Raw genomic sequence first — 65,578 nt, forward strand, 5'->3', positions numbered from 1 at the left:
CTTTTACTTAGACGTGAGTGCTCATTCTATTGGAAGATATTGAAATGACCGCAAGATAATATGCTTAAATTTTCAATCAAAATATCTATAGACAGGACTGTCTTTTTATTTTTTTGTGATATATATATATATATATATATATATATATATATATATATATATATATATATATATATATATATATATATTGTTTATTTTACGGTAATTGTAATTGTAACTGAATAATTAACTTCGGTATAATGAAAATATGAAATTTTGTTTTATCACATAATTTTGCTCTTTTAAAACTTTTGTTTCCGTCTTTGTTCATCTCAAAGAAAGATCAATTCATTCTTAAAAAGCCTATACAGTTTTTATCAGAAACATCATATCTATTCGAGTGTCACTTATGCCATAAAACTTGATGTTTGAATTTTTATCTCAACATGAATGTATAATGAATTTGTATTAGTCATTGACAGTTTTGTTCAATGATGGTTTATATCATCTAAGTTGTTGCAGGAAAATTCATACATGAGCTATGTAGACATACTAACACCGTAATTTTAAAGAAAAATCATTCATTTAGTCTGGCTTTTCAAATGTCATCCTAGCCAGGTATAGAGATTTATGACATTTAAAAAAATATTTTTAACATAATTTTATTATAATTTTATATACATAATTTCACGACGACATTTTTTCTCCGATTTTACATCTGTTTACCAAATACATTTCTATTAAACAATCGTGAGCAGCTATTTGTCTTCATCTCCTATTAAATTTGATAAATGATATCCTTAAACTTGCACTGCGAGTTAAATTGGGTGCACTGTGCTAATTTGCTGGGTTAAGATTATTTTGTTATTATGAATACATTTCGAAACTATAAAAAAAAAATGTTCTCTCTGTCTGTCTGTCTCTCTCTTTTTTTCTATTCTAACAGGAATAGTGTATCTGTCAAAATTGTATTTTGATGGCCTGTCGGCATGATCGAATAGACGCTCGATGATAAATATCAGTGGTCATTTTGTAATATGATCATATAATCTTGTTCTACGGTAAACCAATTCTATACTCAACATTGAGTTGCGTGTAGCAGAGCTTTCAAAAGCTAAATCCTCGAATTTTTATACTTTAAATATGATTAAATGTCACTAAAATATTTGATAGAAAATATTGACTGCTACCACTTTAAAATGTAGGGTCATTTAAATTCCTTTTACACGTATTTCTAAGTCTGTTTTATTATAGTATATGTAACTCTTTGCTCAAAACTCCCATTCCAGCTACTAGATGTTTCGAAAGACCTGGAGCTCTTTAAGAAATTTAAACTATGCACAGAAAATCCTCTCCAGATTTAAGGCACATTGTGGTTTCCCATATGCTGTAATCAGAAGGTATATCAACTCACACCTTTCCCACCAATATAATATCACACTTCTTTTGACTCTGACCAAACAACTAAATCCACTGTCATACTTGAACACATAATCCTACTTTTTATATGCTATTCTTGCCACCGTTAATTTTCGACGGTATGTGGCTCATTTAATTAGATTTGTTCAAGTTTCCGTTTTTAAAATTATTCTTTAAAACAAAAGAGATAGATATAAAAACTTTATTTAGTTTCTTTTCGTTTAAAAAAATATTTCTCATACTTCTTATATTAATTTTTTTTAAAGTCTGGAATTAGAGAAGATTCGGTCAGACGCGACAGAATCATTACATATGTTCCCACACAAGGATAACATATTTAAAATTGCCAAAATAACTCGCTAGTTTAATCTGTTTTAAGCATTCACACTACCCTACTTAACAATTCTACTTAAAAATTTTACTCACTTGAGAAGCAGTTTGGCAGCGTGTTCGTATGAAGTGGAGGATACACGAGCAAAATGGATCCTTCTTTTTTCGTCTCTGCCACTTTTATTCGCAGAGCTGATTCTGTCTGATTTATACCTATAAATCAATCATAAAAGAGCTTATAAATTTATATATTTAACTGTTAAAATAAACTGAGATATTTCGTTTTGTGAGATGAGATTTTCAATGGACTGTTGAAAAGTTGGATGGAAAATACATCAACGGACATATCGGCAAAAACTGAATTGCTGTTGTCAAGCGAGAAGGATAATGATTGAGTGTGATTTGATTGATTATTTGGACGCATGTTTGGTTAAAAAAATATTTTGTTAATCAACAACTTACATAAATGTGTTCAGTAGAGAAAGTTGACTCTGGAGAAAGTTATGGCATATATCTCGTAAAAACCATGCAAAGTTGCTTTGACCACGTACCAGAAAATAATATATAATGTATACTAAATCTTTTGCTTTTTTAAAATCAGTCAATCCTTTGAGGCGGTTCTCTCTATGTCTCTCTCTCTCTCTCTCTCTGTGTTTGTGATAATAATAATAATAATAATAATAATAATAATAATAATAATAATAATAATAATAATTTAATCGGTGTGCGTGTGTGTGATTTGGATTTTTAATGTTGCTTTAACAATGTTTCAGTCGTATCGCTCCGATGTCTGCAGTGTGGCAGTTTATAGTGATGTCTAGCACTGGGGGCATTATGCCGCAGACATGTAGAATCATGTCCCACCCAGTCACATTATAATGACACCAGACCGAACAGTCCTAACACTAACCTCTTAATGCTAAGTGCCTAGCGAGGTAAGTGTTAGTACCATTTTTGTAAGTCTATGGTATGACTCGGCCGGGGTTGGAACCCGCGACCTTCCACATCCGAGGCGGAAGCTCAAACCACTTCGGCCACTGGGGCGGTCTATTAATTTGATACATGCATGGGAGCTGATGGATAGATGGATAGATACGCATATTTCCTTTCTTTAAAGCTGAACTATTTGGTGTTCAGTTCATAAACGTATGGAAGATTTACATCAAGATCAATGTATATGTTTAGGCAAGCGTTTCAATCTTCACTAGTTGTAGAGAAGCAACAAAAGGGACGTAATGAAGATATGAACTAAATTCTACATAATCAGTAAGCAGCGTTCGATCAAAGCGCGGAATCCCTTGCACTTTTTCGCGAGTGAATGCCATCAAAGAATTAACCTCAGCTAAAGAAGAAATTCGATGTGGGATACCACATCCCAATCCAACTCTCTTTTGTGAATGAACATCGTCAAGGAAATAACTCTTATTGAAAAAGAAAACGGCAAACATGCCAACACTTAGGAATATTACCTTCAACGCTGTGTTGTCTCAGGATACAAAGTTTATCAGACACGTATGAATACACCATTTCTCCGCCTTCTCTGCAAACTCTTTTCAGCTGGGTACGAAATTGCATCACAGGAAACCAGAACGGAAAGTCTCTGTAGAAAAGATATGCACGACTTATTTGCTCTGTTGTAATCGTAATATCTGAAGCTAACACATTATAAATACCTTTATTCATGTAGCGGTATGCCGAAAATGATGGACTGTTGTATTTATAATAATACTATCAACGTACCAAACAGTCGACTTAAATAACTGATTGAATTACTAACTAGATGCATGGACTGATTGAACAGCTGATCAACAAAGTGGATGCATTGACTGGCCGACCGAATTACTGAGTGGTTGCATCTACTGACTGTGTGTTTGCCTGGATGACATACTAAACGCCTGGAATGACCGATCGGATGAATGAATAAATAAATAATATCACTGGATATTTGGACTGATGGATTGAATTGACTAACTGGTCGATCCGCACAAACAATTTAACCAATACAATAACTTACAACTTAAGTGTGTGAACATTTCAACCCGTATTCATTATTAGTTACTCATCTAACCACTAGAAAAATACATACATAATTAAATGAATAGTTTAACACCTAGTCATCTAAACATCTATAGAATTGACTGAATAACTTTACAACAAATGACAGCGTACAACCTAACAACCTATTTGATTCACTATGTATCAATTTATTTACCATTTACTACATTGATGTTACAGCATATCAAGATGTTCACTTCGTACGAATAAAGTTAATAACCAAGTAGTCTTAGATATGGACTTCAGTGGAAGTAAGCCCGACTGTTTCATGACATCCTTTAGCATGGAAACGCGTTTGGTAAATTATATCTCCAAGGTCAAATTGTATTCGAGAATCTGTAACCGAAAGCGACGTCGCAACAAACATATGTTTTTTTTTGTCATTTAACAATATATTTGAAACTAAACAAAATATGGCATTAAAAACGTAACAAAAGGTATCAAATACTACTTACGATGATATACTACAGCTATTAAATAGCTTTAGATCGGCCATTTTGTCGAAATGTATCACTACCAGAAGCAACACTTCTTAAACACGCGAATGGCGCAAAACTACTACTGACGTCTCATGACAACCACCTAATGACGTCGATAAAGAAGTGACGTCAAATGACGCTTAGAATGTTGAATCTCGTTAGAGCACACACACATTGGGACAACAATGTAAATCCACATACATTTGTAGGTTCACCTTAAGGTGGATTTTGTTCCCTTAACAAAAAAGGTACATGCATGGAAGCTGATGGATAGATGTCAACATTTTGTGAAATTTATATTTGATTGCAAAACTTTTGTAAAAAATTATGAAAGAATAGAACTTAAATTTTAACGTTTCCATTTTTCACAGGGGTATACAAAAAGTTCTTCCTTGTTAAACCGTGGTACATTTTTATTCACAACTTTATTATTAAATGCCATGTACGTGTTAATCGCATGATCTAATCTGAACAATTTCTTCAAATTCATTGTCTGTTTTGACACGGGTATATAATTAACCTGCGTAAGTCACGAGTAATTATATCTTCTCTTTTCATTGTTGCTTTGGTTTTTAATGCCATTTTTCAGTGCACTACAAGCTACACATGGTGGTCAAAATAAATGGTAGAGGAAGAAAACAAGAAAACCGCTGCACGATCCACTGACCCACGGGAAGCAACTGGCAGCATTCTCTCATACCCACATTGACCGAGCCAAAGACTCGAACCCACGTGGACTGAGGTCAGAGAGCAACAACCAGTAACGGCGAGCGCTTTAGTCCACTCATCCACCCAATTTTATTTTTTGGTAATCTTCATATAGTCATTATAAGCTCTCCGTAAATAGGATGAGTTAGTTTCAACCTTATATATTTCGACTCGCAAGTGCAAGGTCTTGCTCGACAGTTGGTTAAGGATTAATCAGCAGAGTACGTTTTAGCATTTGTTTTAAAACAATGATAGCATTATTGATATTCTCGATTTCCTTCCAAATTCTGTATTTTTTCAGTACTCAGCAAAAGTATTTTTCAAGGGAATGTCATATTTTGTATGAAACTGTAGTCAGTGTATTCTGTTTTACGCCAATTTTGTTGTTTATAAAGCATGACTTGATGAATTCTTTTCAGCTTTGAACTGTAAATATCACGCATCGTAGAAAAAATACGTGTAATCCAATTCGTTATCATTCCACTGTTGAATGCAGTTTTATGGGACCAACCAAAATCTTGTTTTTAGGTTAAAATGGGACCTCAGATATTTCGAAAATGATATTCATGCTCTGATTTAATGGAAAAAACCTATTGTATCAGTTTTAAATTTGTTCTAACAAAATCTTTTGACTTATTTCCTAGCCTTCATTGAGGGTGAAGTAAACTTTTTCTTGGAGTAAAATGATTGGTTCTAATCAAGAACATACAGGTTTTACGTGATTTTATTTTTTAATGTAAACATGATCACGTGATCATCTATTTCGCAATTAGGCATTTCCAAAATAGCAAAATACTTCGTATTAATAGTGATGTTTAGAGAGCGATCGATCTCAGAGTCCGGGCTTTTGAAGACTTATGTCAAGTTGTTTCTCTTCTGTTGTGACCAGTATTGAATTTTTGAGTTTTTGAGTTATTTGTTGAATTTTCTTCAGATTATTTGTACTCTAAAAGATTAATTCGCTTCTCTGGAAATATTATTGTATACATACAGAATTCTTGAACAAGGACACTTCTTGAAAATTTTATCTGGATTTCCAAGCCCTGAGGATTAATTATTGTGCTTCTACAAGGAACCGTAGACGTCAACACAGTACAAGTTACAGCATACGTGATCGCCTTCCATCTTGGATTTTTCATCTCGACTCGAACTTGGAATCATTAGAACATTTCAATATTAGGACTTAAAAAAATGTATTCGTGGATTATTCTTGGATTATTTTTGGATTTGATTCTGGAAATGATAAGTTCATATATTTTAATTTTTACATAATTTGTCCAGGGAAATAAATTATTTGTTATATTTTTCAAAGCTTGTTGTTTTCACTCTTTCTTATGTTACTGTTTTTTTGAGCCTAAACACGTAACAGAAGACCTGATCCAAACAAACATCGGAAGAGCACATACCCTCGCCCACTCCCAAAAATTTAATCTTTGGTTCCTAATGGAATCAATCACACAGTTTCCAACAATGTATATAATCTTGAATTACAGTAATGAATTATATACCTTTTCCTTATTTTAGGGAGTGAAGAATGGGTTTGGACTGATGACTTTGTATCTGTTTTCTGCTGTCGATTTATTTTGTAACTTGACTAAATCATCTTCATGAGGAACTAATTTTTCCAGTGCAAAGGATACACATTACACGAGTCGTGCATATGTGTGAGTAGTACATAATCTATTTATAAAATAATAGCCCAGAGAGTAAATTGTTTATGTTTCTATCTTCTTCAATTGTTTTTTTATGGGTATATATTAGCACACAACCCACAATCTAATAATTAAAATCCAAATGCATATTAAAAGATTAAGGCATGGTATACCTCAGTACTGTGACTGAAATATCTTTGGATAATGTACTTGTGGAAATTGTACATGCTCTAAACATACAGCTAATTACAGTGTCTGCTTCTTTGTGTTTAAAAAATCAGCTTAAATCAGTCTAAAATACACTATCTTTAGCAGTTACTAAAATACAGAAACGAATTCTGCCAGACTAGACATTTCCATGTTCTTAAAGTGCAATGAATGAATGTTCAAATATAAAAAATGCAATAAAAGCTATGTTTTCTTATTTTTATTTTATTTAGTACAATTTGCCTCTGAAGTTGAGGAAGTGAAAAATGACCAAGCGGAGCTAGCAGATTTTTGAAAGCTGTATATCTGATGTAAGGCCAAGCTGTATAATCTGATGTAAGGCCAAACTATATTTCTGATGTAAGGCCAAGATATATACTCGGATGTAAGGCCAAGATATATACTCGGATGTAAGGCCAAGATGTACAATCCGATGTAAGGCCAAGCTGTATTTCTGATGTAAGGCCAAGCTGTATTTCTGATGTAAGGCCAAGCTGTACAATCCGATGTAAGGCCAAGCTGTATACTCTGATGTAAGGCCAAGCTGTACACTTTGATGTAAGGCCAAGCTGTACACTCTGATGTAAGGCCAAGCTGTATACTTTGATATAAGGCCAAGCTGTACACCCTGATGTAAGACCAAGCTGTAGTCTCTGATGTAAGACCAAGCTGTACACTCTGATGTTAGACCAAGCTGTAAACTCTGATGTAAGGCCAAGCTGTATATTCTGATGTAAGGCCAAGCTGTAGGCTCTGATGTAAGGCCAAGCTGTATGCTCTGATTTAAGCGAAGCTGTACACTCTGATGTATGGACAAGCTGTATAATCTGATGTTAGGATAGCTGTATACTCTGATGTAAGGCCAAGCTGTATAATCTTATGCAAGGCCAAGCTGGACACTGGTGTAAGGCCAAGCTCTATACTCCGATATAAGGCCAATCTGTACACTCTGATGTAATGTCAATCTGTATACTCTGATGTAAGGCCAAGCTGTATACTCTGATGTAAGTCAAAGCTGTATACTCTGATGTAAGGCCAAGCTGTACACTGATGTGAGGCCAAGCTGTATAATCTGATGTAAGGCCAAGTGGTACACATTGATGTAAGCCCAAGCTGTATACTCTGATGTAAGGCCAAGCTGTACACTCTGATGTAAGGCCTAGCTTTATACTATTATGCAAGGCCAATATGTATACTCTAATGTAAGGCCAAACTTTATACTTTGATGTAATGCCAAGCTGTACACTCTGATGTAAGGCCAAGCTGAATACTATACTCTGATGTAAGGCCAAGCTGTAAACTATGATGTAAGACCACACTGTAAACTCTGATGTAAGGCCAAGCTGTATATTCTGATGTAAGGCCAAGCTGTATACTCTGATGTAAGGCCAAGCTGTATACTCTGATGTAAGGCCAAGTGGTACACACTGATGTAAGCCCAAGCTGTATACTCTGATGTAAGGCAAGCTGTACACTCTGATGTAAGGCCTAGCTTTATACTCTTATGTAAGGCCAATCTGTATACACTAATGTAAGGCCAAACTTTATACTCTGATGTAATGCCAAGCTGTACACTCTGATGTAAGGCCAAGCTGTATACTCTGTTAGGCCAAGCTATATGCCAAGCTATATACTCTGATGTAAGGCCAATCTGTATATCTGATGTAAGGCCAAGCTGTAAACTCTGATGTAAGACCACACTGTAAACTCTGATGCAAGACCAAACTGTATAGTCTGATGTAAGGCCAAGCTGTATACTCTGATGTAAGGCCAAGCTGTATACTCTGATGTATGGCCAAGCTTTATACTCTGATGTAAGGCCAAGCTGTATAATCTGATGTAAGGCCAATCTGTATACTCTGAGGTAATGCCAAGATTTATACTCTGATGTAACGCCACGCTGTACACTCTGGTGTAAGGCCAAGCTGTACACTCTGATGTTAGTCCAAGCTGTATATTCTGATGTAAGGTCAAGCTGGACACTGACGTAAGGCCTAGCTCTATACTCTAAACTTTGTCCCATAAATCTAAAATTTCCCACAGTTCAAATATTTGTTTTTATTACCATTTTTTTCCTCAAAGTATTCAATACATGTTTCACCATTTGTAAGCTCCATGATATGTGTTGATTTTCATTTAATGTGTCTAGGTTGGGCTATACATTTCAAATTACAATGTCTGATGACATTCCTTAAACTTTTGACATTCTGTGGGTTTTTCAGTACTTAATAGACTCTGAAGTGCATATTAAATTCATCTTCAATTTTATTTTGTCAAATATCCTCTATGCTAATGGTATATCTATGAAAAGGGTCTTTATATAAAATGATACTATATTTAGTCAGTCTTTCTACATGCTTCCCTTGTGTACATAACATATTCTATTTAACAGAAAAATCACCTGTATATCTTCTATACATTAAGACATTAGCCTTTTTGGTTGTTTTTGACCTACAGGGGTAAATCAATAAACATTTTTGTAGTTATGTGCATTGATCAAAATGTAATGTTAGTAAGTCTATTCTGTGAAACTTCCATATTTGCTTAGACTATTGCTGCCCACACAGGTTATTTACAATTTAGAGAGCCCTTTCTGCAGTACCACATTTATGTTTCAGGTTGTTCTCTAGTTTGAGATGGATTCTTCTCATGTCTACAAGCTAATGTAACTGTGCACTGACTGAACATAAATGTATAATTTGTACTCATATGATCCCTAGCATGGTTAGAACACAGAGTTATCAGTAAAACTTGGTCAAAGAAATATCCAAGGCTTTTGGTTATTATTCTATTCACATTTTGATGTGTATTCAAATTAATTTCATTCTCCTTTGAAGTTTCATCAAGAGGTATCCATAACACTGCTTCTTCATCTGACAAACTTCTCATCTCTTTAGAGAACATGTGAAAAGTGGTGGAAATAGCTGGAAGAGAATAAGCTTCTGCAATCCATTTCAAGAGTATTCACTAATGATGTTCCCATTTTGATTTTACATTTTTATTTAAAACTTTTTCATTACAAAATCTGTTTAATAAATTAGCATGAAAAGTATTATGACAATACATTTGCTATGTATATTTAATATGTATTGTGTTTAAACTTTTTCCTCCATATTGTGAGGGTAGGAGTGACTAATGTCACTTTTCTGTAAGAACATATTACATGAGTAGGAATAGATACTGACTGTAGCAAACTAAATCAAGAGTCATGATTTAGTTTGCTACAGAAAGGTATATACTCCTGTTCATTATCTATAAATGTCTACAGCAGGTAACAATATTCATTCTGGGACACATTACATAGCTAATATTTGTCTCTGTAGATTATATATCAAGATGATTATTACTTGGAGGCAGACTTGTTTACTTGGATCTGAGTTTAGGACATTGGTATTCCCCTTGAGAAAAACCGTGTACATGATGGTTATCATGTTCTTACTAAAGTTTTCAAAACAAATCTGACCTTGTTTATAATTTAGAATGTTGCAGAAATTAACTGGATGGGAAAATGACCCTCATCCTAGTTCTGTGATAGTGTCTTATTTTTCTATGTAAAGGTAGTGATAAAAAAGTTACTCATTTCATATCTTAACATAAGTCTTAGTGGAATAAATGTTAAGTCGTGTTTAAATAAGAGGATTAAATATAGTGGAGCACATTCTATAAATATATTATGTCAAATATTTATTGAATCGGGAATGAGGAACAAATAACTGACTTCATGGTATCAGAGTTTAGGCAAATGTTAAAATATTACCTATCAAGCATCACAAACATGTTCAAAAGCACAAGATGTAATTATCTTAGCCATCAGAGGCATAAGTGTGGAAGTCACAACTAAAATAAGATCATATTCTGCACATTTAAAGTAGTTACCACAATAACTTGCGTATAATGAATGTATGCATATCTGGAAACAGCACAGACTAGGGTCTTCCAGCACATCAACCTCTATCAGATTAGAGTCTATTGCTGTTCCTTCCAGTCATGATTTCTATAGAACATCAACCTCTACCACATTAGAATCTACTGCTGTTCCTTCTAATCATGACTTCTAGAGAACATCAAGCTTAATTAGATTAGGGTCAATTACTGTTCCTTTTCAACATAAGTCTGAGAGAACATCAAGCCCTATCAGATTAGGGTCTATTGCTGTTCCTTCTAATCATGACTTCTAGAGAACATCAAGCTGTATCAGATTAAGGTCTATTGCTGTTCCTTCTAATCATGGGTCCTAGAGAACATCAAGCCATATCAGATTAGGGTCTATTACTGTTCCTTCTAATCAAGAATTCTAGAAAACATCAAGCTTTATCAGATTAGGTTCTATTGCTGTTCCTTCTAATAATGAGTTCTAGAGAACATCAAGTGCTATCAGATTAGGGTATATTGCTGTTCTTTATAACCATGAGTTCTAGAGAACATCAAGCTTTATCAGGTATGGGTCTATTGCTGTTCCTTCTAATCAAGACTTCTAGAAAACATCAAGCTTTATCAGATATGGGTCTATTGCTGTTCCTTGTAATAATGAGTTCTAGAGAACGTCAAGCACTATCAGATATGGGTCTATTGCTATTCCTTATAATCATGAGTTCTAGAGAACATCAAGCTTTATCAGATAAGGGTCTATTGCTGTTCCTTCTAATCATGATTTCTTTAGGAAACATCAAGCCCTATTAGATTAGGGTCTATTGCTGTTCCTTCTAGTCATGATTTCTATAGAACATTAAGCCCCATCATATTAGAGTCTATTGCTGTACCTTATAATCATGAGTTCTAGAAAACATCAAGCTTTATCAGATTAGGGTCTATTGCTATTCCTTATAATCATGAGTTCTAGAGAACATCAAGCCCTATCAGATCAGGGTCTATTGCTGTTCCTTCTAGTCATGATTTCTATAGATCAAGCCCCATCAGATTAGGGTCTATTGCTGTTCCTTCTAGTCATGATTTCTATGGAACATTAAGCCCCATCAGATTAGGGTCTACTGCTATTCCTTCTAGTTGTGATTTCTACAGAACATCAAACCCTATCAGATTAGGGTTAATTGTGATTCCTTATAAAGATGAGTTCTAGAGAACATCAAGCTTTATCAGATTAGGGTCTATTGCCGTTCCTTAGAATCATGATTTCTACAGAATATCAAGCTTTATCAGATTAGGGTCTATTGCTGTTCCTTCTAATCATGACTTCTAGAGAACATCAAGCTTTATCAGATTAGAGTCTATTACTGTTCCTTCTAATCAACACTTCTAGAAAACATCAAGCTTTATCAGATTATCGTCTACTGCTGTTCCTTCTAATAATGAGTTCTAGAGAACATCAAGCACTATCAGATATGGGTCTATTACTGTTCCTTCTAGTCATGATTTCTATAGAACATCATACCCTATCTGATTAGGGTCTACTGCTGTTCATTCTAGTCTTGATTTCTATAGAACATTAAGCCCTATCAAATTAGGGTTTATTGCTGTTCCTTATAATCATGATTTCTAGAGAACATCAATCACTATCAGATATGGGTCTATTGCTGTTCCTTCTAGTCATGATTTCTATAGAACATCAAGCCATATCAGATTAAGGTCTATTACTCTTCCTTCTACGCATGAGTTCTAGAGAACATCAAGCCCCATCAGATTAGGGTCTATTGCTCTTCTTTATAATCATGAGTTCTAGAAAACATCAAGCTTTATCAGATTAGGGTCTATTGCTGTTCCTTCTACTCAGAAGTTGCACAGAAGAGTGTAGATTCATGTCTAATATTCTCAAAACATTTTTAATACAAAAATGAAGCTTAAAATCGTATAGACTTTGTCTATACCTTTAGAACATTGTAGATGTGATTATAGAACATTGTAGATGTGACTATAGAACATTGTAGATGTGACTATAGAACACTGAAGATGTGAATATAGAACACTGTAGATGTGACTATAGACCATTGTAGATGTGATTATAGAACATTGTTCAGACTCTGGAGATTCTGAAGCAAAATGTTGATTTAAGTTTCTTTGTCAACAGTTGATATATAGAAACATAGTACAAAAGACAAATATTAACAACACAATGTAATGTGTTCGGTATACAAGAACTCTGAAATTGCCATTTATCTTCATCTTAATATAACTTAACACAAGATTCATACAGTTTTCACTTTTTGTATTTTGAAATGGGAAGGTATAAAATTCCTAAATCACAATGATTTTCTACTTTTTGTCCCACACTAAAAGAATCTAAAGGGCAATTTCTTACCAGTAGTACAGTAGTATTAGTACAATTTCCAGAGTCATTGTGGGTAAGTTTTTGCAAGGTAATATGGGCATGACTGGTAAGAGGCTCTTGTTGGTGTGATTTTTCATTAATATATGAGGTGAGCTAGTTAGAATATAATATAGTACCAGTTTTACACATTATGCCTTGCAGAAACTTACCTCTAATGGTTTGCATAAATGGCTTATTTGTACACAAATTTCTGCATTTGCTGCAGTCTGCTACAAATCATGTCTCAAACTGAAATTAAATTCAATTACCTGCAAAAATTAAGTGAATTCTCATGTCAAATTTGTAATTATTATTTTCAATTTGGAGAAGCATTTGCAATGCTTTGAGTACCATTTTAAGATAGACCTGAAGTGTAGATTATACAGGCATCTAAAACAGTAAGTTCACACCTTAACTGCAGATGCTGTCCTACTGGATGGCAGATAAAACATCATCTGGGAAAATTTAAAACACCTTTATGCCAGAATTATTAGATTTGTTCAAATTATGCTGAGCCCCTTTTATGAAGAAATTATTTCAAGGTTTTTATATTTTTAGTAATAGTGGCCAATTGGTAGTAGATTGTCATAATTGTTACAAATTTAAAAGGCATCTATGCCAGGACATTTTCCATCAAATCTGGTTAGAATCATTTTGCTTGTTTTGGAGTATATTTAGTTATTAGATGTTTTTCTGTTCTTTTAATACCTGCCATAATGAATAGTGGATTGACATCATTTTGTACCAACTTGAAAACAGTGGTCCCTGGTTAAAAGGAACCTCAAGAAACTAGTGAAATTTCTTAGTTGTGAAAAAAGAACAAGAAAAAAATATATTTTGTCATTATCTGGATAAAAATGAAGACTTTATTCTGTGCCAAATTTTGTTGAGCATGAGGTGATTACAAATGGGTCCTCTGCATTTCAGAATAAGTCCATCTAACTCACAGATGACACAACTTGACTGTCAACATACGGTGAATTTATTTTTGTAGCTATCATTTTACACGCTTTTTCAAACAAAAGACCCAATATTGTCATTGATATTTCAATTCATGATTGGGGAAGGGTACCCTATTTTCTTTACTGATGATGCATTCTTTGCTAGACCGTATCATGAATTGTGGAAGGGTACTCTGTTGTATCTATTTATGAATGATTGTTTGCTAGATTTTATCATGGATTGTGGGAGGGTACTCTATTATATTTATGAACGATTGTTTGCGAGACCTTATCATGGATTGGGGAAGGGTACCCTACTGTATCTATTTATGGATGATTGTATATCAGACCTTAAATTTGGTAACCCATAAACAAAAGTACTTACTATCAGGTTTAAAATACATTCAGCAGTAATCATGCATTCTGGTTCTAAATGATAGAAATAAAGCATATAAGACAGATCAATTTGTATCCAACTATTTTGTGGCACACCATATTATAATACATAATTGACACATCCTTTAATCTCAATTACTTCAGGATAACACGAATAATCAACTATATATAATTATAGATTATAATATTTGCACTGTTGGATATTAGGAAAAGACTGAAGTATAACAAGGCAAGAAACACAGTTTCTGAAATTATAAGTACAAATGATTTATTATATACCCATATTTCTTCAATAAGAAATTGTATTAAAAAGATTTTCCAAAAGTTAAAATCAACCGAACTATTCCTGAAAAGAAAAACTGTTTAAATTTCATTCCTGATTAAATCAAGCATAAATACATTGTATGATACGCTATGTTTATGTACTGTTGCATTATGGAAGACATTTTGTGTCATTATTTTACATGGCAACAAACTTACTGCATCCTTCATGAGCTTATCAGTCCCCAATAAGTGCATAACAAAGTGCTAAATGTGATGGATCCTCACCCACAATGCATCTTCCCATAATCTACCACTTCATAATGCAACTGTAGATATGTATCTATAATGTTTGCAGCTAACTGCATTTGATACATGGATAAAATCTGGAAACAGTCACTTTTTTCCCGTCAAATTATCATCCAAATCAACACAGTCCATCTGGTATCCACTCACTCCTTCTTTTGTTTCTTTTTCAAGTTTTCTAGGTACATTCCTAATGATTTCTGTACAGAGTCTTTCAAAGCAAAATTGCAGAAATTCTGAACATCGGCTTCCTGACGCGCTTGCAGCTTTTCCAATATGGGGGCACGCATGGTCTGTTTGGTGATCAGCTTCGCTGCAACTGCAATAAAGGTAAAATTCATTTAAATCATGACAGCTTATTTATTATGCATTCAAGCCAGTTGTACTGGAAACTTTCTCATTGTTATTTCTACTATATTCATTGGGTGAATAACTAAAATTAATTTACAAGTTAATTATTGGTAACATGATGGCTGTATAGTTATGCATACTTTGTTGGGAACTAACTGAAACATGCATATTCAAATGCACCATCTGAATGTGGTAAAACTTTGTAGTGACTCAATTTGTTATATATAACTATAATCCATCATGTCAATCTGATTAAAATCAGATCTCCGCTGTCCTACGTGAATATCTGATGATGTCTGCCCAATGGTCATGTTCTGGTGATATCTAAATTAGCCAATGGAAATGCAGCTTTCAAAAATCTGAAACAATTGTTCGGTATACATTCATGCTCTTCATCCACAATGTTCTGTCTCCAAGCGTGAAGATATAAGACTTCATCTGATTGGTTGATAAAATTAGCAATTATGGTAATAACATAGGTTACCAGAACATGACCCTGAAGTGGTTGCTGTCAGACCTTCATGTATAACAGCAGTGATCTGATTTTAATCATTGTCCATCATGTAAACGTGGATAATTTATATCTTCACTTTTTTTTACTAGTTTGTGCAATGTATTCATTGGCCAATGAAAAAAAACTAAAAGACTATTTCCTCAATTAAGAAATAGACAAGTAGGGCAATAAATGTTTCTCAGGGCAAATACAGTAAATAGAATAATACATGCAAAGCAATAATGTGTACTGGTACACAACAAAATAAATTCACGTCAGGCTTCCTATGGGGATTAAAGACAGTATGCAGTTACCCTACACTCCAATGTAGTTCACTCTAAGTAGGCTACAGCCATTACAACTGATGCAGACCGCATTGTTGCCATGCACTGATGTCATATGACATCACATTACATGATGTGGAAAAATCTATGTATTATCACTCTCTCCCTTGGAAACTGTTTTCTTACAGTGTTATCTTTTGGGTGTTGGGGTGTCAGGGAGAGGTAGTACTGTAGCTTTCTTGTAGCTACACCCCTGGGTGGAAGGAAGCACTCGTCCACATCCAAAACTTGACTCTCACTGCTAGCTCTGAGTAGCTGCATGTACATGGCATTTCCACACCCTGGTCAACCATAGTAAATGGTGGGCTAAATGTAGACAGGTGGTTGGATTGTTCAAATACTGACCTTAGAAACTTCAAAAACACAAAGTCACATAGTCTCTACAGCAGAATAGGCAAAGGAGGAAGTGCTTTTCCAATGACTATGAATGCAGAAGAAGACTACTTGGGTCTTCCCAATCCAGCTTTGGGTTAACAGTCCCAATGCCATGTGGGTTACCTTGGGACAGAGGAAGGCTAATGTAGCAAACCCTGACAACATAATCTGGAGTGAAGCCCATAAGATGTCAAATCATACATGTTGCCAGCAACTCCGGCAGCTGAACTGGTTTCAAACTCAGGGTTTCCATATTAACCTGTCCAGCTTGCACTCTTCAGAGGTCACTCCAGCCTTGCTTCACAAAACAGGCAGCACCAGTTACCAGTTATAAACCCAAGTTTGACTGGCACAGAGATTGGGTACAAGGGGTTGCCTCCAATGGTGAGTGAGTTTCTCACATCTCAATGGACAGCTACTGCCCACCATAAAGCTGCGCAGCCCCCAGACAATAAGGTTTTTTGTTGCACTACAGTCTACCTGCTTCAATAGGTCCTTAAAGCTTAGAGCTTATGCTGGATTGAAATCGTTACACCAGGAAAGACAAAGAGAATGAAGAAACCAACTCTAAATAAGAGGATGCTGGAATGTCAGAACCATTACAACTGGCTTGTCTGAAGACCTTCAACAGATCAACGATGCATGCAATGCTGCTGTGATCAAGGTTGAACTTAAAAGACTAAATACTGACATTGTAAAACACTGAAATTGCAAACCTCCCAGAAATATGCCTTGCATTGACTGGATTGCATTGAGAGACAAACTACACTTTCTTCTGGCAAGAAAAAAGCCCTGAAGAAAAGAGAGAACATGGAGGAGGCTTCACAGTCAAAAACACACTCCTATGGATGACTGACAGAAGAAGTTTAGAGTGATGTGCCAACTAACTTTTGAGTGTCCTTTAAACCTTATGAGTGTGCAAACCCCTAAATTCCACTCTGCCTCCAAAATAAAGGACCAGTTTTATACAAACTGGAGGCCACCATCAATGGAATCCCAAAACATGGAAACTTGTAACTGTCAGGGGCTTTTAATGCAACAGTATTTGCCGATCATGACTCATGGCCTACTTGTCTAGGACTCATATTACTGGAAGACAAACAGCAATGGGCACAGACTACTTAAACTTTGCTCCTACCATGACCTCTGCATCACAAACATGTACTTCCAGACAAAGCCTCAACTGGATCTAATCATCACCAGCTGCATCAGCCTCAAAAGTGTCCTCATCACTCACAGGTACCATGGCAATGACCGAGACAAAGATCATTCCTTGGTATACAGTAAGGTCAGACTTCAAGCAATGAAACTGCAAAGTTGAAACACAAAGGAATCCCTTACATCAATGTCAGCACCATGGCAGACCAAGAAAAGTCGCAGATGTACAATGGTGCCCTGAAATAGCTCTCTGCTCCAACAGCCCTGGTATAAGTGCCCTGTAGAAAAGTGAGTTATTGAAGAATGTGATCTACTGCACAGCCCTGTTTGTCTTTGGCAACAGAACAAAACCAATAACTGGTCTGAGCTAGAGTGAAATGATACCAGTCATTGAGGCTGAATGCATCACCTTTGCTAACTACAAGAGTGCCCCAAACATGGAAGCTTTACAAGCAATGAGAGCTGCCATAAGCAATACCCAACAGACTGCAAGATGTTGCGCCAATGATTATTGGCTGCAGCTATGTAAAAACAAGCAGACATCCACAGATGCATGCAACATCAGAGTTATGTACAATGAGATCAAGAATAGGTCCTATTTAAAAAAAAATAGAACACTTCTGAAATCAGTGACAGGGGTGACCATAAATGATTGTGACAAGCAAATACAGCTGTGAACACTGTGCTCCCTGGTAAACTTTATCAATGATAAAGCCCCCACTTATTTCAAAAACTTGTAAATCAAGTCTACCCTAAATCATAGTGCAGCTTCTGAGCAGAAAGGTCCACCATCATCATGATTTTCTCACTTAGACAACTGCAATATAAGTTCAGGGAAAAGAGAAGACCACTCTATATGGCCTTCACAAACCACAAAAAGGGTTTTATCTTGTCATCAGAAGTAGTTGTTGTTGTTATAGGGTTTAACGCCATTATTCAACACAAGATAGGCTATACATGGTGGCCATTATTAGTGGTGGAGGAAGAACCCGTGAAAACCCCAGAAAGAACCACCGACCCATGAGAAGCTACCAGCAAGCTTTCTCACATATCCTCATTGGCCAAGCCCAAGACTCGAACCCACACAGACAGAGGTGAGATGGCAGTGATCCATGACGGAGAGCGCTTTAGATCACTCGGCCACTCGGGGCCCCTCATCAGAAGTAGATTATTCTAGCTGCCAGAAAATATATATGTCCCTCAAAGTTCTTTAGCATGATCAGTCATGAAAACATGACCCAGTTCATTTGGCTCATCAACTAAGGTTATCTACCTTCACACATGGTCACATGAAAAACTCAATAACTTTGTCTCAGGGCTAAAACCAGATCCACATGGTTCTCATCCATTACCTGCTCTGTGATCTTTGTTATGAAGAGTCAGACAGCAAATCATCTCCGAAATCTCAATTTTCACAAGCTTGCCAGGACTTCGGACTTACCATCAACCTGAAGAAAACTGTTTGTATTGATAGGTCACGCTGCTGTGGATGAAAGTCTGCATCTGATTAGGGTTCACTTGTTTGTTCTTCTGGTGATGGATGTCTCACCTTTTGGGACTGAGACTGAGCCCACTGGATTGATGTTAGCTAATGTCCTGTCAGACATGGGCGAAATATATTTAGCCACTCCATCTGACCAGTTGGGAGTTTTAGGTCTATCTAATCAATTTAATATACAAATTGTAAATATTTCATGATATGAAAAGAAATAATAGAAATCAAGTGACAAATAAATAATGAAATTGTTTGCGATGACCACTCACAAATCTAGGTGAGATGTGAAGCTTCATAACTCGTGTTAAGTCTGTGTTCAACAGAATTTGCAACAAGAGTTAAAAACCCTTTTGTGTCTATGCGTTGTCTGATAACACATACTGCTTCCAATTCCTATAAAGAACATTGCTGAAGTATTTGGAGGCTAAAAAGCCAAGGAGAACAGAATTATTCAACAGGAATATAATACTATCAAACAAAAGTGATGTTAAATGTAGTTTGTTTACAGAATTCATTAAGTATAAAGAAACAGGATCCATGAATTCACCAGGAATATAGACATGGTTCCCCCACTTTTCTAAAGATAAATTTTCCAGGTCATTTCCTGGGTTTTTCAAGCATGAAATTATTTTTTCAAGGTTTATACATAACCATTACTTAATGGAATTAAGGAATATTTAAGATTTTTAAAACATGCATTTTCTAAATAGAAAGATGTTTCTATTTCAAGACTCTCCAAAACGTCTAAGTCAGAAAAGATGACCATGTACAAAACCACAAAATGTATCAAATGAAACAAGGTTGACTATATTCCTAGAAACTGGCATGTAAAGTAATTTCCATGTGCAGGATAAAATTTTTAACTTTGTTGACCTGCATTATGTTGCTACATGGAAACAACACAATGAACATAAATTAGTTTTGTTTCCTTTCAAACCTTTAATCCTAAATAATACTATAGCAAAATATATACATGTTATACAAAGTAAACATTTCCTATCATAGTATGAAAAAACAATAAACACAAAGTATTACAATCTTATCTTGTAACAAAAAAAGTTTAACCCTGAATTTATCTGTGCTAATAACATCCAAAACAAGATTTTCAAACAACCTAAAGTCCTTAAGATGATTTGGTTAAAAGTCCATCATTTAAAAAACGTTGACACAAGGGTTGATTCAGATTTTGACAAAAGACCTTAATAAACAATATAGTTGTATAAACAAGGAAAATCAACAGGCCATATTGTAATTTTATAAACCAGTCCCCAAACCTGTATTGATACAGGGGCTTCTATAGGTTTTTATTATAAAATACAAAGGACAACAATTTCCCATTTCTCGTGCATCCAATTTAAGATCTGAAACCAATGATTCAAGCTATATGTCACTGTGTAATAGTTTCGCATCAACATTCAGCTCAGAGATTTGACATTTTGGACAACAAATTTGGCTTAAAACAAATAGCAGTCCATTTTTTAATCTGGGTTTCCTCCGAATATTCTCACCCCATTTTTCACATTTGGACAGTTAGGTTGGGTGTGGGGTCAAAGCAACTGCATATCTAAAATTTGGAATTTGCCACCACCGTGTGGTAGCAGCAAATGGTAGTCAATACCAGTGGGTCTAGCAAATTTAAATGATGTTATATTGATACATGCCTGCATGAAATAGATAGGAAAATGATTTATTTAATCCACTGACAGACAGTCTGAATCGAGACGAAACTACAACATAGATTAAACCTGACCTGGTACTTGCCATCTGCATCACTAGTCAAATGACCAAGCATATTTCAAATAATGACATTGGAAGTCCAACATTCATGTGATATCAACAACTCTTTTTTAATGTTGTACAAAAATTAAATTATATTAAACAAAAGTCAGATATGTTTTGTAAAAACCAGAAAGAACATATAATTCTCAACATATTTATTTCAAGAACAATGACAAGAAACCTGTTGCTGTTACAGCAATCTGGCCAGTCAAATTCATCAAGCAGAGCACATATCAATATGGTGGTCATGTGATACAACAAAACCCAGGTAGCTGTTCTCAGAATAAATATTGAGAATTTTGTGCTCTTTCAGTTTTGTATTTTTATTACAAGCAGTATACGACTTTCATTTAATAATTTGTTTTCTACAACATTTGAAATGATTTATACTTGATATCACATGACTTCTGGATCTATGATGTCATGAACATGTGGACTGTGAGATCTGTGTACTCGTGCAACTAGCAATGCAAATCGGGAGTACCAGTCAAATTTCATCAATGCCATATCTTTATCTTGTTTTCAGCAGATTAAAGACATAATGTTTACAATACTCGCAAATTCTGAGAAGAACACAATTTCTGTATCAATTTCATGCAGGTGTGACATGATTCAAGAGTGTTTAAGTTTGCTAGGCCATCTGGTAAGCGGCTACACTTTGCCGCCACCATGTTGACCTCTTTTAAAGCTAGAATGGTTTTCACACCTTCCATGTAAGAAAATATACAGACATCAAGCTGCCTGTGAAAAAAATGGTCTACTAGATGAATCTAAGGCACTGAGCATTTGGATTGACTCAACAAATATGTTTATGGCAAGCACCCAAATGATCCATACTGCAACCTCCAAATGTTCTGGTCAGAGTTCGATAAATTTAACTCGCGATCAGTTCAGTTATGACTCAATTGCTTAACTGTTTTGGGCATAAAGTGGCAACAGAAAATTCACGGGTTTTTCCAGATTTTGATCAATATTATAAAAATTCAAAGACTTTTAATGGTTGTGAAAAAAACATAATTTCTCTTGACTTTTTCCCCGATTTCCCCGTAACATGGGAACCCTGTATAGAAACAGGATCAACATAGGCCATTAAAATGCAGTTAACTGTGAAATCGGCTTCAATCTGCTGATGTGGATGCATTTGATCTAGTTTCAGCAATCCATTGCTGGAACTATGGATAGCTGAATTAATCTTCGCATAGATACTAATATCTTAAATGGGCAAAACTTGAAATGGTACTTCAAAAACATGATTACAATCTCTGTCTGCAATAAATGAAATCACATATACTCCTGTGAAGACTTCTGTATCTTTGGTTAATAAGTATAACTTACTTTTTGGTCTTGACATCAAACAATTGAGATTAAGTTACAAACTTTTATTGGCCTATGGAGAAAGACAAGAAATCCCAAATTGAATTAAAGAAATAACATAATTTTTTAAAAGATTTCAATACACCTTCCAACAAAAACTAGACTTAGTACTGTCATGTATCATCAACACACAGACACACACACTTTCAGAGTAAATAAAAAATACACCAAGTTTCTGCCTTCAAAATCCACTGGACTGTGGAATAAGTCTTAATAAAGATGCAGACTTTGTAGTTCTCAATAATTCATTGGAGGTGATGCAAGTGATATTAGTATTAATCTTTGCACTCATCAGAAACTGGATGGAACTTCTGTTGAAACTTCCATTAAGCCCTTATTTAACTTTTCTCACCACATAAAATGATATTGTCTACATCTGGGAGCATCAAAACACACAATGGCCACATTTACAGTAAATATATCAAATCTTTGTTTTTCTACAGGTACTGAGGATAATAGTTGCCAGTGCCAATATTGTGTTTGCAGTATGCCAAAAAATAAAACATTCACTCTTGCTATTGGGTTTTACCAAGTCAAACTCTGTCAACCAAGAATTTTCTAATTTTGTTTTTCTGGGATTTGCTCGCAGATGGTGCATCATTCCCAGAACTGCAGCTGTATTTTGATATTATGCCTTCAAACATGAATCACATTTTCATGCTATTCTAACTACCTAAAATAAAAAAGTTTTATGTATGAAATACAATCTGATTTAATGTACCTCACTTCAGCAAATTAGTCTAATGGACTTTTCTGCAGCAGTGGTCAAAGGACTCATCACATAAAATCACCCTAGCTCTTTTTGGTCAATGCAATGATGGTTTTCTTAATTCTGACTGGATTTACCTTATAATCATATTTCTGACAGTTTAACTGTGAAAGCTGCCCCACTGGGATAAATTTCCATGAGCATTAAATATTACTGTGGTCCCCTGTTTTATGATACAATGGTCAGTGGTCTTTTGATTTTGTGATACAGTGGTCCCATGTGTTATCAAATGGTCAGTGGACCTTTGTTCTATGATAGAGTAATCCCTTGTTTTTATGATACACTGGTTAGTAGTCATTTGTTTTAATGATACAGGCATTCCTTTTTTTTTGGCAAAGTGGTACAGGGGTCCCTTGCTTTTATTATAATTTGGTTAGTGGTTGATATGATACTGGGATCCATTGTTTTATGATAGTGTGGTCCATTATTATAATTCACTTTGCACATGCTCATTGATACAACACCTTGTTCTCACAAATACATTCTATTAACTGATTCAGATGAACCTCATATTGTTTGTCATCATGAGTGACATCAGCTACAAGCTATTCAATCACCTGGATATGACTCAAGGTGTGTTTTCAGTCTGTTTCTTACCGGGTATCTTGAGCCAACTCTGCATCTCAGCTTTGGCTTCTGAGGCTATTTGGTCTAATGGCACGACCTTGTCGACCAAACCAATACGTGCAGCTTCCTCTGTGCTCAACATCAGCCCCTTCTGGCAGCATAATTCTGTCTGTCTAGAGCCAACTGTGTGCACCATGGTATCTATAAACCTGTTCGTTAGACATGATAAGGTCTCCAGTAAATACATGAGAAATTAAAAAATATCTAACAAATATCCTGCTAAATATCCAGGGAGGTCTCATTAATCCAAATTCTATCCCATAACAGCCTTAAAAAGAAATCATGAAGATCATTCCAAATTTAAATCATTTACCCAACAGATAGGCTAAGCTGGCTCAAGTGCTGCTTAATTTCTCAAAATGTTGCCACAAATTATGGTTTTACAAAGTCTCACTTATGGTACTTTGTTGTATGATTTCTCTCTGGTGGAGAAAGTAGAAACAGTGCTCCAGTATTAATGCAATTTTAGTATCTACAGGACTCCTATAATCTGGCCAAATAGGACACAGAGAACAGAAATCCTTTTAGTGAAAATTTAATGGAGGAAGGTGACAAAAAGGTGAAGGTTACAGTTAAAGTAAAGTAGAGAGTAGAGATTTTTAAAAAGCATAATGTTATTTCCAATAGTAGAGGTATGGGATTTGAATTATGTTATGTCTAATAGTATAGGTTGAGATTTGAATTATGTTATTTCTAATAGTACATGTATAGGATTTGAATTATGTTATTTCTAATAGTACAGGTAAGGGATTTGAATTATATTATTTTTAATAGTACAGGTATGGGATTTGAATTATATTATTTTTAATAGTACAGGTATGGGATTTTAATTATATTATTTTTAATAGTATAGGTATGGGATTTGAATTATGTGATTTTGACTTAGGCAAATTTTGCGTTAATGTGATTTCAATTTTCACTCAATTTTTTTAGTGGAAGACTATTAATAATGAAATTATTGGTTTAAAACAAGGACAAATAGGATTCATAACCACCTATAATGAACGATATTGAAGTTAACTGAATTAAATATTTTTCAATGCAAATTTAAGGCAATGAAACTGAAAATGTAAAGTTACATGATCACTCTTTGGAACACAACTATCATGCAAGTCAGGGGTTAATGTATACCTAGATGTTTCAGACTAAAACCATCATCTAGAATGTTTAAAACTGTCACTTAAAACATCCAATTGACTAAACCTCAGAGTCAAATTGTATAAAAGTTAAAGAAATAAATTTCATTAAAACAGCAAACATTTTCTTGGACTGATTAAGCTAAATTGTAATGCAGCTTGGCTTTTGAAAAATGGTAACCTCAAAAAACAAAAGGTTACTGTTGAAAATGTCGTTGGTAATGAGGTACTAGACCTCTTTTAATTTTGGTAAGGGGTGAAATATGATGTAGACTAATCTACCTATAAACCTCCACAGATTTGTAATAAACTAATCTACTGATAAACCTCCACAGAGTAGTAATAAACTAATCTACCACTAAACCTCCACAGAGTACTAATAAACTAATCTACTGATAAACCTCCACAGAGTAGTAATAAACTAATCTACCACTAAACCTCCACAGAGTACTAATAAACTAATCTACCACTAAACCTCCACAGAGTACTAATAAACTAATCTACTGATAAACCTCCACAGAGTAGTAATAAACTAATCTACCACTAAACCTCCACAGAGTAGTAATAAACTAATCCACCTATAAACTTCCAGAGTAGTAATAAACTAATCTACCACTAAACCTCCACAGAGTACTAATAAACTAATCTACTGATAAACCTCCACAGAGTACTAATAAACTAATCTACTGATAAACCTCCACAGAGCAGTAATAAACTAATCTACCACTAAACCTCCACAGAGTACTAATAAACTAATCTACTGATAAACCTCCACAGAGTAGTAATAAACTAATCTACCACTAAACTTTCACAGAGTAGTAATAAACTAATCTACTGATAAACCTCCACAGAGTAGTAATAAACTAATCTACCACTAAACCTCCACAGAGTACTAATAAACTAATCTACTGATAAACCTCCACAGAATACTAATAAACTAATCTACTGATAAACCTCCACAGAGTAGTAATAAACTAATCTACCACTAAACCTCCACAGAGTACTAATAAACTAATCTACTGATAAACCTCCACAGACTACTAATAAACTAATCTACTGATAAACTTCCACAGAGTAGTAATAAACTAATCTACCAATAAACCTCCAGAGTACTAATAAACTAATCTACTGATAAACCTCCACAGAGTACTAATAAACTAATCTACTGATAAACCTCCACAGAGTAGTAATAAACTAATCTACCACTAAACTTCCACAGAGTACTAATAAACTAATCTACTGATAAACCTCCACAGAGTAGTAATAAACTAATCTACCACTAAACTTCCACAGAGTAGTAATAAACTAATCTACCACTAAACCTCCACAGAGTAGTAATAAACTAATCTACCACTAAACCTCCAGAGTACTAATAAACTAATCTACTGATAAACCTCCACAGAGTAGTAATAAACTAATCTACCACTAAACCTCCACAGAGTACTAATAAACTAATCTACTGATAAACCTCCACAGAGTACTAATAAACTAATCTACTGATAAACCTCCAGAGCAGTAATAAACTAATCTACCACTAAACCTCCACAGAGTACTAATAAACTAATCTACTGATAAACTTCCACAGAGTAGTAATAAACTAATCTACCACTAAACCTCCACAGAGTACTAATAAACTAATCTACTGATAAACCTCCACAGAGTAGTAATAAACTAATCTACCACTAAACTTCCAGAGTAGTAATAAACTAATCTACTGATAAACCTCCACAGAGTAGTAATAAACTAATCTACCACTAAACCTATAAACCTCCAAAGAGTAGTAATAAACTAGTCTACCTATAAACCTCCACGGAGTAGTAATAAACTAATCTACTGATAAACCTTCACAGCATAGTAATTTTCTCATCATTAGGCTACAATTGCATAGAATTTCACTTGCTGCTTAAAGTTTTCATGTGTTAATAATCTTGTAAAATAAACAATGGCATACACAAATAACCATGAAATCAGCACAAAAGTTGAGAATGTGTGTGTATGTGTGTGATTTTGATTTTTAATGTAGCTTTAACAATTTTTCAGTCATATCGCTATGATGGCTGCAGTGTGACAGTTTATAGTGATGTCTTGCACTGGGGCATCATGCCGCAGACATGTCCCACCCAGTCACATTATCCTGACACCAAAAGTTGAAGTAAAAGCATGAAAATACTATGTTGAACCTGTTTACATTGATTTCTGAACAGAAAAATGAACAAAAGTTGATTCTGTATTTGAATATGAAAGCATACAATGGCCAAAATAAACAATGGCAAAAAGGTTGGTTGGGGTGAAGATCTCTACTTGAGAAAAGACAAAGTCAACTTCTCTACTCTCTCCTGTTTGGGCAAAATGACAGGCACTGGTACAACTATTTCACCTCACCAGTAATCACCCAATGGCATCGACCTTGAAGTTTGTATTAATAAAGTCCAAACCATAACTTCATTGATGGCAGTTGACCAGACAGTATGCTGCTCACTATATGGAAGTTGGCCTGACAGTATTCTGATATCTACATGTAAGTTGGCCTGACAGTATTCTGATCTCTACGTGTAAGTTGGCCTGACAGTATTCTGCTGACTACATGGAAGTTTGCCTGACTATTCTGCTGACAACATGGAAGTTGGCCTGACAGTATTCTGATCTCTATGTGTAAGTTGGCCCGACAGTATTCTGCTGACTACATGGAAGTTGGCCTGATTATTCTGCTGACTACGGAGAAGTTGGCTTGACAATATTTTGCTCACTACACAGAAGCTGGCTTGACAATATTCTGCTCACTACATAGAAGTTGGCTTGACAGTATTCTGCTGACTACATGGAAGTTGGCCTGATTATTCTGCTGACTACATGGAAGTTGCCCTTTCAGTATTTTGATATCTACATGTAAGCTGGCCTGACAGTATTCTGATCTCTATGTGTAAGTTGGACCAACAGTATTCTGCTGACTACATGGAAGTTGGCCTGACTATTCTGCTGACTACATGGCAGTTGGCCTGACAGTATTCTGATATCTACATGTAAACTGGCCTGACAGAATTCTGATCTCTATGTGTAAGCTGGCCCAACAGTATTCTGCTGACTACATGGACATTGGCCTGACTATTCTGCTGACTACATGGAAGTTGGACAGTATTCTGCTCACTATATGGTAGCTGGCTTGACAGTATTCTGCTTACTATATGGAAATTGCCCTGACAGTACATGGAAGTTACCCTGATAGTATTCTGCTGACTACAAAGAAGTTGGCTTGACAGTATTCTGCTGACTACACAGAAGTTGGCTTGACAGTATTCTGCTGACTACACAGAAGTTGGCTTGACAGTATTCTGATGACTACACTGTCCATATTTGTCTCCATACATGCATTTTCCTGGTTCTGTACCATTAAATGAGGATGCATTAAAAGTGGTCATTTTAAACAGGCTTATCTAGTCTAGACACATTTAAACATGATGACAATGTAGAAACAATCAGTCTCACCAAATCAAGGATAATGCTGTGAATTCAACTGCAAAATGTTGATGTAAAACAACATTTATGATATATTTCACAGTGAGATAATGAAATATATCACTGGGTGAAAAACTATTGCCTCAGAGGCAGTATCACTTTCACATTACTTTTTTCCCCATTTAGGAAATATATCTGCCCTTACATATGTTATTCAAATCTGTATTTCTATATTTAGGCCCATTTCATTTTTCTTCTTCTACTCCTTCTCTCCCACCAGTCATCAGAATCTACAGATTTTAATATGTGTCCATTGTAGACACTCTAGTGTACATTTATGCAATCAAAGAGGTGCCAAGAAGAAATGCCTAAAAGCAAACTCAAAGCAACAAAAATTAGTCTTCAAAGTATTACCTTGTTTTATTAGTAGCTTTCTTCATGAATCATGGAAACTGTCACTGACCGACCTTACATGACCTGTTGCCATGTTACACCGATACAGTTTTTGTGTAACTTGATACCCATCAAAATCATCTTTGAAAATGATGGACGAACAGGCGTAGATTAGTGTTGGTTATAAACCAAAATTAATTGACAACTGAAAATTGGATACAGAGTCTGCTACTAAACTAGACTGCATGCTTTCCAAAGTCACACAAAAATTCACACTTAAATGTAGAAATAAACAAAATAAAGAACAAAAACTGTTACATATAAACTAAAAGTAATCATTACAATTTGTTGTTTAAAGATGTTACGATTTGAAGACTGTACAACTCTGATGTTTCTACATTAAGCCTGCCCCACTCCAACAGTATCAATCCACACATGAAATGTGTACACAACAATACAAATTCTCCATTTACATAGGAATAGTCAGTATTTTGACAAAATACAAAATTTTATGCATGATATGTAAATGCTAAATTTGTCAAATGTCACTGACCCAAATTAGTGTCAAACTTAGGAACTTCTTTTTATCAATGAAGTAATGTACCCATTAATCACACTGGCACAAAATGGAGAAAAATCAGTGCAACCTGACAGAAATTCCCAAATTTTTATCAAGGATGGAACACCAGTCTTTTTGAAATAGCTTAAATATATTTATTATAATTCTATTACAATCCTTAATCCATAATTCCATCTGAAAGTTTAGTGAAAAATTTACTGTTGAAAAGCAAGCAAAAAAATTATCAAATATTTCAATTTAAGAAAGGAAACTTAAGATGTTAGTGAAATCAGAGACAGATACTGTATTGTTAATGGCCACATTCTGATTAGACTGGTTAAAACAAAAAAGACTCAACATTCAAAGTAATTATTCATTCTGATTGCTATTTGTGTTACTGAATATCTAGTAAAGTTTGTAAATGAGCTTGAACTCAAAATTAAATGTTAACTAGATATATAATGTGTTTGAAAAGGACTTGCGTTCCAAACAGGAAGTCTACAAAATATAACATTGGCAAAAATCATTTATAAAGCACACAAATCTAATAAGGTCATCTCTATATAGCTATGAGCTCACATAAAAAACTGCCTAGGTCAAGTATTGTCTGCACATTTGTGCTCACAAAATTGTATGTAAACATTGAAAAAGAGTAAAAGACTAATAAAAGTGCCCCAAAATTCTCCTAAAGAGCTTAAAAATCCAATCTGATCAACTATGCATCCACAGAAACAAGCCCATCCGTAACAGTTTTGTTTCCAGTACAGAACTCTTCAACCATTCAAAGTGTTTCAACCAAATGTGGTACACATGTCAACCAAGCTGCATACAAATGCCTTTTCATACTTCATCTTTTCCATATTCATTTTTTTAAGTTGCCATGGAAACAAAAAGTAGCTTAAGTAATATATAAATTATCAGTGACATACCATAGGGTGCTGGACCTTATGGTACTTTCTTTAGGAGTTTTTACATATAAAGCTGAGGACTGGAGGGAAATATCTAACTCTACTACATATAAAACTGAGGACTGATGGGAAAGATCTAACTCTATTACATATAAAACTGAGAACTGATGGGAAATAGCTAACTCTATTACATATAAAACTTAAGACTGGTGGGAAATAACTCACTTACATATATAACTGAGGACTGGAGGGAAATAACTAAACTGGAGGGAAATAACTAACTCTATTACACATAAAACTGAGGACCAGAGGGAAGTAGCTAACTCTACTACATATAAAACTGAGGACTGATGGGAAAGATCTAACTCTATTACATATAAAACTTAAGACTGGTGGGAAATAACAAACTCTCTTACATATATAACTGAAGACTGGAGGGAAATAACTAAACTGGAGGGAAATAACTAACTCTATTACACATAAAACTGAGGACCAGAGGGAAATAGCTAACTCTACTACATATAAAACTGAGGACTGATGGGAAAGATCTAACTCTATTACATATAAAACTTAAGACTGGTGGGAAATAACTCTCTTACATATATAACTGAGGACTGGAGGGAAATAACTAAACGGAGGGAAATAACTAACTCTATTATACATAAAACTGAGGACTGGAGGGAAATAGCTAACTCTATTACATATAAAACTTAAGACTGGTGGTGAATAACTCTCTTACATATATAACTGAGGACTGGAGGGAAATAACTAAACTAGAGGGAAATAACTAACTCTATTACACATAAGACTGAGGACCAGAGGGAAATAGCTAACTCTACTACATATAAAACTGAGGACTGATGGGAAAGATCTAACTCTATTACCTATAAAACTGAGGAGTGGAGGGAAATAACTAACTATTACATATAAAACTTAAGACTGGTAGGAAATAACAAACTCTCTTACATATATAACTGAAGACTGGAGGGAAATAACTAAACTGGAGGGAAATAACTAACTCCATTACACATAAGACTGAGGACCAGAGGGAAATAGCTAACTCTACTACATATAAAACTGAGGACTGATGACAAAGATCTAACTCTATTACATATAAAACTTAAGACTGATGGGAAATAACTCTCTTACATATAACTGAGGACTGGAGGGAAATAACTAAACTGGAGCGAAATAACTAACTCTATTACACATAAAACTGAGGACTGGAGGGAAATAGCTAACTCTACTACATATAAAACTGAGGACTGATGGGAAAGATCTAACTCTATTACATATAAAGCTGAGGACTGGAGGGAAATATCTAACTCTATTACATATAAAACTGAGGACTGATGAGAAATATCTATATCCAACTCTGCTACATATAAAACTGAGGACTGATGGGAAATATCTAACTCTATTACATATAAAACTGAGGAACAATGGCAAATGTCTAGCTAACTCTATTATATATAAAACTGAGGACTCAAAGAAAATAGGTAACTCTATTACATATAAAACTGAGGGGGACTGAGGGCAAATATCTAGCTAACTCTATGTCATAATAATTTTGCCTTTGCTGCATCTGCAATTGGGGTGGGGGGTATAACAACAGGTCTGAATATATAACATGACACGGTTGTCAAATTTTCATGGAATGTGCTGTGCATCTTTTGTTTACTGCTTATAAGTCAGATACTTCCTGTCTTTCAACTTTTAACATATATTGCTAACAGGAAAACTTCCACAGATGTGCCTACACCACATAAGCATAGCTTTGCTACCAAACTGATACAATTCTGAGATACTCACCAGAAAGGAGGGACTATTCCCTGAAAAAAGAATGGGTCAACATACAGTTTTCCATGCCAAAATAAATAAAAAATGTTCACAGAACTCATTCAAAAACATTATCATATCAGTTCTAGGTACACAGTCAGGGTTAGAATTGGACTCTATTCCTACTTGCCTTTTTTAACAATTAGTAAAATACTGACAATTTTTTTAAAACAAGCATTTATAATAGTGTAAACTTGGAATATTGCTCATAAACTTCTTTGTTTAAATCATTCTTCCTGATCAGCTATGAGTGCAGAAAAGATATTACAGTAGAGACTGGTCACACAGTCTTATTTTGCCAAATAATATGGTGACCAACAGATGTTATGTAAACAAAACTGCAAATGTCGTGCCTCCACAAAGATTTTCTATTTTAATCAAAGGAAACTGCCATAAACTGATATAACAATTAGTATCAATATATTGAATATCTTGAAATGAATCAATATAAAGAATCTGACTACAGCAATTACTCAAGGTATATTTGTAGTTTAATTCAGGAGGCATGGTGAACATTGATAATTTTAGCACTCACAAAGATATGGGTGTGCATGAAGTTTCAGTCTGCATTTTGTCAGAGTTACATTCAGGCCTTGACAGTGGTTAAGATTTCAAGAGGCATTAGCAAATCTGGTTTATTATTACCATATACACTTGCTCTTAATTTGGATCCAACAGCAACCTGCCAAGATCTGATCTGCCATGGTATAATGCATCATTTTATATGGGTCCATTAAGTTTGTTAGGAGTAATCAGCAGAACAAGACGGACCCTGATCCATCAGCATATTATGCAATGGCAGATCAGGGTCTATGTTTTTTTAAGTTGGATACAACTCATAAATAACTATATGTGGTAAGTGGAACAAATGTGATGTACAAATCAGAAATGACTCTCCTGCATGTATCTGGATTTAGAAAATTTGTTTGAGAAAAGTGCACGATGAATAGATGTATATACATATAAGGTTCTCTTGTGTAGATTCTTCTAGAAAGGTACTTTAAACTCAATTTAGATGACAGAAACAAAAAATACAGAACCTATTTAAACTTCAGATTGTGAGCCTTTCTTCGACTAAATATCGTTCAACTTAATAAAAACAGCAATAGGAAAAAAATTAAGCAAAAGAATTTAATTTTTCTGTGATAACCAGTCTTGAGAAGTATCCAAATTTATCAGATATGCCCATACTTAATAACAAACCCAACCCCATTTTGAAAAAATGTTGGCAAATACTTCTTAAGCATTTTAAGTCTGATAATACATCGACCTCCTACTTTTGACAAATTTACTGTACTGGACAACTGGTCTTAACACATTAACCCCTGGAGGTTTTTTGTTGTTTTTGCCTGAAATTCGAGTAGGAAACACATTTTTAATGCTATTTCTGAATGCATCCGAAAACACCAAATCCCAGATGATCCTTCAACATACTGCCTAGCTGTGTTAGAAACATTGTTTTTCATTGACTATTTGGCTCACACAGCAGAAGATATTTTTTTTTTTTTGCTAAACAGACCCATTATTTTTGTATCGAGACCACTCTTTATTCCAAATGCCCATCTTATCCTATTTTTAGCAAAGGTTCATCTGTCTGTTTTCAGTTCATATCGGTTTGCCTTAGATCTGAGACAAAAAAGTCTAAAATCCAGACAAAAAATCGTATTCTGACCAAGGGCCAAGTTTGGATAGAAAAAAAAACTGATTAAAAAAATTGAGGTTTTCCCTCTGCATTTTGTAATACAACTAGAAATTCCAGATTATCTGATATCATTGTAGAGCTACATCTGTCAACCTTTCTATAACACTAAGATAACAGTTCAAATTTCTGAGATTTTTCTTCACCCTGTGAACTATCACAGGTATGAAATACTGTGTAACACTTTCAGACAGGTTATGTGAAGATCTTTTAAACACTGATCACAAACAAGAGATTATTACAAATGTTCAAATGACATGACTTTAATTATTTTAGAAAGCACACTCTTGGCTAATAAAAACTCATCAAAAATGTTGATATCAATAATCACAATGAGAGAGAGAGAGAGAGAGAGAGAGAGAGAAAGACAGACAGACAGACAGAGAGCATGTTTCTTATACCAGCTGTGTCTCATTTAAACCAATAGTAAATCCAGGGGCCATGATTCTGTAGTCACATGACATTGCCATCAAGGCACCACCTGCAGGACTGTGGCCCTAAATATGTAGGATTAAAGCCTGCATTAAAAACTAATAAACAATTTCCAACTGCCTTATTTGTACTAAAGAATAATATTTTTTTAAAATCAGAATTGATTAATTCTAAACCTCATCAGAAATTAGTACCAATACACAAATTAGAAATTGCTTTCATGAAAAATCTTTTGAAGGCCATCTTGTAGAAATGCCCAGTGAATTTTTTTGAGCAACTTCATTACATAAAGTATCGAGTTCAAACTTGAGAATCTGACCAGGCCTGAATTTAAGCAACAAAACTTAAGTCTGACTTTAAACTGGAATCATCATTTTGTCTACTGTCTGAATTGCTGGCATTGATGACCACTGTCTAATTGTCTGGCATTTATAACTTAAGACTGACCAACCCAAAATGTCCTGACATAACTTTAAGACCTATGAAACTAAAGAGAGGAAACTTAAACTTACCAAACTTAGCAACCCTCTTAAAAACCAGTCTGAACTACTGAAGGAAAATGGCCCTCAACATTGTGCTGAACCATAAGACTGTCATTTAAGCATGAAATGCAAATAAGTACTATACCCTGCCATGCGTAACCTTTCAGTATTATCAAGGGTGACAATACCATAATTCTGCTTCCCTAATGTAGTCTTCCACCAGATGTACACACGTATCAAGTTTCATCACAAAATGGGTTACATTATCAATTTAGAAAAAAAGACAGAAATTCTACAGTTAGCATGTCTTCCAGTGGAAAAGTGTCACGTGAATATCAGAAGAGAAACAACAGTATCTGTAGCTTAAACATTTGAGTCAAACTCTTTCATTTTCTTTAAAAAAGGTTTGCAATATTGTGAAATCATTATTTTAGTGGGAGGAAGGTCAACATATTTCACGTATTTTATGGTTGCTATAAAACCACAAATTTAAAGATCTAATGAACAATGGTTCTTTTACAGAACCAACCTGACCCACTTCCATGACCTATGAATTTAAGTACCCCCAAAAATGTGATATTCTGCAAAACCACGAAAACTGACATGTCCAAAAACGAATAAGTTCAATGTAAATGCTCTGGAACAAAGAAAGATATGACACAATTTCACAGCTACATACATAATACAATTCCCCGTAAATTACAAAATCATCAAGCACAAACTGAGTCACTAGAGTAAGAATTGATATTACTATATGCAGAATAAACAAATGAGATCATACATTAATTGCAGCAATTGTTGTCAGCCTAGATCCAAAAAGTAGGAGCCACATGTCTTGCAGTGTTTTCCAGAACTCGGACAATCTCTCTGGCTTTGGCTGATACATCTCAAGGATGTCAAGGCCTGCTGAGAAGATCTTGGGAACATCCTGATGGAAAACATAACAACAATATGAAACAAAGCCTCAAAATAAATGTACACAACAAAGTACATCTCTTCCTCCATTTCCTCATTATAACATGTTTCATGAGAAGGCAGTTCCAGATATAATGCGGTACTGCTATGGGTCTCATGACCAAAATTAAACCAGTTTATTTTAATTGGTCTCATGTGTAGAAAGAAATGAATTTTTCATTTAAAAAAGAATTTCAAATCATTCACACTTTTTTCTGGTTTGGTACAATTCATGCTTTTTTCTTCTTAAAGAATTATTTTACCTTTAATTAGAAAGGAGAATTATGTTAATGCTTGCATTGTCTGTATGAATAATTATGAAACACATCAAAATATATATATGGCTAACCACTGTCCACACAGGACAAATTAGCCTTTTCAATGTACTATACATTTTGCTAGGCAATATTTTTGAGCATAAAATAAAGAACAATTGCTTGCAATGAATGGATATATTTCATCATTTCGGTGAAAAACTTGAGTATTTCACTCATGGCTTTACCACTCATGAAAATACTTAGTTTTTCACCCTCTTGACAAAATATATCCATTGTTCACTAGTTTCAAGCATATATCCTATCTTCAAATTTTACTTTTATACAGACTGCTCTGGTGGCTTAGTGGTTAGAGCATCCACCTCAGATGTGGGAGGTCGCTGGTTCAAACCATGGCTGAGTCATATCAAAGACTATAAAAATGGTAATATCAGCTGCCTGGTTAGGCACTCAGGATTAAGAATTTAGTGTTAGGACTGGTCAGCCTGGTGTCAGAATAATGTGACTGGGTGGGACATCATGCTACGTGTTGTGGTATGATGCCCCAGTACAAGACATCACTACAAACTGCCACAATGCAGACATCGTAACGATATGACTGAAAAATTGTTAAAGCTATGTTAAAATTCCAAATCCTACTTTTATACACCACTCATCATTGGGTATACCCACATGTATCATCTCTGGGACTCAAAAATCAAGGTACCCTACAACAATTTCTGTTGAATTTGTACATACAGATCCTGACAAATAGCAATTTTGACAGTTTTCTATGGCTTCCTCTAGTTATAAAAAATTGGCAAGCTTGCAGGTAAAGGACGTTTTACAGTATATAAATTTATGATGTTAACTTTGAAGACATCTTTCAGACTTTCCTCACAATGAAGTCCCAAAAAATATAAAGGAAGACGGGAAAGATTTCATAAGGTACAATATCAATCAACTTCTCTCCAAATGATTTGTGTTCAGTGGAAACCAAACTAAATTTATCTTCCCTGTTTTAGGTTACTTGTCAGGAAAACTATGCAACTATCCTGTGATGGCAAAGCAATGAATCCAATCCAAATATTCTATATGCTGGCAATAAGAGCTGGAGACATTTCTCAAGATGACTGTCTTTGCTTCAATCCCTTCATGCTGTGAAGGAATCGCTACCATGTAATACTATGTGTTTCAAATCTTCCTGTACATTAATGCTAATCACTGTACTCTGCAGATATATGCAAATACAGTACAGGTAAGGAAACATACAAATATAGTACAGGTAAGGATATATGTGCAAATATAGTACAGTAAGGAAATATGTACAAATATAGTACAGATAAGGAAATACGTGCAAATATAGTACAGCTAAGGAAATATGTGCAAATATAGCACAGGTAAGGAAAGATGTGAAAAAATCTTGTGCTTTACTCAACTCAGTGCAATGAAGATGAAAAGGATGAAAGCCATATCTTGAATGGACTCGTGCTTTATAAACAATATAAAGTTGTAAAGACATTATAATGTTGTAAAGATAGTTGAGGTACAATGCTGAGATATTAGAGTATTAGAAAGATTCTAATGAAGGATAAATACAACATCAATTGGTAACAATGATTTTGTATAGAGACTGTACCAGTCTCTATGTTTTAGTGGTTTACATGTATCTATTGATTCTATGTTGATACTGTTAACTGCTGTAGCAAATACAATAAATCTGGCATATGGGAAAACTAAATCATGGAAAGAATTGCAATGAATTGAGATTTTCTTTGCTCTTCAGTGGCACTGATTTTTCATATTCCAGCTTGAAAAGTTTGTAAGTGTACTTAAGTTACCAATAAAGTACAATATATTGCTTTTTTATAAAGGTATGTTGTATAGATGTGAAGTAATGCAAGAAGCCACTGGAATTCTTCACGTCAGTGAACTTTGTCTTTATAACTTTAATGTGAAAAACAATAGCCTTCTTTATTTTTGGCAAAATTTCATGAAAGTAAAGAAAAAGATTGTTTACCATGTTCCTGGATAGAACAGTTTCTATGTTTGAAGGTTTAATTTACCCTTACCAAGCCAAATTCCTAATAACTATGTACACCAAGCACATTTTTATAATGTTATTTTCTAACAATTTTTACTTGGTTACAGTGTTTGATTTGTCAAGTCTGCCTGAGAAAATGAGTTCAATTATAATGGTTGTATCACTTAAAGCAATGAATCCAGATAAACAAAGGCTACCATTTAAATAACAAGGGTGTAACAACAAAGGCACCTGGTGACAAAAGCATAATAATCATACATCATTCATAACCAGCAGATAACAAATCCTAACAAAGATGCCAGGTAACAAAGGTGTGATAATCATATCTCATTTATAATTGGTACTTTGGAATCATGGGTTGCTCATTCAATCCAATTAAAGTGTGAAAAGAACGGTTTCTGTTTTTCACTTTTTAACCAAATAGTTTATAAATACTGTACTCTTTAGCTATTATTATATAAGTACATTGACCAATTGAATACAGTTTGAAGTAAATCTTGTGTTCATTTTGAATTGTATTTTAAAAATAGCTGAAAATTAACTGGTCAGGAGAAAAACTGCCCCTTCATACACAATGCTGTGATAAAATATTAAGAAAAGAAGTCAAAGTACCAATGTGCTCAAATATACCTTGTGAACCATGACAAAAAATAAATGAGCATGAATTAAATGTACTATCTGCAATCAATAAAATTTATCATGTGTGGCATGAAGTTACCACAGACTGTGTTACAAGCTGTTTGGTTATGGCAGGGTTTAGTGAGCAAACAAATGTTATTTCCAGATAGTGAAGCCCAAGATGAAGTTCTCCTTGATATGGTACATGACACCTACTTTGACCTGGTAATGTGGATTTTGGTTTCTTGGATTATCTTAATTCTGATAGTGACAATGTCACACCTGTAATGCCAACAACTGAAAGGTAAATTTGTTGCACCATGAAGATACTGTTTGTTAAATCAGTGATCACCAGGAAGCAACCAAGTTACTGAACAGAAAAGTTACATTATGGTGATTTTTATCTTTCACCAACTGGTACTTGCAGAGATCCTCCCAAGATTTTATCATAAGCAGGGATTTCCCCACTTGTTAAAAAAAAGTAAGGGAGCAGTAGAACAAAATGAGGGGGAGGAGGAAACGGCTATAGTTCAATATTAACATGTATATAACACTTCAATATCCATCTCTCTTTCTTCCTGTTCCACTCTGTAAGACCCCTACTGAAATCAAACTCTGTTAAAGATGTTGCCTCTAGTCTTATGAGTATTAACCTGTTGACTGTTTCTGAGCTTAATCTGCTCCTTGTCTGTGTATGAATATTGTTCTGTGCTGAGATCCCCCTTTCACAGTCTGATGTCTGAAGAGGCATGTACATGGCAAGCTTAGCCAGCTGATACAAGTTTGGAAACTGTTCTTTATGGTTGTTATGTACAATTTTCCACAGCTTGCAGCTATTGTCTTATGCATACTTCTGCCCCCCCCAAGATTTTTCACTAACATAAGTTCTGCCAAAATTTCACTTTCTCAAATTAGCACTCTACTGACTACAGTGCCAGATTTACTAATCCATAATGCTGTATTAGGATTTTAAGTCCTTTAGTGCCATAGTCTACTAGTTCAAACTAGTATTTTGATCAAATAAATGTCTTTACTTTTTAATTTCATTCTTAGGTTCTTATTTATTAGATTTATAGTAACCTTTATGCTAGGGCACCTTGGTTTTGTAGCACATGATCCAGTAGGGCTAAATTGTGACTTGAAAAGTAACAAATATGCACTCTACTTTTAAATTATCTGTATTTTAATTTGGATTGTTTGTCTACCTTTTCTACATTTAATTTTGAAATATCACTGATATGAGGGGTTGACTGGCATGCCGTCTGTTTTTGTCCATCCAACATGTACATCAGACTCACACTGAGCACCATTTTTAGGTTCAAAATCACTCACTGGTATCTCCCTTAACACTTTACAAGCTCCATTTAAAAATCAATTGCCTTCATCACTATGACCAGACAGTATTTGTCTAACGAAATCATCATCTAAAGATGAACCATGCTGGGAATCAGCCATTTTGGGTCTTCTAGATAGCCATTATTATAAATGCAATTTTGTAAAACTTTCTTGATGCAAGGTTCAAACTATGTCAGAATGCTTGTGTTTGACAATCATTCATGTCAAACCGAAAAATCTAGATTGAAAACAGTTACAAAAAAATACATTACAACAATTTCTACCAGCCTGACTTATGTCGTGACAAGCATTTAAAGGGGTGAATAGCTGAATAAAATTGTATGCTGTGTAATTACATTTTCATATGTGCAACATGAAACTAATAGAAATTGTGTGTGAATCATGTGGTCTGAGAGCACCTCTGAACATGTACATTGATGCTTTCATTGGATGATAAAACTTGCTGGTTTACCTTTTCGTTATGAAAACATGCACTTACACAATTGTATGTTGTTTGAAAATTTATTACTACTTCATTTAAATCCTGACAGTAATAACACATGAACAAGAACAAAAAACATATTAAAAAAACACACTAATAATGTATTTGAATCTAATGTTTCCAGCTTATAACATTTTAAAAAATTCCCCATCCCCTGTAAAACAAACAATCTGAACTGTAATTTAAGTAGTATTTAAGTTTATTGTGTTGAAGTGAAACACTTTCACATGGACTGATGGACAAACCTTGAATAATATCATAAGTCCCAACACTGACAGGTGCATGAAAACAGAAAGTGCTGCTGTACAATGTTTTTGAATGATTTGATTTGTTCACACCACGTAAGTGCTACTGAAATGGAATTTAAAATACTGAGAGTTTATCTTGCCTTTCAACATGTGACCTTGAAAGAAAAAATGGCAACTTCTCATGGCTTAGCTTTTAAAATGATGTATATACAGTGAAATCCTGAGAAGGAACATGAGCACAATATTGGCCAAATAGTGCTGATTAAAATTACAGACTGGGAAGACCCTGGGAAGAACCAGCAACCCACAGGAAGCTTCTGTCAAATTTTCTCACATGCCTATATTGATCAAGCCAAGACCCAGTCCCACACAAACAAAGGCAATATGTGAGTGATCTGTAAATGTGAGAACAATAACCACTTAACTACCCAGCACCCTCAATAAATAGACCACATGGCCCTCTCCAGGGCCCACAATAAAATGCCAAACATTCTGCATATGGATAACTTGTTCATGTGCATTCTAGATGAAATAAGAAACAGTAAATAAAATAGTGGGTTCTGTGTGAAATTTTCATTCAAAATTAAATTGTCCCCGATAAATAATACTTTTTCCTACCCAAAAAGATGAACACATTATTGCAAATGTATGTTTTGCATTAATGTTGTAAAACATAAAAGCATGAAAACCTATCATACAGTCACATTTTTCTCTACAAGCCATTGCAAGTTAATATCTGGGTGTGGGCATTGCAGAATTGTAAAAATGTAAGAGTCATGTACATAAATTGAGGCATAGCAATATACTGTTTGTCAAAAGGTTCATTCACAATTGAATTATGGTGACAGAGCATCCGTAACTCTCCAACTCCTTGAATCAATGACATAAAACATGATGCATTCATATAATGTATTATGTGTAATACATTCACTTACATTTCAATATGAAGCTGACTCACACAGTGCTTAATAATGTTCAAGACCTATATAAAGGCTATACATAACTTGACTCACACAGTGCTCAGTAAAGTTCAAGAGATATGAAATGGCTATACATAATTTGACTCACACAGTGCTTAGTAAAGTTCAAGAGCTATGAAATGGCCATACATGACTTGCACAGTGCTTAGTAAAGTTCAAGAGCTATCAAATGGCTATACATAATTTGACTCACATAGTGCTTAGTAAAGTTCAAGAGCTATGAAATGGTTATACATAACTTGACTCACACAGTGCTTAATAAAGTTCAAGAGCTATGTAAAGGCTATAAATAAATTGACTCACACAGTGGTTAGTAAAGTTCAAGAGCTATGAAATGGCCATACATGACTTGCACAGTGCCTAGTAAAGTTCAAGAGCTATGAAATGGCTAAACATAACTTGACTCACACAGTGCTTAGTAAAGTTCAAGAGCTATGAAAAGGCTATACATAACTTGACTCACACAGTGCTTAATAAAGTTCAAGAGCTATGAAATGGCTATACATAACTTGACTCACACAGTGCTTAGTAAAGTTCAAGAGCTATGAAATGGCTATACATAACTTGACTTGCACAGTGGTTAATAAAGTTCAAGAGCTATGAAACGGCTATACCTAACTTGACTCATACAGGACTTAGTAAAGGTCAAGAGCTATAAAATGGCTATACATAGCTTGACTCACACATTGGTTAATAAAGTTCAAGAGCTATGTAAAGGCTATACATAACTTGACTCACACAGTGGTTAGTAAAGTTCAAGAGCTATGTAAAGGCTATACATAACTTGACTCACACAGTGGTTAACAAAGTTAAAGAGCTATGTAACGGCTCTACATAACTCACAAGACCTCTTCAAGACTTAACCTCACAATGTTATTGTAAACAAGGTGTCCTTTTGACCAAGATCATGCTTTAAATGTGCCATTTTTAGGTGGAAAATTTTCATGCCCCCATTAGACCCAGTAGCTAAGAATACTAATAGATATTATTTTAATCCATGTAGGTGAAAATGTAGTAAGAATTACACTTAAAGATGTTGGCATGTCCTGCAAATATCAACTAAAGGGTGGAACTGTCTGAAAACATTATGTGGACCTACAGAGGTAATGATGACACCCCGGCAAAACTTTTCATTCTCCAGTTTTTCCAGTGCTATGTTGATCTCTGTCATAAATTCAAGGCTCAGGCTGTTTACTGGAGGTTTGTTTAAGCTCATCACTGCTATGCCTGAAAAAAAGCCAGTTTTGATATGAAATATTCCTGATATTCTTCATTTTTTGGGGGGCTTCTTTGTTCTTCATGCTGACCTTTAATGTTATAACTGGGATACTTGCCAGGTTGACAGACTGTAAAGATGAAATTGGGGCATGAGCACACAGATGTATTCAGCTATTATCTTTATTTTAATGTCAAATTTTCTACCCCCACCCCTCATTAGACATCTTCATTCATAACACTCTAGGATAACCACTGCACTAACACATGACCTATTCGAAATGACGTGTCTGGTGGCATTCAAACTGATCTAGTCAATAAGGTGGATGTCAATTAAATATGCATGTCAACAAAATCTGACCATAACTTAGGTTATACACATGTCACTTCAACTTACATTAAACTCTTCATTAAATTGTCTATGTGAGACAAACAAGATTATATTCAATCAATGGCCCCATACTGTTGAAGCATTAAGTATCATAGAATGAAAGTTGACTTGTACATGAGGCAGGCTCATACAAAGGAGTCATTCCATTGTTTTCAATTTAGTTTGCATCTTCACACTTTGATGGACTCTAAACATGTCACATGCTGATCCTACTTGCTTGCAAACTGCACTCAGCATGGGCAGCTGGTCATGTGTTTGGTTCACATGTTGCTATCACTCTATGGTTTTAAACTAAGTAACAGAATGAAGCAAACCAACAAATTTATTAGGATCAATAAATAAATTTATTTCTCTGAGATACAAGTGAAAATTTCAGAAGAACTTACAGTATTGTGAATTAAATCCAAATAATCTATCGCAGATCCAAATGTAGAGTGTTCCAAATGAATTCCAATACTGACTGTGATGATGTACCAATAGTCCTGAATAGGTCTATGTACCAACAGTCTTGATGTATCACAGTGACATAATCCATAACGAATGAATTCACAATCATCCCAAAATAGTGTTTTCGTCCAAAAGGTCAATGAGCACTTTGTAATTCCAATGAATAATTTTTTAATAAATGATTCCTCTCAAATTAGATCTGAACACAACTGAAAATGATTTCACAGACTGATCTTAAGATAGGAATGAACAATTTTGTTGTTCACAACTTTATTGAAAGACTGAAGACACAATAAAATGTCAAGCATGTGGGTCACAAGCTCACCTACAATAACAACAATAATAATAATAATAATGACTTTATTTATTTTAAAGAGGGTAACACAATTAGCTAAGAACTAATCTACCCTGAGGTCCTCATACAAAGGAATTTATTTATTTTAGCTGCATCTCTGATGACACTGGATATATTGGGTTTGGAAGAAGGAAATAGAGTGGGCATTTCTAATCTCAACTGGAATCGCAAAGTTCCAGAGTATTGGAAACCTTTTTTTAAATGATTCTTTATTTGGTTTGGGAATTTTATACTGTTTGGTAGACATGGATTGCAGGTGGGGAGTATTGCCATGTAGCCTATACTGGAATAGTGACTGTAAATATTCAGGAGCACTATTATTGGATATCCTGTACATTAATTTGGCTTTTCTCAAACGGATTCGGTCTTCAATAGGTAATATTTTAAACTTACCAGCTATATTTTCCTTGCTTTCTTTCTAGATTGATATTAGCCCAAATGCTATTTTTGGAGATGTGCCATATTTCCTATGTTTTTATCGTTTGAATTACCTAATACTGTATTACAGTAGTCTAAATAGGGTTGTATGTAACTGTTATAAAATAGTTTTCTGTGCCTTTCAGGTAGAAAATGTCTTATCCTATTGAGAAGCCATAAACTTGAATTGAGTTGTTTACTGATATGTTTGATATGTTCAGTACATGATAGGTTATTATCTACCAAACTACCAAGTAGTCTATAATGACAGACCATATGCAAATTTGTATTCTTCCATGTCATAGTTCATCATTATCAAGATTTGTTCTTTTTTGCCGTGTTGAGATAAGTAATATTTTAGCTTTACTAGTATTTACCACCATGCCATTGCATGTGCACCAGTTGTCCAGTTTGTTTTTAGGTCATCCAGTACAGAATTTTCAGTTCATGCTTTGTATTACGGATGTCTGATAACGTTGTGTCATCTGCATAGAGATCTGTAGATGATATTGAGTCCCTCAGTAAAAGTGGTAGATCATTAATAAATAAAATAAATAGCAATGGACCTAGAACTGAGCCTTGTGGTACTCCATATCTAATTATTCCAGGTTCAGACAGAATATTATTTATGTAAACATGTTGTGTTCTCTCACTTAAGAAGTAAACTATCTAATTGTTCTTTCATCACACTGGTAGATTTTCAGTTTCTTCAAAAGGTTTTCATGATCCACCATGTCAAAAGCTTTCCTGAAATCTACAAATACAGATCCTATTATTCTATGTTGGTCAAGTATCAGTTGGGGAGATCATGGCAGTCTCACATCAATTTTTCTTTCTAAAGCCTGATTGATTAGGGTGTAACAGCAAGTGTTTGGTTAAATATGACATGAAAGAGTCATGGACATGTTTTTAAATCAATTTTGACAAGTTTGGAAGTATTGAGATTGGTCAGTAGTTATCAGCATCATCCTTAGAACCAGATTTGTGAATATGAGTTACTTTTGCAGTTTTCATATTTTTGGGTCACATATGAGGTTGCAGTACTTAAACTGATTATGAATGTTATGCTATCTACAATTGCAGAAGCAGAAGATTTAATAGCTTGTGGACCAATCTGATCAAGTCCTGCAGCTTTCTTGGTATCAAGTTCACTGAGACATTTTTATAACAAAGTTTTCTGATACTGGTGGGATAGAGAAACATACCTCCTTAGAGATTTTGCTGCTGCAGAACTTTTTCAGTTCATTAAAGTTGTTTTCTATCACTAGTTCTTTTAACTTTGTGGTAAAGTCAGTGTCATCAGTGACTACGGTGTCATTTACGAAAAGTGAGTGAACTTTATTTGTCTGATCTTTGTGTGTTCCTCCAGTGAGTTCATTGAAGACTTTCCAAATGGAGTTTGTGTTGCTCCTTTTGTTTTCATGCAATGATTGATTAATACGTTTTTGTTAGCTTTTTCAATCATACATTTTATTTTATTTCTCCATACCTTGTCTTGTGCATAGTTTCCCATAGCCTTGAATTGGTCTTGTTTTCATAGTGTCTAGGATTTCAGTAGTAAGCCAATTAGGTTGAATTTCAGTCTTTACTCGATGTACTTTCAGTGGTGCATGCTTAGAGACTACATCCATGAATAAGTCAGTCCACACCCTCAGAACTTCATCTATGTCATCAAAATTTTGGATCATATTCCATGGAACTTTATATAGGTCATTGAGAAATTGTTCTTCATTAAAAATTTTGAACAGTCTGTGATAGTTTTGTCTAAGTCTATTCGCCTTTATGCATTTACATTTTCCCTAATATATACAAGACCTCCCCCTCCGTCTCATTGTCTACATCACTGCATAATGGTTTATTGGAGCCTTGAGTGAAATAGATTATCATTATGGTTAGCATTTAATTTGGTTTCAGTGAGTCCTAAAATATGTATAGTATTTTCCTTGGAAGACAACATTAACTTAATCTGGTCTATTTTTCCCACTATACCTTGTACATTTAAGTGACATATGTTAAAACCTTTTGTATTTAGTTTCATATTAATTATATGAATGTCATCATGCAAAGGGGTACTCACTGAGATTGTCTCCATATTACTTTTATCATTCTGACATCCTATTTCTATATTTAAATGTTCATATATATTAGCATCTTCAAAGTCACATACAGACCCTGAAAATCTGTTAACTTTTGCATTTACCATAGTGTCCATTGAATAGTTAAGAGTCAAGAGTCTCATTATGTACATTTAGATTTGTTATAAATGAAGCACTGGCATTCTCCTCTTTACCAGCTTCCTAGTATGTATAATACATTGTTTGCATCCAAATTTATGGCATCTGAAGCAGTCTGCTTGCCATGATGGCATACCTGTGTCACATGCCCAGTTTCTCCACAGTAAAGACAGTACTCTTGATTATAATGCCTGAAAATGGGGACACACATGTTAATATTTCTCAGTAGTTGAGAGGTTCCTTTTCTACTTAAATGAATTTTGTCTCTGTGGTAGAGACTAAGGTTGACATCCTGGTTCTGAAGAAAGAAAGATGTGTATTATGGAATGTACTGTAGGTTGAAGTCTTCACATAGGTCAATTATCAGATCATTGATTTCTTTCACCCTGGTGTCCACACAAGGAGGTAGTCCTGATATCATTATTTTACATGTATCTGGGCTGCAGTACCTAACAGCATGCAGTAAACTTTCATAATCTGTTCTGATTTGATTTAGTGACCTTCCATCATTGAAATCATTTCCACCGACTAAAATAGTTATGCGGTTGTATTTGGTTAGGTCTGTATTCATTTTTCTGTCCATGATGATGTCGATTTTTGCACCTCTTTGAGTCTGTACATCTGTTTTAAGAAGTCTCCTTGGTGTTATACTTTTCAATATTGAGGAGCCAATTATTAGAGTCTTTTTTTGCTTGTAATTTCATGTGTTGGACTCTGGCTTGTATTTCAGACACATTTCTTGGAAAAAGGGGTGCTGAAATTGATGTCTCAGTTGTGTGAGCTAAGGGACTGTCCATTTAGTACATACGCATGGAGGGTGAGGGTGGTTAACCCAAATGCATATGCTTGCATATGGGGAGGGGGTCTACTGATAATGTAAGTATGCATAGGAAATGGGTGTTGGTGGTGAAATCTCAATAATAATTTGTCTAATACATAACCAGTTCTACTGGGTTTAGTCGGCATTTGAATTTTAGCGGACACAAGACAAACTTTTTAAAGTTGTGCAGCTTATTTCTTTGATGCAGACAGACATTCAACGTCAGTGGACTATCTGATTTATTAAACATGTTAATATTAATTCTTGATCGTTTCTGCATGGATTAAATATAGGCAGTTCTATAGAAATGCGGGTGGGGGTGGGGGTGGTCAAGCATATATACAGAGGTGGGGTGTGTGTAAAAAAGTATGCATGTGTACAGGGAAGGGTGAGGGGTGAAGCTTTGCCAGATTTTTGCGTAGTACTGTCTGAATTGCTATTTCACATTAGGTTACTTGCTCATTAATCCTTCCCCATAGTTTAAATTCTGCAATTCGGGTCTCCAAGTTCCTAACACATTCTATGTTTGTAAATAAGGATATACCTTGACCTCATGTATGAGTAAACAACCTATTTATAACTTATAACATGACAACAACAAAAACGTGAGAATAGTCAAATACACAATATAATTAAATATACCTAACAATGTGGATTGATGATATTATCCAAACCGATGGGGATCCAAACTTAATTCTACCATTCTTCAGCAACTGTGTTAATGCAGTGGTTGTCAGAAAGTAAGGACAGTGTTTTATGGAAGAGATCAGACACGTGTCCTTTAGCTTATTGTCATTGATCGTATTGACTCCCTTTGATGTTGATTGTATTGACTTCCTTTTTGATGTTGATTGTATTGACTCCCTTCTGATGTTGATTGTATTGACTTCCTTTTTGATGTTGATTGTATTGACTCCCTTTGATGTTGATTGTATTGACTCCCTTTGATGTTGATTGTATTGACTCCCTTTGATGTTGATTGTATTGACTTCCTTTTTGATGTTGATTGTATTGACTCCCTTTGATGTTGATTGTATTGACTTCCTTTTTGATGTTGATTGTATTGACTCCCTTTGATGTTGATTGTATTGACTTCCTTTTTGATGTTGATTGTATTGACTCCCTTTGATGTTGATTGTATTGACTTCCTTTTTGATGTTGATTGTATTGACTTCCTTTTTGATGTTGATTGTATTGACTCCCTTTGATGTTGATTGTATTGACTTCCTTTTTGATGTTGATTGTATTGACTCCCTTTGATGTTGATTGTATTGACTCCCTTTGATGTTGATTGTATTGACTTCCTTTTTGATGTTGATTGTATTGACTCCCTTTGATGTTGATTGTATTGACTCCCTTTGATGTTGATTGTATTGACTTCTTTTTTGATGTTGATTGTATTGACTCCCTTTGATGTTGATTGTATTGACTTCCTTTTTGATGTTGATTGTATTGACTCCCTTCTGATGTTGATTGTATTGACTCCCTTTTATGTTGATTGTATTGACTTCCTTTTTGATGTTGATTGTATTGACTCCCTTCTGATGTTGATTGTACTGACTCCCTTTTATGTTGATTGTATAGACTCCCTTTTTGATGCTGATTGTATTGACTCCCTTTTATGTTGATTATATCGACTCCCTTTGATGCTGAGTGCCAATGATTCATAATGACAGTTGTTTGATTTGTCCTCAACAGGAGTTAGTATTGCTTTAACTACTGAAGTGGTCACTGTTTGTTGTTCTCATAGTTTTATTCTCTCATATTCTTTATTTAGGGCATTTGCTGAGGTTAAGCCACGAATTAAATACCTTCACTTGACAGGTAAAACCATGAATTTAAGGTTGTTTTTTTAAACAAAACAACAAAAATTGAGACCCATGAAAATAAAAGATATTACAATAGCATGGAAAAATGTATGTGCTCAAGAGCTAAACGTAACTATTTAACCTATATTAGTAAACCATAAAATGTAGGTCACAGTGACCTTCTATTTTGTATGACCATAGCACTAACAGAGATTCATCCAGTGAAAAGGTTTCATAATTCTAACATAAACACCACCCAATAAATGAACTTCAAACAGAAAATGTCAAGAAAGTTAGTGAGGCATGAAATACAGATCAATAACATCTTTTTGCAATAAAGCCAATAAAAACTGATATATGGGTCACAATGTTCATTTAAAAGTGATACTAACATAGATGCATATTATCAATTTCATGACTGTTGCATGAACAGTGCCAGAAAATACAAATTTTACCCAAGTTCATGAAGTGCAAAATATATGCCATAATGACCAACTTCTGACCTGACGGAATAGTGTTCCTCAAAATGCATTCCATCAACAAGCTTCATGATTCTAGACTGAATGGGAATTACACAGCATGCAATAAAAACCTACCTAGTCATGAGCTAAATGCCAAAATGTGACCCAGTACAAGTGAAATGTAGGTCATATTCACCTTTATTTGTACAGGTGTGGAACCAATAATCTACATACTACAAGTAATATTTATCAAGATTATTTTACTATGAAAGGCAGTGGCTTGAATTAACCAGCATTATTATGACACAGAATGCTGCTTATGCAGGTAATAAAGGAACTCCCAGCATATTGGGTTACCACATTTATACATATTATCCCAATGTTTCAGTTGAACACAGCAACTAATGATGTGTCCTTCACAGCTTTAATACATGACCTTCAAACAAATGTCAATGCAGCTAGTGTAAACAATGATGACCGAAAAGTGATAACTAGATCTTGCCATTCAAAGGTGAGACACAATTTAATTAGGACCAGGAGAAATCACATTAAAATTAAGCAGACGTCTAACATAATTGACACTCTACAATACTGTTACCATATATACTGGCTTATAAGTCAGGTCCAACTGCAATCTGCATAGAATGATACCCACCATCACATAGTATGCGAGCAACTCAGGGTCTATGCAGTTTGTTAGGGGCAATTGATGGAGCAAACAACATGACCCTGATCTACTAGCACATATGCAACAGCAGATTTGGGTCTATGTTTTTTGCAGTGGACCTGAATTGTAAACTGTATCCACAGATCAATCATTATTTGTTGGGTGTTGAAATTAATGGTCTGTGACAACAACAAAATCCAAAACTGGTACCCTATGAAAAATAGTGAATTCAACACATGAATAGTTAAAACTGCCTTTCTTGGGTATTAGGTATGTTCTGATTGTACTGTGTTTGTTTATTACTTTTTTTTTATCTATACTCAATTTCATTGTCCTGGATTATTGTTTTGATATTAAATACCATAGGCAAAAGCCGAAAACAGCCTAAATGTTAACCATACTGAGACAGACTACCTGTTTTATCATCCATGGAAACAGTTAATGTCTTTGATGCTGAAGTCACCCATCTTGCTGACTGCAACAACAGTGATCTTGACCTGCCCACTTCACACCAATTTCTTGTTAGTCTGGTAAAGGCTGCAGATAAAATGGTTTCGAATAAAGATACATTGACACATTCTTCCTCATAATCACAAAAAAAGCATGTACATGAAGTGTATAAAATACACAATGGTAGTCTTGTTGTTTTAACTGACTTCACCAACTTTTAAATACCATATATACTAGCTTGTAAGTCATGTCCAAATGCAAACTGCATATACCCATATGTTCCATTACATAATGCACTGACATACCTGGTCATTACAGTTTCATAGAAGTATTCAAAAGAACAAACAACACCGATCTAGGTCTGTGCAGTTCGTTAGACTTCACTTTTAAGTATATACTTATATACAAGTATCTGTGCTTATCATGTCTTTGAAGTATGAACTATGCCCTTGAATCCCAATTATGACAGCCAAAATAACTATAGACTACTACCATATATACTCACTTATAAGTTGGGTCCAACTGCAAACATAGACCTTGCTCTGCCATTGCATGTACCACCAAATCAGGGTCTATGTTGTAAGTTCTACTGATTACTCCTAATAAACTACATAAACCAGGGCCTTCCATTAGATTTAAAGTTGTAGGGTGAGTTGCCAAAGTAGGTGGAAGGTGTGAGGGAACCTCCCCGTAACAGAGATACAGTTTTTTTTTTTAAAAAAGGAGTCAGGTGTAAAGTAAAAGTAGCCAGGTAAATCACCAGGCTCCCAGCTGATAAGAAAGACCCTGAAAGACTAAAGATGCATTATAAAATATATTTTTGGTCTATGCAGTTTGCAGTCGAGCAGGACTTATAAGCGAGAATATACAATACTTTTGCCAGATCGTGGCAAAATTGTAATAAATGATAATAATGCAGATCTGGGTCTTCACAGTTTGTCAATAATAATCAGCAGAAAAAAATAACATAGACTCTGATCTGCCAGCATATTATTTGATTGCAGATTAGGGTCTATATTTTACGAGTTGGTGTCAACCTACAAGTGAATATAAATAGTATATTTTATCTTAGTCATTCAGGCTTCTTTTTGTTTTGATCCATTGAAAGGCCTATATTAATAATCTATCACAGAGGAGCACCTTATATATAATGACACTAATTTCATTATTTGGTAATCACAAATTTTCTGCACGGATTTAAGATCTTCAATTGATGGTAAATGAAGAAACTATTACAATAAGACTAACAAAACAATGTGACCAGACTGTTTGTTGAAGATCCAATTTATCAGTTATTTTTTATGGTTAATTCTGCTGCTTAGTTCCCTACCTTAATGTTGCCCCTCTCCCCCCCCAAAAAAAACAACAATTACATGGGAACCATTTTAAAAAGGAGCCTGAATAGTGTTTTTCTAGATATTACTGACTCTGACTGAAAAACCTAAAACCAACATATTGAATGTTCTTATATCTTCTGCATGAAATTTCTGTTTCAACATACAGAATTATACAGGTTCCTATTAATTTTATTGTGCTAAATTTAGTTCCAATCATAATGTATACTATTTCAGATAAATATGTACATACTATTTCATACAAATATTTACATACTGCTATTTCATTCCAATATTTACATTCTGCTATTTCATACAAATATGTACATGTTGCTATTTCATATAAATATGTACATACTGGTTTTTCATACAAATGTGTACTTACTGCTATTTTATATAAACATGTATATAATGCTTTTCATACAAATATGTACATAATGCTATTTCATACAAATATGTATGTGTTGCTATTTCATACAAATATGTACTTATTGCTATTTTATATAAACATGTATATAATGCTTTTCATACAAATATTTACATACTGCTATTTCATTCCAATATTTACATTCTGCTATTTCATACAAATATGTACATGTTGCTATTTCATATAAATATGTACATACTGCTTTTTCATACAAATATGTACATACTGCTATTTTATATAAACATGTATATAATGCTTTTCATACAAATATGTACATAATGCTATTTCATACAAATATGTGTATACAGCTATCTCAGGAATGTAAATTACTAACAAGTCTGATAGAATTTTATTAGCGGGAACTCATGAATTATCTGGTACTTAAATCTGAATGACACAATGCTGAAGATTTTAGTTGTGTTTTAGATACAGTGATTCATACCCATTTTTTGGGGCTCCAAGTATTGTAGAGATTTAGATATACAAGTCCACCTTTAAGTCTAGGAGTATGTGTGCCTGACTTAGATGAACCGTGTTCGATTTCTGACCTGACAATTTGACTTTGCATCCCCTCCTGTTACATTTAGTAGTAGGTATACAAGGCCACCTTTCAGTCTCGTAGTATGATTGGTTGACTTGGATAGACTGTGTTTGATTCCTGACAAGACAGTTTGACTTTGTGACCCAGTAACATTTTGAGGTTCACTGCACTCTCAGTAGCTGGTGATCTGGTTGTAAATGGGCTTCAAATACTCTAAGTGAATAATGTGGGTATTCAACCTCATATGGGGGGACAGTAGCAGTTTAGGCAAATGAGGCCACTTACTAACTAGCTGATTTGAACCATTCATTCTAATTGTATGTGCACATGACTGTAAGAAAAACCAACCCAGTTTTATTCCTAGTCCCTATAAATAGACTTTGTATCCCCTCCTATTACAGTATATAGTATTAAAGCAAGCACTGCTCAGTGGCATATTACACCTCCCCAGTTATTCCCAACTTTTTCAGATTCAACACATCAAACTTCTGAATCACCCAAGTCTGTAAAGACTATTATTTGATATTTACAAATTTTGTGCACACTATTTTATGCTGGCTAATTCTAATATTTTTGTTTGGAATTTTGACATTTTAAAAGCAAGTGCAACATGAAGGACTATCTAGTCCAGGGCTTGATTTTAAATGACACTGGAAGGTTCTTATAACACATTTTGATATCCTACATCATACCATGTGATACAAGAGAACTATACGACTGACTTTTCTCATCAGCAACACCTTCTATTCATCTCTTTTTGGTTGTATGATACTGATCTCATCCTCATGAAACAAAATTTTACAGAAATCTACACCATTGAGACATTTTTTAACATCAGAATTTTTTTTATATATTCATGGCTTCCATTTATTCAATTGTTTATGTCATAAACAGCACTTTATAGGCCAACTGGCCAGATATCTATGTAAGCTTTTGATGCTAGAAGTCATGGGCCCTCAGTCCCTAGATATTGGTGGTCCGGAGAGGAAAACAAGGAATCCAGGTGAGAAAAGAGAGTCTACATACAAATGTAAAATTATCACTTACAAAGCAACTCAGTAACTTTGTATAATCAATCTTATTTACTATAAATACTACTATACTTTGGGGATTCATTTCATTTTTCAATTTAACCTCTTCACATACATTTTTTATAATGGTATACTAAATGATTAATTATCAGATAAACTCCTAAAAAATTATTTCCTTTCTCATATTATTATATGTAAGAAAATATTTTGGACTGACTTTCATTCCTCATATCTGAATTCTGACCCTCTACTGTTCCTACTCATATGTTTTCCCTTCATGATCCTTTGCAAAACTACACAGAAGATCGCACTGACCCTTGTAAAAAGTATCCTGGTTTATGCATCACAGCCAACGAGAATGACAGATTGTGAAAAATTATGCTGGGATATGAACCTGAGAGAAACTCAAGTTACATGGATGGGGTCAGAGGAACCGGAGCTTCCTGTTGTAATTCTTTAGGGTTCCTAAACCTTTTAAAAAAAGTTACAGTGTATAGCTGTGATATAAATAAAGACAATAATTTCAGGTCCCTGTGGATGGGTGCACTATACAGTATACATACATGTGTAGATGTAATTGGACAAAATACTAGTCCTATCAGGCAATGAACAGTTACAAGCTACTGTACTTCATTTTAAGGCAGAAAAAAACAAAACACTGCTAACTACCTGGCCCATGGTACTATGTATCCTAAATAAATGTCATCAGCTATCTAACCACTACCCACATTTAAACTAGAGATACCTACTTTCAAACTGATGGTATACATTAAGGCCAATTACTTAGCCATTTCACATTATTTTTTAACTGTTCAGGGATTCTCAAAGCCAAATTCTGTCTATTGCATTTCTTCATATTAGAAGCTGCTTGCAATTAACAAAAATAACAGTTTACAAGTCTACAATCTTTCAGGGAGGGGGAAAATGATTCACACATCTATTGATTTCATCATGTTAATGGCTTGTGTCCAAATTAATGATGCATGTCTCCTTTTGTCCATAATATATTCAATATTTAGAAACAAAAACATGATAAAGCAATGAAAGCAAATTTGTGTATTATGTATGTAAATGGATGCAGGCCGATTCAGACCATGACTTATTTGGATCAAATTATGTGCTGATTTGGAATGTAGTGTGAACCAATCAGGAAATTACTTTAAAACTATTAAATCTTGACTTAGATGTAAATGTGACATTCTCAATTGTAAAAAAAAATATTATATTTTTTGTTTATTATTTGCCAGTGACATTAAGTGGTTCAAAACTGCCTTTATGGAAATAAAATCCAAATTTACATAAATAATGGCAGTCCTGCATATTAAATCATTAAATCAAAGGAAATAATGTAAGACTATTTATCTTGCATTGCCAATATATGTTCAAAGAAGCTCATTCACCTTTGTGCCAACACTTGCTCTACAAGAAGAGTACATTCACTCCCCTTACCCTGCCCCTTGGACAAACCCTATTCCTAGGATCAACACTAGAGTCACCAATTATGGAAACAAACTGGAACAAGAATATAAACTCAAAAGCATTGTAGCAGTGGAAATACAAGACACCTACTTTGGCTTTGTAAAAATTTTCACAGAAAGGGTCCAAAACAACCAAACCCCCCAGAACAGCAGCTGCAGTGGTTATTCCCAAATTCAACATACAAATGGGATCCAAATTACCAGACCGCTGCTCTGCTTTCACCACAGAATTCTAGCTGGCAATAACAGAATCATTAAAATGGATTAAAGACCAAAAAGTTGCAAAGGCAGTTATCATCAACGACTCACTTAGTGTAATAGAATCCATCAAATCTCACAGCACCAAATCAAGAGATCAATTCTTGGCTAGAGCATTCTATATGCTAAAGGAATTATCCACAGCGGATCAGATAGCTGAATTCATGTGGATACCCTCGCATATAGGAATCCCTGGCAATGAGCTAGCCGACAAAATCTCAAAAAACATGTTAGGGAACCCTAACCCACTCAGATAAAGCATAACAGAAGCCCAAAGCATAACAAGAAACTATATTAACCAGAATTAGCAGGAGCACTGGTACTTCACTACCAAAGGCAGGATACTCTACCCTATTATAAAAGAAACCAAGAGGTCCATCAAACCATCCAAAGTGAAAAGCCTGGACCAAAAATTTATCAATCACATTGTAGCCAGAAAAACAAAATTAGCAGGAAGTTTAGCAAACATCAAGGACCCAAGCCTGCTAATATCAATTGCTATCACTGCAAAACCATTAAAGACCTGCTACATATATTCAATAGCTGCTCAAAATATCAGGTAGCTAGAATGTAATTTCAACCCCACCCCCACAACAAAAACATGGATCCCCTACCACTTACCCAGATTTCCTTAAAAATAACAACCCCAACATAAATATGACCTACCAAAACATACTAAAATTCCTAGACACATCTAAACTAAAAGAAAAAATATAAAACACCCTACAAACATAAAATAAACAACCCAAACTCACTTAAAAATAAATTTCCACTAGCAGATGGGCACCTGTGATATGTCCTGGGGGACCTGAGTACTCAGCAAGGGTGTCCCTCTAGCTCAAAAATAACAACCTGTAAATCATACATAACCCACCCAAACACTCTCTAAAACCAGATTAATAAACATAGACAGATGGGCGCTTCTGATACATCCCTAGGGACCTGAATAATCAGCAATGGTTCCCGTCTTCTTAAATCCCAAATATATCTATAAAAATCAACAAAAATAATATTTATTTTTAACAAATGTCAAAAAAAACCCCAAAAATTAATTAAAAACACAACACAAAAACAACTCTACTTCTCTGTTCTCTACCTAACTCTAACATGAAAGACAGCCAAGGTAATACTGCGGCCTACTTCTGTGATACAGACCATACTAACACCAAAGCAGAACAGAATTTTCCATCCAATCTAACCTAGCTCATCTTTAGAACAATTTCAAAAACAAGAATCAAAACTAAAAGTTTTTGCAAGTACATCCATTTAGACCAGTACCCTGGAAAGAGCAGACACCTGCCTGCTTTCCTGGTCACTTCCTCCCTTGCCTCAGTCAGACACAAATAAGCCTGCAATGAGTGCATGAAACACCTAACATAAATAAAAGCAAAAATAAATGAGTAGCGAGTGGCACTATGGTGTCAAAATCCTCACACAATTCTATCAAGAGGCCTACGGTGGCCCCAAGTGGCCGAGTGGTCTAAAGTGCTCTCCGTTACGGATCACTGCCATCTCACCTCTGTCTGCGTAGGTTCGAGTCTAGGATTCGGCCAATGTGGGTATGTGAGAAAGCTTGCCAGTAGCTTCTTGTGGGTCAGTGGTTCTTCCCGGGGTTTTCCTGGGTTCTTCCTCCAACATTAATACTGGCTGCCATGCATAGCCTATCATGTGCTGAAAAATGGCGTTAAACCCCACAACAACAAAATTCAAGAGGCCTACAAGAACTACACAGTCCAGCAGCTAGAAACAGCTAACTACATTTCTACGCTACACAGCTACCATTTCCCCGAAATTACCTGCGAGGAAAAAGGACTGCAGAGAAATGTAAAGAGGCAGAAGAAAAACGGGGAACTTTATCTTAAAAAGCCCAAGTGGCCGAGTGGTCTAAAGTGCTCTCCGTTATGGATCACTGCCATCTCACCTCTGTCTGCGTAGGTTCGAGTCTAGGATTCGGCCAATGTGGGTATGTGAGAAAGCTTGCCAGTAGCTTCTTGTGGGTCAGTGGTTCTTCCCGGGGTTTTCCTGGGTTCTTCCTCCAACATTAATACTGGCCGCCATGCATAGCCTATCATGTGCTGAAAAATGGCGTTAAACCCCACAACAACAAAATTCAAGAGGCCTACAAGAACTACACAGTCCAGCAGCTAGAAGCAGCTAACTACATTTCTACGCTACACAGCTACCATTTCCCCGAAATTACCTGCGAGGAAAAAGGACTGCAGAGAAATGTAAAGAGGCAGAAGAAAAACGGGGAACTTTATCTTAAAAAGCCCTTCTAAGGGCTACCAATATTGCCTTTTATCCAGAGAACCATTTTGGCTTGGTATCCCATTTCAATAAAACTATTATGTACACTAACTTGATCCTTCAATCCACCGCTTCAAAATTCAAACCTTTTATGACCTAACAGTGACCAAACTTTTGATATGTTGCTCATATACATTAGCTATTAAAAATTTGTAGGGTGTCTACAACGTACACTATGTAGTAGAATTTTTCCAATTGTTAGGACGTAGGAAAATAGTACAACTTGTTTTGATTTGACCCAACTGCACAGGTGGCTAACACATTATTGGTATTTGTTATTGTAAATTAGTACATAAGACTAAATCTGACTAAGTATGGGCTGGTGATCATGGGAGTGCACGACATCCATGGCTGGCTTGTTGAGTTCCTTGCCCTCTTGCCTCTACTGGACATCATATAATGGCAGAGATGTAGAACAATTTCCACCTGCCTAAAGCTAGGTGTCCCGATGTGATGTCATCGTTGTGACCAATCACAACGGGCATTACATACGGACTGGGTCGACATCTAGTCCAGTCAACAATGGACTGAAATCAACTATTTCTTAACATGAGTGTGTGTTGGGCCCATTCCCACTCATGAAAGCCCTTCATTCAGGTCGTTAGGGACATACAGTCCTACGACCTGATGGCTAAATTAGCAGTGCTCCTTGAGCACATAAATGCCTGGGGGATGTGGCACTAATTCCTTCCCCCAGGAACATTTAGCATCCCGCTGTGTGGGAATAAACCCGTTACACATGCCCTTTCCGGCGCACCCGATGTAAATCCAAGTAATCAATCAATCAGAACCTTTGTTCAAGCATGAAACTTACCACAAAATAATAAAATTACTAACACTGAACAAATTTCGTGAAAGCAGGAACCATGGAGTAACAATTTATTGTCTGCATCATTGGTCCAAGTCTGCTAATTTGGTCTGAGCATGCTAATGATTTTATTGTATTTATATCTAATTTATTTTTATACTGTGCATGTATATTGTACTATATACTAACAGTACTTAATAAAACATAGAAAAAGAAACTTTGGTCCTGTCCAGTTCATGATTTATTCAGTAAGTACTGAACATCTACATTCTGCAAATCTTCTGGACATCGTTTTAATTGGAATAAACAAAATGATAACTTAATGAAAATAGGAATAACTACGAAAATAAAAGCTGCGTGTTCCAGTGTTTTTGTTAATTATATTGCATTTCACATGGCCAGCTTCGCATTTCATCCCCATTTAGACAAATTGTTCGCCTTTCTTCCGTAATGTCAGAAAAAAGGCGGAGAACAACTTCCTGGTCTAGAACCGATTTTGCCGTGGCATTGTCCGAATTAGTCCTACAATGAAAGACATATCACGTGTTATTTTTGTTTAGGTATTAAACAAAAATATTATGTGATACGTCCTACACGAGAGGATTATCCGAATTTGCCATATATCGTTGGAACAACTGCTTCTTTTAATGATTTTAAGAAATGTATTAAAAGTTGGAATGGCTTTAAGTACAAATTAACAATATTGAAGTAGCTTTTACTTATTTGTTAACTTCTGCTTCGTAAACATATGACTGGGCACTTGTGTTTGACATTGAGACTACCGTGATAACTTACCTATGCGCGCAGCCATATTGAAGCTTCTTCTCTGAAAAGGCTGTAAGGGAGATAAATCGATTTTCCTTTGGACCAAACTGAAGATTGTCTGCACAAGAGGGTTCAAGGACTCACAACTATGTTTAAGCTTCTATGTTTTTGCAAGTAACGCTAATTTAAACACATTTAATTGTAGGCAACAAGTTTCTTTGATTTATGTTGGTATATTTATTTGTAAAATGTTTTCGAACAAAAACCGATTGTAGCCTTAGTATCGAAGAAAAGATGTGCCAAGACTGAATAATAATATTAAGGCTAAGTAAATTTGAATTGCATGTATAACAAAAAACTCAAAATGAAGATAACTTTCTACGTCATGGGTTTGAATCTCACTGTGGAATGAATTAAAAATTCCCAGACCTCTATATGCATGATAGCTCTCTCTCTCTCTCTCTCTCTCTCTCTCCACACACACACACACACACACACACACACACACGTGTGTGTTTGAAGTGAATACAAATTTTGATGATAATAAACCATGGTATATAATAAAATGAATAGGAAAAATAACAAAAAACCATAATAAATGAGTCAGTCTGAGAATCTTAAATACCCGATAGACTGCGCCAATAAATCGGCTTCATGCCTGTAAAAATATTGACTCGCGGTTTAGGGGACGATATCGCCCATTCATTAAAACCTGCCAAAATCTGCAGACAAACTTGATTGCACACATCGGTGTACATTTTACACACTTACCGGTATTTCTCGTGGCTGTTGAGCTATCGTTGGCTGAAGGGTTGTTTTGGCGATATACACATACTATTTCAGGATAAAATCCTGTGTTTGGCGACTTGTAATTCCACGTGGATCAACACAATCCTCTGTCCTGTGGCTATTTTGAATTTCGCGCTAGATTTGGCTGTTATCAAAGACTGGTAAGTGATAAACTGTATGCAGGTGTGTTCCGGAAAGATTTGCATGCAGGAAAGTTGCATATTTTAATAAACAAGTGATATCACACCACATATAGTCTATCGGTATTAACACATATTTGGGGGGGGGGGGGTTGATTTATCGGACTAAGAGACAAGCAGTAGCAAAACCCATTCACGAAGTAATCGCATCTTTACAAGAATTATGAAAATAAAGTCAGATGAGAGATAGATGGGTCTGCAAATCTCCCACACCAAATATAACTGTATAACAAAACAATAATAATAGCAACAAAAAAAAAAAAACTCATAATAACTTTTATAAGACTAACAATAAAAAGAGGTGACCCGATGCATCATATATAAACAGTGGATTATGTCCCTTTGTCCCTTGAGACTTGACTGAAGTCGATGAGAGGATCATCTTCGCTAGCAAATGTTCCGATGTGTTAACCATATCTACAACGTGGCGGATCATTCAGATATTTCGGTGGTTGGGGTCTGTGAATTTAGTTCGATGCGGAGGAAAGCCACTGCATGCAATCAAAATCAAGTCAAAATTAGAACACTGTTCCTATAAGACAGAGACAAGGGGATCATACAAGTGGAATGGACTCATAAATAAGCAATTTTCCACTGCCAGTATATGTTCGTACAAATGCATCATTTCCCTCAAATGCACCTGTAACGGTTTGGTATATAGTCATACTTTCAATGTTCAGCAACATCCTTTTGAAGTCAACTGCCTTCACCATTTTCACAGAAGTACAATGCACCGCTGTTACATGCTATTGGTTAGCTGGAATTACATACTAAGGGAGAAAATAATGAAATCCAGTAGATGTCACTACGAAAAAGCTCTGAAATATCTTTACGATCCGGTGCCAGAACAGGTCATAGGAGTAACCTGAAATAATTGTGTCACTCGGTATGATTGTTTCGTTCAGGTTATTATTATTATTATTATTATTATTATTATTATTATTATTATTATTATTAATGTTAAGCTCCCATCAGCCACCTGACATGGACAGTCCAATATATTATGAACCCGGGATCATTCGAAGTAGATCCACAACTTTGACTTACTCGTTAACATCTAGTGTAGGTACAAAAATAATCATTTATTTAACATACAATAAGAGGTATTGGAGCTAAAGCAGACAATGAAGTGTATAAACTAGAAAAAATGTTTGAAAAAAAAGAATATAAACAAAATTAATAATATAAGTAGTAAGGTGGGCCACTTTAGGGACAATGGGACTTACCATTAAAAACACCCCTGGGCCACTTTAGGGACTATGTAAATTTAACATGGGGAATAGAGTTTGGGCTTGTCTTGGGACAAGGGGAATTGAACATGGGGAATAGAGTTTGCGTCTATCTAGGGACAAGGGGAATTGAACAGGGGAATAGATCGTGGGACTGTCTAGGAACAATGGGAAATTGAACATGGGGAATAGATCGTGGGACTGTCTAGGGACAATGGGAAATTTAACATTACGGAAACCCCATGGGGGGATATAGCCTCAAGAGAATTTAACATATGGAAATTGAACATGGTGGGTCTGTATAGCGTCAAGGGGAATTGAACATGGTGGGACAGTCTAGGGACAATGATGGTAGAGGGTCAAACACAACAGAGACAGTGACATACATATACTAGTACAAACGTGAGATTTATATATAAAGCATTACCAAGACCTGAAATCTTGCTTGGGTGTTCAAAAATTTGCATAATTGTAATGATGCTATAAATAGCTATAATCAAGGAAATGCTCAACGACAAAATGGATGTGACTAAAACTAACGCTAAAATGACGAAATTGTCCCAGAATTTAAAGGAAAATAAATATATCCCCGAAAATTAAGTTACAATGGTTTGGACTAAAATGGATAAAATTAATAACTACTTACAATATCAACTTGTGTGACGATCGTGGATAAACACCCATGTATCTATTTATAGCTATAATCAGCTAAAATTCCTATGAAATCTCACTATCTATTTATAGCTACAACTTGTGGGTTATTCCTTTGGAAAACCCCACTATCTTTTTTATAGCCTCAGCTTGAGTGACGTTCCTGTTTATGAACTCTAGTACATATGTATAGCTACAACCTGTGGAAAACCCCAAGTCCATATTTATAGTCTCAAAATTTCCAGCGTCAGTGACGTCACTGTACTGAACACTAGGGGATAAATGGCAACAGTGTTGCAAGTGGCTGACCTGAATACGCGCTACAGTAGGTAGGTAGGTAGAATGTATTTGATAGGGATAAAGGGAGTTTTATAGGGACAAACAGAGACCAATACACACACACACACACACACACACACACACACACACGCACACCACAGAGGGAAGAAGAAAAAACAAACCCAAAATATACTAATCACACAGGGAAGAGGAAAAACAACCAACAAATATACCATCCAGACGTTCTTGCACACACACACACACGCACACCACAGAGGGAAGAAGAAAACCATTATACACTATCCACACGGAGTGAAGAAATAACCCTTATATATACTATCAACAGAGAGTGAAGAAAATAACCCATTATATTCCATCAACACAGAGTGAAGAAGAAAAAGTTTTTTGAAAGCACCTAAGCCCTCACCTGCAATGACCAACTCTGCCAAACACCTACACCCCACACCCCACCCCAACACTACAAAACCCATTTAACCCGTTATTTTATGGCATCAGTGTGTGATTTAGGAAACATCAAGACACAAAATGATGGATGAATACACTGACTATTGTTTACCGACTTGCATGCCTAAAGAGCGTGCGTGAAGGAAAACATCCTTCCATTTCAATTCTAACTAAAACATGATCCAGAGGGATAGAGAGAGGTGAAAGAGCACAATTTCATAAAGTGTGAGTAAACACAAAACACGCCATCCTTATTATACAATGTCAAGACCAAGAGACACTTACGTTTTCTTTCTGGTCTATTCTCTTTTAGAAGGTAGTATGAAATTTCACATCAGGGCCAACGCATCGGCTCACATTGTCAATTTTTCCATTTCCATGTCTTCACTAGCACAAGTTCTTCCTCATCTTCAAATTCTTCTTCTTCTGAATCCCTCTTCTCTTTTTCGTCTTGTTTCTGTTTCTTCTCTTTTCTCTTAGGGCACTCTGAATCCCAGTGTCCTTTCTCCTGACAACGATATTAGGTATCTTGACTTTTGTCTCTCTTTCTTAGACGAAGCAGGTATTCTGGAGACAAATACCCATTTACCTTTGCAGATATAGCAAACTTCATCAGCACTTACACACTTTCGTATGACTCTCATCAAATCAACGACCAAAAGAGTAAGTTTTGTTGCCACTTTCGCCTGTGAATTATGCTTTCTTATGACTTTTAGCATATATTTGACCAGCAGGTCGATCTGTGCTGACTCTTCCATCTTCTTGATCGTTTCAGAGTGGAATGAATACTCTGACGCTAAGACACTCTCCCTATATACAGGGACCTGCTGCGTATGAAACCTAGTCAAATGTAATTTTGCAATAAGATGAAACGATTTCATTGAGAAAGGAAAAGGCAATGACGTGCCGTGTCGCCTCACACAAGACCTGAAGTGTTAGCGATTTCGAAGACGACATAACTGAGCTTTAATCAATGCTCTCCATTTATGCCACAAAACCACGAGTCCTGATTCACGCCAAAAGAAATTTCGTTCGGTCCATAAAAAATAGTATCACATCTGAGAAACGCAAAAACGAACTTCCAGAAAACTGAGAATGACGGCTTACACCTACAACGTGAAATGTATGAGTTCAAGTAGTGCGTAAAACTTAGTCAAATTAAATTTTTATAGTCAAGACGAAACGATCTCTTTTCGAAGAAGAAAGCAGACACCAAGCGACAATGGCGATCCGTGTCACACAACACTTTTCAAAATGTGTATTATTAGAGGTTTGTTCTAGCGATCTGCACGGTTAAATTAAATGTTGATGTATTTTGCAATAAGACGGACACAATTTCCATGGGATCGCCCATGGTACTATTGTTCGTGCATTAGTTTAATTTTTTAAAATATTTTTTATATAAATCGCCTATAGGATAGACCCAGTAAAGCATGGCCATTCTCGTCACTGTGTGAATAGCTACTCAAGTCAATTGGAAGTGAACGCGGTAAGAAAATAAGTATAGCCAATGAAATGGCTTACAACGGGTGATGCATTGTTTTGTTCTAGGACTGTGTGGCATAATAATCCCTACGCTCTTGCTGTTGTTACCATTATAGTGCACTCAGACTGGAATGTGAACTTACAAGCCCTCTTTGTGTATTGTACCATTTCTTCTTACCACATCAAAATACTGAGCGTCACAGTATTGGTTCGCGTTTTCAAGCTGACCATTTTTTTATATCTTACTTAAACATTTTAACATAAACACTCACACTCACATCGGTAGAGTCAGAACAGACTTGTTACAGTATTGAGGGGCCTGTTATCTTTTTCTTCTTCAAACTAATAAATTTGGGGTTTGTATGAAGTAAAGAACCGAAAGTACAATGAACCTCAAGGATGATGACCCAATCTGTCTGTCTATTGATGCGTGTATTTACTTAAGAAGAAATATGACCTCTAAAACACAAAGAGATACGGGAAGCATGATTAGAATGAAAACAACGATGTTTTCCTTCACGCCCGTGTAATTTCGAGTTTCAATCCTCTTTCAAGACAAACTTGGTCTCCTTTTGTAGGGCTTGAAATAAAAAAAAAAAACTGAAAAATCTTAAGCACTTTGCTATAGATAATTTCATCAACAGACTAAACAACATAAATACCGTTACAA

The 65,578-nt window shown here is 35.1% G+C and overlaps 2 protein-coding genes across 3 annotated transcripts in view; both read right to left on the bottom strand.

The window, feature by feature from the left end:
• Positions 1–3,411, bottom strand: part of LOC149803127 (uncharacterized) — an 11,693-nt gene extending 8,282 nt beyond the window's left edge. Inside the window, exons 1-2 of the mRNA XM_089951344.1 lie at positions 3,198–3,411; positions 1,825–1,941 (exon numbers count right to left, since the gene is read on the bottom strand). Of these exons, the coding sequence (XP_089807470.1) occupies positions 1,825–1,941; positions 3,198–3,411 (331 nt within the window). The remainder of the gene's footprint in view (positions 1–1,824; positions 1,942–3,197) is intronic.
• An 11,076-nt stretch (positions 3,412–14,487) lies between these two features.
• On the bottom strand, positions 14,488–59,892 carry LOC149803128 (enoyl-CoA delta isomerase 1, mitochondrial-like). Of its 2 annotated transcripts, none has more exons than XM_089952747.1 (8): positions 59,841–59,892; positions 50,826–50,948; positions 42,696–42,823; positions 35,443–35,589; positions 34,149–34,244; positions 32,022–32,041; positions 23,731–23,909; positions 14,488–15,314 (listed from the first exon to the last, which is right to left on the bottom strand). In XM_089952747.1, the coding sequence occupies exons 1-8, from the start codon at positions 59,854–59,856 to the stop codon at positions 15,142–15,144; spliced, it is 882 nt and encodes a 293-aa protein (XP_089808873.1). In that variant the 5' UTR covers positions 59,857–59,892; the 3' UTR covers positions 14,488–15,141. The 2 variants fall into 2 exon arrangements, with proteins under 2 accessions (XP_089808873.1, XP_089808872.1); XM_089952746.1 differs by lacking the exon at positions 59,841–59,892 and adding an exon at positions 59,388–59,526.
• Between the last annotated feature and the right edge of the window lie 5,686 nt (positions 59,893–65,578).

The sequence above is a fragment of the Sinohyriopsis cumingii genome, chromosome 3 (genome assembly GCF_028554795.1).
Source record: "Sinohyriopsis cumingii isolate HCF-2022 chromosome 3, ASM2855479v2, whole genome shotgun sequence".
In the NCBI taxonomy this organism is placed as follows: domain Eukaryota; kingdom Metazoa; phylum Mollusca; class Bivalvia; order Unionida; family Unionidae; genus Sinohyriopsis; species Sinohyriopsis cumingii.

Bases quoted from the DNA above. Each gene is read 5' to 3' on its own strand.
- LOC149803128 (XM_089952746.1), bottom strand. From the start codon at position 59,466: ATGGGGATGAAATGCGAAGCTGGCCATGTGAAATGCAATATAATTAAC. The intron at 50,949-59,387 runs GTAGTTATTCCT...TTTTATCTGCAG, and splicing joins AACACGCAGCTTTTATTTTC to CCTTTACCAGACTAACAAGA. The intron at 32,042-34,148 runs GTATAAGAAACA...TTCTTTTTTCAG, and splicing joins GTTTAAATGAGACACAGCTG to GGAATAGTCCCTCCTTTCTG.